This window comes from Rhineura floridana, chromosome 2 (genome assembly GCF_030035675.1).
Source record: "Rhineura floridana isolate rRhiFlo1 chromosome 2, rRhiFlo1.hap2, whole genome shotgun sequence".
Classification (NCBI taxonomy): domain Eukaryota; kingdom Metazoa; phylum Chordata; class Lepidosauria; order Squamata; family Rhineuridae; genus Rhineura; species Rhineura floridana.
The window spans coordinates 210,312,174-210,384,262 of NC_084481.1; the positions used below are offsets into that span (position 1 = coordinate 210,312,174).

Genomic DNA, 72,089 nt, shown 5'->3' on the forward strand with positions numbered 1-72,089 from the left:
AAGCCTTTCTCTGATGGTATATGGTCCTTCCCAGTTAGCCTGTAATTTGTCATGTTTCCTGGGTATGAACGCCATAACCATATCTCCCACATCATACACACGTTCTCTGGCTGTTCTGTCACACCAGTAACTTTGCTTCTCCTGTGCATGACTCAAATTCTCTTTCACTACTTCCATCATTGATGTTAATTTATTGTGGAATTCCAATACAAAATCTACTACAGAAGTTTTGTACTCTCCCAGAGTTCCTTCCCATGAATTTTTTAGCAGTTCCAAAGGTCCCCTCACTTTTCTAGTAAACATTAGTTCAAAGGGTGAGAAGCCTGTTGACTCCTGAGGGACTTCTCTGTATGCAAATAAGAAGCATCCCAAACGTTCATCCCAGTCTTGTGGGTGATCTTGAACATAGCTTCTTATCATGCCCTTCAAAACTCCATTGAATCTCTCAGTTAGCCCATTAGTGGCGGGATGGTAAGTAGTGGTCTTTAGATGTTTTAGACCACAACATTTCCACATACATTGCATCACTTCTCCCATGAATACACTGCCTTGATCCGTCAGCACTTCATGAGGGAAACCCAGCCTCATAAAGATTTTTAATAAAGCCTCTGCCACTACAGGGACTTCTACAGATCTCAGTGCTTCTGCGTCTGGGTTCCTGGTGGCAAAATCCACCACCACCACTAGATATTTCTTGCCATGCCTTGTGGGTTTGGAAAAAGGGCCCACCAAATCTATTCCTGCTCTATAAAAGGGTTGTCCAATTATAGGAAGGGGCTTTAAGGGTGCCTTGGTCTTTACTCCACTTTTTCCCACCTTTTGGCATATTCCACAAGATAGACAATGTTGTTTTACATCCTTGGAGATATTTGGCCAATAATAATGTGCAGCCAATCTCCTCTTGGTCTTTTTTATTCCCAGATGTCCTGCACATGGGACATCGTGGGCTACCTCTAGCAATCTGGTTCTGTATTTGCTAGGTACTATCAATTGCTTCACTCGTTCACATTCATCCTTTCTTTCAGCAGGCATCCACAGTCTATATAAAATCCCATTCTCACACACAACTTGATTCCTCAGTTTGTCAGTGAAAGGAATCTGTTGGGTCAGGGCTTGTTCCTTTACCTGATTCAAACTGATATCTTTATGCAGCTCTTCCCTGAATTGCTCTGCTTCTTCCCCAGAGACCACTTGATACAGTTTGTCTTCTTCAGCAGGCCTGCTAGTGGTTGCTATGGTGACCTGAGGCTGGCTAACAGATTCCACCCTGTTTGTTTCAGCCCCCCTTAATATGGCTTCTTTTTCTCTGCCAAGTTGCTGTCTAGTCACTACATAGATCTTTCCTTGGACGCCCATTACATCCCTTCCCAGTATTACTGGTTCTTGTTGCTGGGCATTAATACCAACTTTATATTGGCCCTTTCGGCCTCTCCATTCCATTTTCACTAGGGCCACAGGCAAACTTTCTGGTTGACCCCTCACTCCTTGGATAGTCACTGTTTCCTGAGGTAATATTTCTTCAGATTTTATTAAATCTGGCCTCAGTAACGTCTGAGCAGCACCAGTGTCAAGCAATGCCCAATAATTTGCCCCTTGTACACTCACTTCCTCTCTCAGACTTGAATCAAGGTCTGTTACTTCTGTCCAGTTTATCTGGCAAAACTGAACCTTTTTCGCTGTTTCTAAAGCCTTGGGCTCTGTTTTCACTGCCCTTGTCTGAGCAGGATTACTACTGGGGTTGGTAACCTCACTTTGAAAACGTAGGTGCCCCGGTCTACCACATTTGTAACATAATTTCTCCTCACTTTTAGGGTACACAGATCCACTCTGGGGTGTCCTGTGCCCTTCAGATTTTAATGGAGGACTCACTCGCTGTGGTACCACATCCCTTCTGCCAGCACTATATGGTCTGGGTTTAAAATCTCTTGATGTTTTCCCCACCCAGCCAGTTCTATTGGAGGCGAAGTGATCCGCCAACTCTGCGGCCTCCTGCACAGATGTAGGGGAACGGTCTTTGACCAGGAGCCTTATTTCTGGTGGTAACTGATGGTATAATTGATCCAGTATCATGAGGCTTTTCACCTCTTCCACTGACTGAGCTTTGGCACTACTCATCCACTTTCCAAATATATCCATCAACTTTGCTCCCAGTTCCACAAAAGACCTCCCTGTCTGTATCTGGCAATTTCTGAAAAGCTTTCTAAAATAATCAGGCCCCAGTCTGAATCTTTTAAACACTGCTTCTTTGAATTCAGCATAGGTGACGGGCTTGTCTGAGGGGAAATATTGGTATACCTCAGCCAATTCCCCTTTAATCAGGTTTGATAAATACTGCATGTATTTATCTTCAGGTAGCCCCCACAACTGAGCTGCTTTTTCAAAGGTGCTGAGGTAAATTTGAGGATCTTGACCAGGCTCATAGACAGCAAAGTCCTTTGGAGTAATTTTTATTTTTGCTCCATCTCTCTCTTTCCTTGTCTCCTCAGAGTGAAATTTCTCTCTATCAAATTTTAACTTTTCTACTTGTAATTCAGCATCCAATGCTCGTTGCTTCTCCCTCTCCTCAAACCCCAATCTCATTCTCTCAATTTCCAACTCCCTCTGTTTTTCCTTCTCTGCACCTTCCATCCTCAATCTCTCAGCTTCCAACTCTCTCTGCTTGTCTTTTTCCTCAGCCTCCATCCTCAATCTCTCAGCTTCCAACTCTCTCTGTTTTTCCTTCTCTGCACCTTCCATCCTCAACTTCTCTCTCAAGTACTCTATATAAGCGGGATTGCTTAAATATCCTTCTGGGGTCTCTTCTCTGACAGGTTGTTTTTGCTGGGCAGTTGCAAATCCTGTAAGTGCTACCCTCAATTCATCTACCCCTTTACCCTCATGAGGTAAATTGAATGTTATGCACTTCTCCACCAGCTCCTCTCTTTTCATTTTTATGTATTCAGCCATGGTGTTTGAGTTCACTCACTCTTTGCCACACACTCTTTGCCAGTCACTCTCACAAGAAATCTTGTTTTGTTATTTCTGTTTGCCACACAACTATTAGGGATTGTCTAGTATTCGTATCTCACTGCTACAGCCAACACCTGTGATGTAGTCTCCTTTGTCACCACGTGTCTTTGGGACTCTCTTTGGTTCGTATCTGGATTCTCTGTTGTTCGTATCCCACCGCTACTGACACCACATGTGACGCATCCTTCCCTGGCTCTCCCTGTCAGGTTCCTACCTGCTCGTGGTTACTGCCTGTCTCTAGGCACCACCAGGGACTCCACCAGTCCGGACCGCTCTCTCTTATGATTTCTCTCCCCGCTCTAGCACAGATCTCAACAGATCCCCCTGCTAGGCAACCACCAGTAACGTCCCAATACTAGTATTCCCAGAGACTCTGAATACTGGTATTGTTATTCTCTTCACCGCTGCCACCATTTGTTACAGTTCCCCTTCAGCCTTGGTCATTACCTTACCCTCCCTTCTGGTCTGTGAAACCCCAGCCAAGGATCAGGCCTTTGGTAAACCAAATTAAGTATTTATTACAGATAACAAAGCTAACAAGATTAACAAGATTTCTTCTTAAGGCACATAAGCATATGGTTTTACTCAATACTAATCCGAACTCCACCTCCCTCCTGGTAAACAACTCTCTAAACCCCACCAAGCAATCCACTCTTTCTCTTCTCCCCCCAGATTCCACAATTCACCACCTCACATTCACCCAGATTTACCTGTCATCCTTTCATTTATACTGTCAGCCATTTTAAACATTCAGCCAATCATCAAGCATTCTATTGCCCATTCACTCCCCCTCCTCTTTCACTACTTACCATGTATACTCTAAACAACCAGCACTTACCATATATACACTAATATATAGGAACATCACAGAGTTCCCCTTATCTGGCATGTTCTTCTCACAACACCATACCTCCCATTACCCGTCACTACGATGAAGATGTATGTTCAGTTCCAGGCTGGCATTTTGATGATAACTACATTGTGTGGACACTGAAAAAAAAACACAAATGCCTTGCATGTATGGGAAGCACCAATCTCACAATAAACACCTATGTGGAAGCACTCTTAGAAATGATTACATGCCTGAGTGTTTCACCTGTGAGACATAATCAGCCAGCTCTGGCTTCCACAGTTTTTCTGAGCATACTTTCCAACAATGAAAGACACATTCTTAATTGACAGTTGTGCACACCTTAAGGTGTGAGCCTTTCAGATGCTGGCTGTACAAGATGTTACCTAATATGGTCCAAATAATAGAATCCTGGAAAAAATTCTCTCAGTCCACACAAATCATTGACTATTTCTTCAAACAAAACCATGCGAGAACAGAAAGACTAAAAAAAAATTGGGGTGCATCGTATGTAGCGCTATGTAAATGTTACATCAGCACAAGGCTTTCTGGTTGTGCAGTGGGACATTGTCCCCCTCTCCCCCCTCTGTGGACTCCTGAAATCTATTCCAGCATTTTCCCCAACCCTCTGGAGCAGATTTAGGGAGGGTGTGTGCGGTGTGTGTGTGTGGGGTGGAATGGGGGGAAAATCCTATTGCACAAGCAGAAATCCTTGGGCTGACAGAACACATTAGTTGAATACCAGCTATTATTTTCTTATTGCTGCTGCCTCTGGAAAAACATGCAGCTGTTGTTATAATTATTTATTAAATGTATTTGGTTGTCCATCAATAACATTTGCTGGGTGGCTTACAAAGCAAAAACAGACAGCACACAATCTTAAATATAAAAATACAGTAATTAAAGTAATAAAAGTCAATAAAAATACCAATTTAAAACTTCCCTTCAGTTGGAGACAGGAAAAAAAAACACTTGCAACTTAGCACAAAACCACACTAAGGGTGCTTCTAGCCTGTCACTATTTTTCATTGGGATTCAATAACATACTGGCAAAACCAGATTGCACGTTTATAGTCAGTTGGTAGGCCTTGAAGAAAAGAACTCATTTCCCCCAAATATAGGACTTTTTGCAATAAGGAAAGTGAGCAGAAAATGCACTGGAAATTGTGGGATAACAATTTCTGGATCTAATGTTGTATAACCAGCCCACAAACAAACAATGCTTAATACACAGCTGGCATCATATCACCTCCTTGCAAATTTTGGGCAAATCAATCGGGATGAATGCTTAATAAACAGGCTGTCTAAAAGTGACCTATGAGCCTAGTGGAAAAGGTGTTTGTTGCTGCCGTTTTAACTGGGAGCCGCAGATCTACTGCAAATCATCTAGTGATCTACTAGTAGATCTTTATCTGCCTTCTGCCAGGACTCTTTGGGTGAAGTCTTGTGTTTTAAATGTATGATGCGGATCTGCCCCCGGTTTGGCACTCCACTTTTGGCCCTTATGCGCCGTTCCTATGAAAAGCACCTGAGTAATGACTTTTCCCTCTCTTTATGACAGGACCTAACAGCTTTACTAATGAAGCTCGGAGGCTCACACACACAACTAGAGCAGCGGATTTGTAGCACACTCCTCTAGAGCTGTGTTTGCTAGCCTAACAGAAACCCAAACAGGAGTGGCATTCTCCTGTGATGGAGATGCAGGTCGACTGACAAACAATAGTCACCTGTTGAATGTCTGCCTGCCTGCCTCCCATGCCAGCCAGTTTTTTATTATTATTATTTAAGAAAGCACAGGGATCCCGTTAGCGGTTACCAAAAAAAATGCGTGCAACCCAGTTGGAAGGTGGTTGGCTCCGGTTGGGCTTAGCCATTTCCTTTGCACGAGGCAAAAGCCCTCATTGGAGGACAGCGAGGCTTTCTCTTGACTGTTTTGACCGAGCAGCCGGGGAAAGGGGGTGTGGCCAGGCGACGGCGCTTCCCCGCGCGGACTGGTTTCTTGCAGAAACAGGAGCTGCAGCCGCCGCCGCTACCATCGGAAATTTTGGACGGACCATGTTCCGAGGAAGCTGGGAACAGCCAGGCAGTTAGCTGCGCGGGCTCGAGCTGGAACTGGTAACGCGCCCCAAGCTGCTGCTGGGGGAGGCCCCTCCCCAGCCCCCCAGAGACGCGTCCACGCCGGGGGGCAACAGCGTTCTCACCACCAGCTTCAGCGCCAGCTCGGTGAGGAGCATCAGTAGTAACACCAGCAGCTCCAGATCCAGCAGCACCATGGATCTCTCCTTTATGGCCGCGCAGGTAATAGGGAGCGGGCGGGTGGGTGGGTGGGTGGGTGGAGGCAGCCCCCTCTGCTGAGTGAGTCAGCCCCCTCTGCTGAGTGAGTCAGCTGATCCTCCCAGATTCCCCCTCTCGCCTCAGCGCTCACTTCCTCGCCATGGCGCTAAATCTCCCCCCCCCCCGAACTTGTTCACTCCCCCACACACACGCCGAATGTGACAGGCGCGGTCAGCCCCAAGTAGCGATCCCTCAGGTGTGTGCTCATTCATTCATTCTTCCTCTTGACTTCAACTGCTGTTGCCGTGAATGATTACTGATCATATGTAAACCGTTTAAATTCTGTGTAGACCTCTTCGAGATTCTGGATGATTAAGCGGTATATAAATCTTGTTCAGTAAACAAAACAAAAAGGAAATAAGGCTTTGGGGACGACGACCTAGAAGCCATGCCTTGCTTGGGGAAGGGAGTGTTGCGTTTGCCCAGTGTTCCGGGTGGATGCTTTGAGAGATGGATTGATTTTTTTTAAAAAAAACACTATTATTTGGTTCGAAGGAGGAGGGAGAGTGGGAAGGCCCATCTCTCTCATTTCGTAAGAAGGTTTCCTCTGAATTTCTAGCCTTGGGGTTTTACGACTTAATAAAATATCTCCAAAAAAGGGGGGGGGAGCGGATAGAGCGGCTTGTGCATGGTTTTTTTTAAAAAAAATGCAACAAGCAAATCTTAATATATTCCTTGAAAAAGAGAGAGGGCTGTCTCTTTCTTGTTCGTCATTTAGATGCACTGGTAATTAATATAATCCACAATTGTAGTTCAGTATGTTTGGAAGCCTGATAAGTGTAGAATTATTTGATTCATGGCTGTAGCATTTCTTGGAGGGTTTTTTCCCCAAAAAATTCTCCAGCCTTCTCCTTGGGAATACCTTTATGTGTATAAAACATATAACAACACAATAGCATGTCTGCTTAGAGTAAGCCCCACTGAGTTCAGTGGGGCTTATTCCTAGGTAAATTTGCATACAATAGAGTTACAGTCTTTTACAAACACTTACCGGCTGGGAGTGAGTCCCAGCATAGATTCGCATTGCTCTGTGCCTGATCCATCCCACAGAGCTGTCCAGGCAGCCATGATGGCTGCAAATGATGAGAGTTGTAGTCCAAAATACAAGGGCACCATTTGGCAAAAGGCTGATCTACTGTTAGATCAGCTTTTCCCAATCTTTGGATCTCCAGGTGTTGGACTACAACTCCCATCAACCTCAGCCAGCATGGCTAACGATCAGATATGATGGGAGATGTAGTCCAGCAACATCTGGGGACCCAAAGGTTGGGAAAAGCTGAGTTAGATCTGTGATTAGCAGTAAATTACCAAGGATATCTGACTCACAATTGTTTAATGACAGCAACAATCCATCAAACTCCCCTCCCAAGTTAAGCTGTTGAGATGGGGGTGGGTGGAACTCCAGGGAAAACAAAGAATGGATTTTTGCATGAAAGGACTGTGATCTCTGGTCTAGTGCTGAAAGCACCAATAATGCCCTGCTGGTTGCTATCTAGGTGTCAGGCAGTTTGTGCGTTTTGCAAAGCTCTGAGCTTATGTCAGATGATTTCATGTTAAATTTAATTAGTTTGCATTAAGGAGAGAGGAAATATTAGTCTTGTGGTAATTCTGTCAGACTTTTTTCTGACAATGCCCATCTTGTCTCTTAGAAATGGATAAAAAAACCCAGTGGTGAAATAACCACCCAGTTTTATAGTTACACTTTACATGATGTATTTTAGTAACAGTGGGAGTTGAAACAATGTGATTGTTTTGAATTGTAGCTCACCAGTAGAGTGTCTGCTTTATGTGCAAAAGGAGGACATGGCCATCAATAGCCACTAGTCACAATGGCTATGTACTGCCTCCACTGTTGGAAGCAGCATGCCCCTGAATGCCAGTTGCTGGGACTCACAAGTGGGGAGAGTAGTCTTATGCTTAGGTCCTGTGTGGGGGCTTCCCAGAGTCATAAGAACATAAGAAGAGCCTGCTGGATCAGGCCAGTGGCCCATCTAGTCCAGCATCCTGTTCTCACAGTGGCCAACCAGGTGCCTGGGGGAAGCCTGGGGAAAACCCGAGTGCAGGAACACTCTCCCCTCCTGTGGCCCCCGGCAACTGGTTTTCAGAAGCATGCTGCCTCCGACTAGGGTGGCAGAGCACAGCCATCATGGCCAGTCATCTGGTTGGCCACTGTGTGTACAGGATGCTAGACTAGATGGACCACTGGCCTGATCCACCAGGCTGTTCTGATGTTCTCGTGTCCCACATTGAATCCTCAGCATCTCTAAGCAGGGCTGAGAGAGACCCCTGCCTGAAACCCTGGAAACTTGCCATCAGTCAGTATTGAGCTAGATGGACCAATTGTCTAACTCAGTATAAGGCAACTTCCTATATTCCTTAAATTGTACTCCATTTATGTACTCAACTGTATGCTTATCAGACCCTCTCTTGGTTCTGTATGTGTACTGCTCTGATAAAAATCTGAGATGGTTTCTTCATATAAGAACAGTGTGTGTTTGCAGTGTTATGAAAATGCAGTTGCTATTTGTTTTGCCCAACACGTTGTATATATTTATGATAAAATAATTCTAATATTTTTAATCTAACCAGGGAATGATGTGAACTTCAGAGTCTGGATGCAAGCATGAACGTCCTTCAATACTGAGTCATTTGCTTTCCATTTACACTGTTGCAGTGGTCAGTTCGTGAGGGCACTGAACTGATGTAGCTGACGCAGGAATCAGTATAGCTTGCTTTCATACAGTCTTCTGTCGCATTGAATTGCTTTGATAGGAATGTCAGCGGGACCTGCAACAAAATGTTGCAGTACAGAGTGTTGCTCCTGAAGGATTATTTGTTCCATTACAACCCCATACCCTGCTTGTTATTTCTCCCTCCCCTAGCTGTCAGTATTAAATAGCCACTCAGCATGCTTAATCCTTATTGTGCTGTTTTCCCACCCTGCTACCACCCTTAATCTTGTTCTAAAGATTGGTTGTACTTTTTCAAACCTTGATGTTCCTGCTGATTGTGCATGAATAGTGACATTCTACAAAAAGATCAGCAGTGGCAGAACGTGGATGTGATTACCAATAGAACCATCTGGGCAAGGGCCGTGCTATTTCAGTGTTTGTATAATGCTGGTTATAATTCTAAAAACGAGAGATGCCAGGTCTTACTCTTTGACACAAGTCCCTTTAATCCCATCTTCTTAAAAGGCAGAGAGGCACTGATTATCTTTGATGTTCTAGACTTGAGCATTGACTTTCAAAACAATTTCCATGGCTGAGATGTGGTTCAGGTTAAGCTCTGTTGTGCAGCACTTTGAACTAAATAAATGATAGAACATAAGAAGAGCCCTGCTGGAGTAGGCCAGTGGCTCATCTAGTCCAGCATCCTGTTTTCGCAATGGTCACCCAGATGCCTATGGAAAGCCTGCCAGAAGGACCTGAGAGCAACAGTGCTCTCCCCACTTGTGATTCCCCAGCTACTCGTATTCAGAATCCTCCAACAATGGGGGTAGAATATAGCCACCATGGCAGGTAGCCATTGATAGCCTTATACTCCACAAATTTGTCTAATCTCTTTTAAAGCCATCCAAGTTGGTGGGAGGGATGGGCAAGAAATTTGATTCAGTTCACATTTCAAGCCAAATCTATCAAACTTTTGCTTTCCAGAACAATATGAGAACTGAAACACAGCCATCCTTCAAAATTTGCACTTTCTTGAATTTTGCAAAGCAATTTGCCAACCAATGTTTACAAAAATGCATATATTAAGGGGAACGTATGCATAAAAATGAACATAGGAGTGGAAATAAGATTAGAAAAATGAGAAACTGAAAGAACCAAAATTGACAGGTCTTTCCATCCCTACTTGGTGGCCATGACTAGAACTGAGATTGATGGCCATCACTGCTTCTTGTGGGAGCAAATACCATAGTTTATCTGTGCACGAGTGAAGAAGTTCTTCCTTTTTTTCTGTCTTGAATCTTTCAACATTCAGCTTCCTTGTGTGCCCCCAGGTTCCAGTATTATATGAGAGGGAGAAAAATGTATCTCTTTTATCTGTTTTCTCCATACCATGCTTACTTTTATAGATCTCTATCATGCCCCCCACTTTGTTGTTATGTGCCTTCAAGTTGATTACGACTTATGGCGACCCTATGAACAGTGACCTCCAAGAACATCTGTCACGAACCACCCTGTTCAGATCTTGTAAGTTCAGGTCTGTGGCCCACTTACTCGCCTTTCATCCAAACTAGAAAGCCCCAAAGGTCTTTCCTCATCAAGGAGTTGTCCCAGCCTCTTGATAATTTTGGTTGTCTTTTTCTGTCTTAAAATTGAAATAGTAGCATTGCCTGAAAGAAAGACACTGGAAGGATTCTCAGCTCAATAGTAGAGTATATGCTTTGCATGCAGAAGATTCCAGGTTCGATCCCTGCCTTCTCCATTCTTTTTTTTTAAATCACCATAGCTATGAAATATCCCTGCCTGATGCCTTCGGGAGCCACTGCCAATCAGAGATAAGGAAGTTTTGAAGAGGCTGACGTTTACAAATTGCTATATGAAATGTACACACTAATGTGAACATCAGAACTTGATATTTTGATTTCTCCACGTGCTGTGACACAATTCTTGGCAGTCTAAATATATCAAAATGTGCATTTTAGTATGTATGTTGAGATTAAAATAAATATTAACATATGTAGTTAAGTACATATGTAGTTTTTAAAAATCACATAATAATGTGGGGATGTAACAGAACTAAGGGTAAAAATTTATGACAAGTGACATGGGCTGGAAATAGATTCAGCTATCTCTAATCAGAACAGATATGGCAGGTGTGGGGAGCATTTGGCCCTCCAAATGTTGCTGAACTACAACTCCCATCATCCCTGGCCATTGGCTATGCTTGCTGAGGCTGAAGGGACTTGTAGTTCAGCAACACCAGAAGGGTCAAAAGTTTCCTATGCCTGAGATTATACAGCCACAAGAGTAGCTGTATGCTATAGCCAGCATGGATTTTTTGTATTCCGCAATGTTAAATTGAAAATACCCCCATGCTATTCTGATGTTTCCCATAAGCTTATTTCAAAACAGAACCTTACAAGTCTTACAGTCCTGAACTCAGAAACGCTTGCTTAACAACCCTCTAAATTTTCATGGCGATACACAAAACAGTCAGAGAGAATCGAGAGTTCAAAGTCTAAGAAGAGAGAAAAAAAACTCCAGAGCCCTTTTGAACTTTTTTCTGTCAGAGTTCTCATAATCTGTTGAAATTCATTACAAATCAGACATGTACACAAAGTACCTGGAGTCCTATTATTGACCTTGCCCCATACTCTGACCTTCATCTTCTGCAGTTTAAAAGTTAAAAAAATGCCTGGCTGATTTTTAATTAATTTTAGAAAATTTGGCTGGAACTGTGATAATTTTGGGCATGCTCAGTAAGAACCAACTGACAGTGTTCTAAAAGCCAGACCCACAGCTGCTTGGCTAATCAGGGGGCCACACCCACACCAGACTTTGATTTCACTTGAGACAGTCATGGCTTCCCTCAGAGAATCCTGGGAATTGTAGTTTGTGAAGTGTGCTGAGAGGAGACTCCTGTTCCACTGAGAGAACTCCAGCAACCAGACTGGTTTAACAGTCAGCCACTCTGATTGAAGGTCTGTGAGGGGAACAGGGCATCTCCTAGCAACTCTCAGCACCCTTCACTAACTACACTTCCCAGGATTCTTTGAGAAAAGCCATGACTGTCCAAAGTCAAATAAAGGCCTGATGTGGATGTGGCCAGTGACAGCTTTGGTTTAAATTTGGGTGGGAGGCTACATGTGCCTGCTGTAGAATAAAAAGGTGGGGGAAACGCTGAAAAGCAGTGATACTGTTCTCACTGTTTTCCTTTTGGAAAGGAAAGGGGCTTCCCCTCTGCCCAGTGCCCACCCACCCAATCTCCTCCTCTCCCCCTCCTCCTACCCTCCCTGCCCCTTCCCCATGTCAGTGTTGGACTACAACCTGGGAGGCCAGGGTTCAAATCCCCACACAGCCATGAAGCTCACTGGGTGACCTTGGGCCAGTCACTGCCTCTCAGCCTCAGAGGAAGGCAATGGTAAAACCACCTCTGAATACCGTTTACCATGAAAACCCTATTCATAGGGTCGCCATAAGTTGGGGTCGACTTGAAGTCAGTCCATTTCTATTTTCAAACATGATTGCACAGAAATAAATCCCATTCAACTCAAAAAGTATGCAGCTGATCAAACTCACCCTCCCTTCTCCTTCCTCCTATCCCCTCCCTTTTGCCCCTTCCCTCCCCATTCCAATCCCCTCATTCCCTCCTTCTTCCCATGGTCAGTTTTACCTATCTTAAGCATGATTGCATGGGGTAAATACCACTGAACTCTAAGCATGAAAATGATCAAGCCTGCCTTTCCCCTCTCCTCTCCCTTCTTCCTCCCCTCCTCTTCCTTCTTCCTCCTCCCCTGCCCACTCCAGCCCTCCTTCCCTCCCTCCCCTGTCAATTTTTCCTATCTTAAGTAACTGACCATGATTGCATGGGAGTAAATACCACTGAACTCTAAGCATGCAAATGATCAAGCCTGCCCTCCCCTCCCCCTTCCTTTGCCCCCCTCCAATCCGCTCCTTCCCCCTCCTCTGCCCCTTGGTCAGTTTTTAAGTTAAAAAAAGGAAATGGACTGCCTTCAAGTCGACCCCAACTTATGGCGACCCTATGAATAGGGTTTTCATGGTAAACGGTATTCAGAGGTGGTTTTACCATTGCCTTCCTCTGAGGCTGAGAGGCAGTGACTGGCCCAAGGTCAGTTTTACCTATCCTAACCATGATTGCATAGGAGTAAATCCCATTGAACTCAATAAGCATGCAAATGATCAGACCTGCCTTTCCCCTCCTTCCCCTCTCCCTCCTCCCCTCCTTCCTCTTCCCCTGCCCACTCCAGCCCTCCTTCCCTCTCCCCCCCCCGGTCAATTTTTCCTATCCCAAGCATGATTGCACAGGAGTAAATAAACATGCAAATGATCAAACCTGTCATCCTTCCCTTCCTGTCTGCTCCCATCCTCCTCCCCTCTGCCCTTCCTCCCCCCCTCCCTCCCCATCCCCTGTGGTCAGTTTCACCTATCCTAAGCATGATTGCAGGGGAGTAAATCCCACTGAATTCAATAAACATGCAAATGATCAATCCATTCTCAGCAAACTTGCACAGGATCCCATTTCTTACCTCCTGGATTAAAAAGCAGAGAAATTCACTAATAGGCAAAAAACCCGTTCAGTTTAAGAACGTACCTATAGCTCACAGATATTTCTATCAAACTTTAAAAAGCAGGGAAATTGGGCAGCTAGAGTGAATGCACCAGGGGAGCAGGAGACCTGATCTCCCGTCTGAGATATTGGAGTGCCCTACACATTTGTGAAAATACAAACACAATTTGGGCTGGTCTTTCATAGTCCAATCCACTTGCTGTGTAGCTTGGAAGAATGTAGGAACATGGGTGGCATGGAATATACAGTGCCTTGCAAAAGTATTCAGACCCGTGACCAATGCTCTCATATTACTGAGTGTGGCTTGCAAATACTAAAATTAATAAATAAATATAATCAAAATGGAAATGGGCTGCCTTCAAGTCGATCCCGACTTATGGCGACCCTATGAATAGGGTTTTCATGTAAGCGGTATTCAGAGGGGGTTTACCATTGCCTTCCTCTGAGGCTGAGAGGCAGTGACTGGCCCAAGGTCACCCAGTGAGCTTCATGGCTGTGTGGGGATTTGAACCCTGGCCTCCCAGGTTGTAGTCCAGCACCTTAACCACTACACCACACTGGCTCTCAAATTTAGTCTATGCAGCTAAAAAAGTTGAAACTGCCAAGCTTGCCTGATAATGGCAGTGGTCATTTATTCACTGGGCAAGCACTGGGAAATTCTCCCCATGTTGGTGGTGGCACGTGATGGTTGGCCAAATCATATACAAAATGCATACACTAGGACTGAAAATAACATACAAAAATGCATTGTTTTAGGGGGGCTTGCTGTGCAAAAATGAATATATAAGGAACATTGCATACAAAAAAGCGTTAAGAGAAAATAGCAGTAAAATGCTGATGAATTTTGGTGAGGACTTTTTTTAAAAAATCGCAAATGGTTGTGGGAATGTGGAGAACTGTATTTAAGATTAGAAAAATGAGAAACTGAAATTGACATATTTGCCCTTCCCTAGTCCAGAGATTGTAAAATTACCAAATTGCACCACTGTAGTGGACATAGCTTTCTGTGTCATGCCAGAACCCTCCACCCTGCTGCCATACAGGGGCCATTGTTGGGGGATCCCCTGTACAGCCCTAATTTCCCCAATGGATTATTAGAATGCTTTGACTGAATCATCCCCTTAGGTGGCCCTGTAAGACAGTTAAGTCCAGAGTCTAAAATTACCTAACTGAACCACTGGACATAGCCCGGTTTGCTTTAAGCAGCATGCTGCAAAGAGGTTTTATATGATCTACCGCTGCATGAGTAGGCAGTGTTATGTCTGTTTAATACCATCCCTCCCCTTTTTGGCAGAAAGATGTATCCACTGTGGATGGTGCAGTAGATTGCTGTGTATTTAGTCAAGAAAGTCTGGAGCTATTGGCATTCTGTCAAATGGAACAGACACACATATCATGCACATCAGTTCAGTTACATCATGGGACCGTTGTTTTTAAGTGGCTACTCCATTGCAAATTGTTAAAAAAAAAAAGCATGCCTGCTGATAAGGTTTGTTATCTACATCCAGCAAGGTCTAGTTCTTGATAATTAGTTTCAACTATTTTTTTTTTTACAAAAAGACATCCCAATCATAATTCTAGAAGTCAGTCAGTCTAAAGTGGGACTACTCTTCTACCTGCTTGATGGTTGATTTTCAAGTAATAGTGCCATTTGACAACCCCTATTCAGATCCTTGGAAGTGAAATGCAGTGATGTGGAAAATTAGAACCATCTCGCCACTAAGTTCAGCAATGACAAAATGTGTTAACACAGGCTTGGCTTGCATGTGAAATGTTTCATGGCACAAAACCCCTTTGAAAAATGTGGAATACTGTCCTTCAACGCTAGGTTGGATCCATCAAAACCTCCAGCTGTCATATCCATTAGGTCCTTGGTGAATGTGATGTACGATAGCACAAAGATGGAAGCACTGTTGGTGGCATAACACTATCCAACCTGTGCTTTGGAGAGAGGTTTAGCATTGTCAAAGAGTATCCTTTGAGGCAATATACTGTCTAGCCAGATAACCTTGGATGAATAGCATTAGCTGTATCCTCTCTTATATATGTTCAAGACTAAACTGTAGTTGCATTGGTATTAATTGCACTGCTGTAATATAGTGATGCAGAATGCGATAGGGCCATAGCTCAGTGGCAGAGCACATTCTTTGCATGCAGAAGACCTCATGTTTAATCTCTGGCATCTCCAGATAGGGCTGGGAAAGACCCCTGTCTGAAACCCTACTACTTTCCTAGTCATTTTCTTGGGGTTCTTCACAGGTCATGAACTTTTTCAGCCTCCTGAAATAGGAGTATGATTCCCAGATTTTACAAGCTAGGTTCCTGCTTGCACTGGGAGCCCCTCTTTATGAGTCTGCTAGGGTGATGGAAGCAAGGGCAAAAGTACACCACACACTCGTCGCCCAGAGTGACGGGTTAACCAGCCAGATGGGCGACTAAGAAATCCAATAAATAAATAAATAAAATACCCCTTGGTGTGAGGCAACCTAGCTTGTTTGATTGCCCTCCTCCCACCCCAAAAGAACCCTGTCCAATTGGGAAGCAGTTGGGAAGAGAGGGCAGGATCAGAAGAACCTCTGTCCTCTGTTCTGCTCTCTGGGACTTTCTAAGTTGGACTTCCTGGAACTGAGCAATGAGATTTCCAGACTACACAAAGCATTTTACCCTTGGGTGATGTAATTGCAAGTGTAATTCCTTACTTTCTCTCCTTCCACCTTAAAAAAGAGAAAATGGAGAGCCACAAAAAAAATTAAATTGCTAACTTTCCTAAGCTGTGCCCTTGTAGGAGAATAGCAACATTCTTGCAATAGCATGCATTGTTTTTCTTGGGATGTTGATGCAATAGACTTGCCTCTTGAATGCTCTGCAACATTCTTGCAATAGCATGCATTGTTTTTCTTGGGATGTTGATGCAATAGACTTGCCTCTTGAATGCTCTGCCACATGGGTGGGAAACCTGTGGCCCTCTAGATGTTGTTGAGCGTCAACGCCCATTATCTCTGACCTTTGGCCATTCTGGCTGGAGCTGATGGGGAGCTGGGAGCCCAACAAAATCTGGAAGGCAACAGGGACATGATGGCTGATTTAGCTATTAGGTCCACTTCATATAGCCCTGTGCATGGGTTTGGCAGATTTTAATCATGACAACCCAATCCTTCATTTTCTAGAGTTGTGATGCCATTTTTTCACACACCCACTTTGCTATGCAGAGCTGCTCCACATATGTGGTTGTGCTGCAAGTTTAGTTTGTGCAATCGCTTCAACCTATGCTTTTAGTTACCACTCCTCACCCCAGTTTAAATCCTGGTCTGCTAGAGTGATAATGAGCATTAAAAGGCAAGTGAGGATGTGACTAAAGCAGATGTTTTCAGCATTGCTATCACCTGTGAAATGACCTATTAGTGGAATAGATTTGCCAAAAAAAGAGAAACAAAAAATTTGTCGTTTTACAACTTTTTAAGTTTCACACCATAGATTGAATGTACCTTGGAAATTGACAGATGGCTGGGACACTGAACTTGGAAATTTTAATGACAGATTTAATGGCTAAGGTGAGACAGATGGCATGCTGTCCTGGCAAGGGTGTGCAGAGATGGAAGGACAGGAATCAGCCAATTGAAACTTCTGCTGAAAACCCCTTGCCTTCCTCTGCAGACCTTCAGATTTGCACAGAGAATGCCCTGTGTGCAGCAATGTGTGTGTGTGTGTGCATGTGCAGACAGGTGCTTTTTTGGAGACTCCATATAATACTGAGACATCCCTCAATATTTATATAGAGAGGGTCAGAATAGAATTTCAGGCAATATTTGTGACATACTGGAAATAAGTTAAAAACAACAGAATCAATAAAACCTAGAAACAAAAACACCATAAATACAAATGAAGGGCAGGTATACAGGTCCTGCCCACTAGAAGAGGTCATTGGTAGCCAAGACCCCACACATCAAGGACGACATGCCTTGGTAAAAAGGAAGGTCTTTGCCTGGCACCTAAAGATAGATAAAGATGGTGCCAGACATGCGTCCCTGGTGAGAGCATTCAACAGCCTGCGGGTCACCATTGAAATGATCCTTTCTTGTGTTGCCACCCTCTGAGCCGCCCATGGAGAAGCACATGAAGAAGAGCCTCCAGTGATGATTGTAGGGTATGGGTTGATATGGGGAAAGGTAGTCCTTGAGGTATTGGAGTCCTGAGTCACACAAGGCTTTATAGGTCAAAACCTATAAAGCCTGGAAGCTTGGGTTTGGATTGCACTGTTAGAGTTCTAAGCAGGTACATTTTCATGTAAAGCCTGGAAACTTAACTGGTAGCCAGTGCAGTCATGTCAGAGTTGGTGTGATATGTTCAGACCAATTTATCTTGGTCAACAATATGGCTGCCAAATTCTGCACCTACCTGCAGCTTCCGAACCATCTTCAAAGGCATCCCCATGTATAATGCATTGCAGTAGTGTAACCTAGAGGTTACCAGAGCATAGACAGCAGAAGTTAGGCTGTCCCTGTCCCGATGGGGGGGCACACCTGGGCCATGAGCAGAAGCTGTTGGAAGGGACTCTGCGCCACAGAGGCCACTTCAGCCATTATTGCTGAGTAATGGATCTAGGAGTACCCCAAAAGTACGAACCTGCTCCTTCAGAGTGAGTGTAACCCTATCCAGAGTGGACCACATCCTATACATCCAGTTTAGGGAACCACTCACAACAGGGCCTTAAAAAGAGGGGGGGGAATGGGCTGGAGATCTGATTCCTGACACAAACTCAGACCCTTTTGGCCACCTTTTAACAATGCTCCTATACAAAGTCAGGCCATTGATCTATCTAGCTCAGAGTTTTCTATACTGGCTGGTGCCCATTCTCCAGGTTGGGTGCCTGGAAGATTGAATCTGGGACCTTTTGCATGCAAAAACACGTGCCCTACCACTGAGTCAAAGTCCTTCCAAGCCCTCAGTGTGAAGGATCTATATTACCATAATAAAAAAGTTGAAACTGTCAATATTGAAACTGGTATGCATTCACTGTTATTAATGAACTTATGAAACAAGTTTTTCTGCAGAAAAAGAAAAGCATTGGAAATTTTTCTGTGAAAACTTTCCCTACATGGATGGTGGCATGTTATTTATCTGATTTCTTACTCACTCTTCACTTTAAGGTTCCAGGGCAGGTTACAATAATTTAAAATTCAATATTAAAAACAATTTAACACAAATCACAATCCCCGGAATAGGTAAAAGGTAAAGGTACTGCCTTCAAGTCAATTCTGAGGCAGTGACTGGCCCAAGGTCACCCAGTGAGCTTCATGGCTATGTGGGGATTCGAACCCTGGTCTCCTGAAAATGTATATCTCAGGTGTCAAAGGCCAGGGCAAGGATGGTGGTGGTCTGTTTTTCATAGGATGGTCCTATCTTTACAAAAGGCCTTCCTGCAGAGGTGTGTCTATCTCCCTTGTTATCAACATTCAGGAAGAACTTTTAAAAACTCCTGTTTACACAGGTATTTGAAACTGTTTGTGGTAATCTTGAAATTACTAGCAGTGAAGGTATGCAGTTGTTTTTAAACATTCTTAATTGTTTTTAGGTGTTTTTATTTTATTTTAAATTGTATTGCTTTAACTTTTTGGTGTTTGCCACCCAGGGCTGCTTTGGGAGGAAGGGTGGGATAGAAATGTCATCAATCAATACATATAAATAACTGTGTTGGTGACTCCCTGGGTGCCATACTGCACTATGTGTGCAACCTCCTGGCCCATCTTCACCCCTGAAATCCATTAGTAAGCACATGTGTGTTGTATCCAAATAAGTCGTGCTCAGAGTAGGCCCGCTGAAGTCAAGACATGACTAACTTGAGTCCATTGATTTTCTGTGAGTCTAATTTGAATGTGACTTAATTGGACATAATCCTGTGTGTCTGGGCTATAGGGAGATTTTCAGTCTTCAGCTTGTACATCTCCTAGACTGGGCTGTCATGAAAACACTCTGAAAGGTAGATTCTGGTTGGATGACAGCAGAATGCTAATACATGCAGTCAAATTAAATGGCGGGGAACCATAACTTCAGAATAAAGGAAACGCTGCCTTTTCCCCAGACATTCCAAGCAGGATAAGTGCAAAAGTGTCCCAGCCTAACCCTTCGGTCACTGGTATGCAGTAAGGTTGTGGCACCACCTCAGTGATGTCCTCCTTTTTATTTATTAATGACATTTCTACCCTATCTTATTTATAAACCACTTTGCAGCCAGCAGCCATCAAAATGATGGATAACAGGATGTTGTTGTTATGTGCCTCCAAGTCAACCACGACTTATGGCGATCCTGTGAATCAGTGACCTCCAAGAGCATCTGTTGTGAACCACCCTGTTCAGATCTTGTAAGTTCAGGTCTGTGGCTTCCTTGATGGAATCAATCCATCTCTTGTTTGGCCTTCCTCTTTTTCTACTCCCTTCTGTTTTTCCCAGCGTTATTGTCTTTTCTAATGAATCATGTCTTCTCATTATGTGTCCAAAGTATGATAACCTCAGTTTCATCATTTTAGCTAAGATAAAGTCCAAACAAAAATACAAATTCTAAAAACAGTTAAAACCATGCCTACAAGCTCTAAAAGCGTTCTTACAGACTCTACAACTAACCTTAATATTCCTTATATCTGTAGGGGTTTTAATATTCCATAAATGACTGGATCACATCTCTGAAAGCCTTCTCAAACAAAAACCTCAGTAGCCACCAGGATGCTGAATGCCTAATTTCAGCTGGTAATTGAGTCCAAAGGGCTGCAACTGTAGTACTCAAGGCCTGGTTCCAAATGAAGCACACCTCTGGGGTATGTGATACTCTCAGCAGTACCCCTTCTGAAGTGTGTACTTCTCCTGCAGGGATATACGGAGTGAGGTAGTCACTTAAGGATTTATGAGATGAGAGGGTCTCCCCCCCCCAAGAGCTGAAGACAGCATGCATGGTCTCCTCTTCCTATCCCCACCTACCCCCCTGCTTTATTCTTGCGACAATCCTGTGAGAGAGATTCATCTCGGAGAACATGGCTGGCCAGCCAGTGAGCTTCAAGGGGAGGCGGGATTTGAACCTGGGTTTCCCTGGTCCCTCTAACCACTATACCCCACTCACTCTGGAATGACTGGAAGCTGTTGTAGAAAGCAAGCACAACCCATTTGCAACACCTGTCTAACAGGTTGGCATTTTAGTTCTACAAACTGACATTTTGACCAGTTTGAATCATTCAGTCAGTTGCATCTGTGCTATGTGGGTGTTTGCTGACCATATTTTAATTGGAGAATGCACAAGCCAAGTTCTTGTGTTAAAATAACAACTGTTGTGGCTGTCTGTATTGAAAGGAGCAGGCCTTGCTTCTGTGTGGGAAGGAGCTATCCGTCTTTCAGTCGCTGTGTTGGCTGTTTTGAATCTCTGCAGCTGTGTAGGGAGCTGTGTTTACAGCAGCACCATGGCAGATGGCTTGGAAAAAAATCAACAGGGCCATGCAGAAGCATTTTACAGAGCAATCCTCAGCATAGGAAGCTGGAGGAATTTACACCAGCTTATGTTACCTTGGCACAGTCATTAACAGAAATGGAGACAATAGTCAAGAAATCAGAAGAAGGCTAGGACTGGGGAGGGCAGCTATGAGAGAACTAGAAGAGGTCCTCAAATGCAAAGATGTATGCAAAGTGGGGGGGAAATTTGAGAAAAATCAACTCATTTGAAATGTGTTGGAGGAGAGTTTTGTGCATACCATGGACTGCGAAAAAGACAAATAATTGGATGTTAGAACAAATTAAACCAGAACTGTCACTAGAAGCTACAATGATGAAACTGAGGTTATCATACTCTGGACACATCATGAGAAGACATGATTCACTAGAAAAGACAATAAAAAGGTAAAGGTGTCCCCACACTTGTAGTGCGAGTCATTTCTGACTCTTAGGGTGATGTCTTGCGACGTTTACTAGGCAGACCGTATATATGGGGTGGGATTGCCAGTTCCTTCCCCGGCCTTTCTTTACCCCCCAGCATATGCCGGGTACTCATTTTACTGATCATGGATGAATGGAAGGCTGAGTGGACCTCGACCCCTTTTACCGGAGATTCAACTTCCTCCTTCCATTGGAATCGAACTCTGGCCGTGAGCAGAGCTTTGGCTGCGTTACCGCCGCTTACCACTCTGCGCCATGGAGCGGGTCTTGGAAAAGATAATAATGCTGGGAAAAACAGAAGGGGGGGTAGAAAAAGAGGAAGGCCAAACAAGAGATGGATTGATTCCATAAAGGAAGCCACAGACCTGAACTTACAAGATCTGAACAGGGTGGTTCATGACAGGTGCTCTTGGAGGTCACTGATTCATAGGGTTGCCATAAGTCGTAATCGACTTGAAGGCACACAACAACAACAAATATGTTAAGCCTGAGTAAGTTACTCCTACTCCAAACACCCTTGAAGAGCGGGGCTGCTGCCAGCTGAGCCAGCCTGAGCCTGGCAGAGTAAAAACAAGCCTTTAAAATAGAGTTTGACTTCCACCACTCTTTTTTGCCAGCATACATTGCGCTGGGCTGCCGGGTCAAGTGACTGAGCTGACAGAGGTTTAGAATAGGTGTAAGTCTCTCGTCCTGTCCAGCCCCCAGAGCACCCCTTTTTAGCGACTCATGTTGGTGTATCTCTGCCAATTTAAGTTCCACCAGCTGAGTCTGCATAGCCCCAGCTGAGCTGCATGGACAGTTATGCTAGCATAGCCCTGGTTCAGCTGGGAGAGCCCAGTATCCACCTATTCCAAACTTATTCATCCTGTTTGAATTGTACTGTTAGAGTTCTAAGCAGGTACATTTTCATGTAATGCAGTGTCCTTTACTTGGTGAGACCTATGCTTTTGTCATACTTATCCACACTTTTATTTTTTAAATGGGAAAGGTATTATATGAACTAGGGACAAGGAATGCTTTTTTTTTTTTAGCCTAGTAAAAGCAGTATCTCTCCTTTTTTCTCTTTCACCTGATTCTTTTACATGCCATCATCTTTCCTTTGCTTTCTTAGAGGCCAAGGCAAGTCACATTGTTTACTTTTTAATGATCTCATTCTTTCATCCATAATGGCACAGCAGTGCCTTGAGATAAATAATGCTAGCATCATCAATAGCTTGCTTGGCTGAGTAACCTCTTTGATGTTTTTCTCTTGAGTGTTTTCATAAGAAATGTGGTACTCTGCAGACCCAACATAGGCTTTCTACATTCAATCATGGCATGGAGAAAGTGGATCGAGAAATGTTTTTCTCCTTCTCTTATAACATAGAACTTGGGGACATCCAGTGAAACTGAATGTTGGAAGATTCAGGACTGACAAAAAATGTATTTCTTCACACAGTGCATGGTTAAATGATGGAATTCTCTCCCCCAAGAAGCAGCGAGGACCAGCAACTTGGATAGCTTCAAAAGATAACAAATTCATGGAAGATAAAGGCTATCAATGGTTACTAGCCACAATGGCTATTTCTTCCTACACTGTGGAAGACAGTACATCTCTGAGTGCAGATGAGGGGATGTAGCCGTCAATACTCTGGATTTCCTTATATATTTAGGGATTACTAATTATCTGATTGACTGATACATAAAATTCTGAAGATCACAATTTCTTACTTAAAAGCAGCCTTTGACTACAATTCCTGTGGCCATGCTAGCTGAGGCTGATGGGAGTTGTAGTCCGAAAGATCTAGAGTGCACTGGGTTGTGGAAAGCTGGTCTAAAGATCGGTAAGCAGCACCACTGCAGTGAACACTTAAGAAGAGCCCTTCTCAATCAGAACAAAGGCCAACCTAACCCAGTATCTGGTTTTCAGAGTAGGCAACCAGATGCTTCTGGGAATCCCGCAAGCAGGATGTGAGGGCAACAGCATTTACATGCTATTGTTCCTTAGTGGCTGGTATTTGAAGACATGATGCTTCTCATTCTGGAGGTAGCATATTGCCATTTGGACTACTAGCCAATGATAGCCTTATCTGCCTTTAATTTGTGTACTTACGTTCTTATGTACAATGCTCCTTAAATGACTGTATTGTGTATTGGAGTTTTTGTCTCGATGGAAATACCCCAATGGAAGTACACTTACTGGGGTACTGGGTCTTAAGTACATTTTCCCAGTGTTCATTATAGGTTGTAAACATTTGCCTGCTAGGAAGGTAAACCCCATAACCCCCCAAAATCAGTGACCTAATTATGTATGACAGTCATTAGCCCAGTGAAACAGGAGCCTGCCTGAGAGCATCTGTTGAAAAAGCCCTGTGTTATAATTTTACTGTAGTGCATTTGAAATGCAAACTGCAGTGCTAATTAAGACAGCCTTTCTGCATCACCTCACATAGGCCTTTCTCTTTAAGGTTCCATGCAGATACCTGGCAGACTTCAGAAGAGCTTGGAATCGTTCATTTTATGTTCTATTCGAAAAAGGGGGGAAGGGTCATTGCTTAGTGGCAGAGCATCTGTTTTGCATGCGGAAGGTCCCAGATTCACTCCCCGGCACCTCCAGCAACAGCTGGAAGAGAGCTTTGTCTGAAACCTTGGAGAGGTACTGCCAGTCAGTGTAGACAATACTGAGCTAGATCAGCCAATGGCTTTCTGTGTTCATCTGTCATTTTCGACAGCATTCTCGTTTCCCAAAAGCAAAATGGAGACATCTCATCAGGTCACTTGTATTATAAGAAATGTTCTTGCAAGCGATCTGATGAGGTGTATCCGTAATCTAGGATGGTCACTGAACCGCTGTCAATTCCTGTGGGATGTGGATTTCCACATGCTCCTATCAAGGAAATAGTCAGCCTTCACCAAGCCAATCTACCTGTCTGAATGGAAAAGCCTGGATCCTGTTTTCCAGCCATTAAACAGCTGATCAGTGTTGCCAGAGACCTAACCGTATGAACTGCTAGCTAGGGAGTATACAAATGAAACTGGTCCAACACCAATGACTGTATGAGCAACCCAAGGTATTAGCCAAGGGGGCTTTGTTTGGCCCCAATCAAAAAATAGGATCCATATGTGGAAGCCTTATTCCACATACATGTCACTCTTGCTGGATCAGGATTTTGAACTGTGCTTCAGCCACTGTTCATGAGACTTTCTAGAGTTTATGGCATGAGTGTGAGGTATGAGATTGGCAATTGTAAGGTACGAGCAGGGCCTCCAACAATATGACATTGTGGACTGTTCCAGATCTGGATTCCAGTCAGCAGCCACACAGTCTTCCATTACTGTCCATCCCACTCGTTCTTTCAGCAGTGCCCACCTCCATAACAGTCAGGATCTTCCATTTCATTCTGCTCTCACCTGTCCCTCCTGCGCCAAAGGCCATTATTTTCCCCAACAGTCAGTCAGGATTCCATGGCCAGTGAACACACTCAATACTCACCGAGCTCTTTTGGGGAGTCCCTCCCACCTCACTTAGATGCAAACCTTTGAGTTTCCCCAAACCTGTTGACGCCTCCCTCTTATGTACGGACAGCATTGTTTTACTTCCAGAAAGATTAGCACTCGGAGAACAAGTTCGCAATTAGTACGGAGGATCTCCCCAATTCCAACCTGAGCTGCAAAAACAACTGGCATCTCTGAGACTCCAGTTAGATGACATTTGCTTTCTCTTTTGTTTCCATTTAATTAAGGGGAGGACAAGATAATTTTAAGTAATACAGCTCTGTAGCAAAAAAAAGTTCTTCTCAAGATGTAATTACTGAACATCCAGGATGCCTCCTCTCATATAGTCTGGACCAGATGCTGCTATCTGCAAAGGTGGCCCTCTTAACTATGACCTGCAGGCACATCTTACAGTGGTGAGGGGGAGGGCTTTCTCCATGGTGGCACCTGCCTTGTGGAACGATCTCCTCATGGAGGTCAGGCAGACTCTGTAGAATGCTCCCACTGGCAATTCAAAGCATACATAGGAACATGTCTATGCTGACTGACAGCGGCTGTTCAGGATTTCAGGCAGGAGTCTCTCCCAGCCCTACCTGTGTTGTTATGTGCCTCCAAGTCGACCACGACTTATGGCAACCCTATGAATCAGTGACCACCAACAGCATCTGTCATGAACTACCCTGTTCAGATCTTGTAAGTTCAGGTCTATGGCTTCCTTTATGGAATCAATCCATCTCTTGTTTGGCCTTCCTGTTTTTCTACTCCCTTCTGTTTTTCCCAGCATTATTGTCTTTTCTAATGAATCATGTCTTCTCATTATGTGTCCAAAGTATGATAACCTCAGTTTCTTCATTTTAGCTTCTAGTGATAGTTCTGGTTTAATTTGTTCTAACACCCAATTATTTGTCTTTTTTGCAGTCCATGGTATGCACAAAGCTCTCTTCCAACACCACATTTCAAATGTGTTGATTTTTCTCTTATCAGCCTTTTTCACTGTCCAACTTTCACATCCATACATAGAGATTGGGAATACCATGGTCTGAATGATCCTGACTTTGGTGTTCAGTGATATATCTTTGCATTTGAGGACCTTTTCTAGTTCTCTCATAGCTGCCCTCCCCAGTCCTAGCCTTCTTCTGATTTCTTGACTATTGTCTCCATTTTGGTTAACGACTGTGCCGAGGTATTGATAATCCTTGACAAGTTCAATGTCCTCATTGTCAACTGTAAAGTTACATAAATCTTCTGTTGTCATTACTTTAGTCTTTTTGACGTTCAGCTGTAGTCCCGCTTTTGTGCTTTCCTCTTTAACTTTCATCAGCATTCGTTTCAAATCATTACTGGTTTCTGCTAGTAGTATGGTATCGTCTGCATATCTGATTAAGAACAGCCGTCGCCGTGATCATATCACTCCGGTGTTAGTAGATCTACACTGGCTACCAGTTGCTTACCGAGCCCAATTCTAGGTGTTGGTGTTGACCTTTAATGCCCTGTACGGTTTCAGCCCAGTTTATCTGAAGGAGCGCCTCCAGCATCATCAGTTATGCCGCCTGACGAGATCAGCCACACAAGACCTTCTCTCAGTCCCGCCAGTTAAAACTGCTAGACTGGTGCGGACCAGAGAGAGAGCATTTTCAATTGTGGCTCCCACCCTCTGGAATTCCCTGCCTTCTGATCTTCGCCATGCCCCTCCCTGATGGGGTTCCGCCAGGCCTTGAAGACCTGGCTATTCAGGCAGGTTTACAGGATCTCTGGAGTGGATTAATTTTTATGCTGCTATTAACTGGAAGGGGTTTTTTTAGATTACTCATTGATTGTGGTTTTATATTGTATTTTATTGTGTAATGTACGTCGCCTAGAGTGGCCGTTAATTCAGCCAGATAGGGGACTCATACATAAAATTTTATTATTATTTTATTATTAAATTATTGATGTTTCTCCCTCCAATTTTCACACCTCCTTCATCTTGGTCCAATCCCGCTTTCCGTATATGTTCTGCGTACAGATTAAACAAATAGGGTGATAAAATACACCCCTGTCTCACACCCTTTCCGATGGGGAACCAGTCGGTTTCTCCATATTCTGTCCTTACAGTAGCCTCTTGTGCAGAGTATGCGCACCAGGACCATCAGATGCTGTGGCACCCCCATTGCTTTTAAAGCATTCCATAGTTTTTCATGATCTACCTGTAGGTGCCAGGAATTAATCTCGGAACCTTCTGCATATAAAGCAGATGCTCTGCTGCTGAGCTACGGTCCTTCCTGGTTTTATCTGAGCATATCTCTAAAAGAGGATAAGATTAGGGGTTCCCAAACTGTGGTCAGTGAACCACCAGTGTTCCATGAACTTCATTCAGGTGGTCTGTGGCATGTCTGTAAAAATATAATTAGAAATCATCCAGCATCTAGCACAGCACATTTCAATTGCTACAACAGGCAGAAAAATCATTAAGTGGTTTGCAAAGACCCTCAGCAATTTTCACGTGGTTCTTGGGGGGAAATGTTTGGAAACTACTGGATTGGATTAGATAAATTCATGGAGGATAAGGACATCAGTGGCTACTAGCCACGACAGCTGTGTTTTGCCTCCACTATTGGAGGATTATGCCTTTGGACAGTGGGGACGGTGCTGACAAACTTAGGTTCTGCTTGTGGGTTTCCCATGGCCATCCCATGACAGCAACGTGTTGGACTAGATGGGCCTTGAGCCTTATTCAGCAGGGTTCTTCTTAAGTTCTTTCAGGTGACCTGGTGATCCTGGTTACTGGGATTGATATTTTAACTTCGTTTTACTGAGCTGCTTTTATTGTGCTAAATTGTGATACTCATAATTTGTCACATAAAGGTAAAGAGGTGCATCTTTAGCATTCACTGAAAACTGTACAGTGAAGGTGCCAGGCACACCCCTTAGGGGCTGCCAAGGAGAAAGCTTTCTCCTGGGCCACCATCTCCTGAACTTCTGAGGGTGGCAGAACTACCAAGAAGCCCGTCTACTGATCCCAAACTTCTGAGGGTGGCGGAACTACATTGCATTGACTCCCCCCCCTCTCTGGGACCTACTTCCTATTTGCTTCCAAATCAGCTCTGTTTCTATATTTGTAACTAAAGGAAATATTACAGGAGGACACCAGAATTCTCTGGTGTGGTCTCATCTAAATGAAGTTTGGAGCACCGTAGCACTGTCCCTGGTATTCTTTACACTCTAGGAAGCTGAGCAAACAGTATCAGAGTCCTCCTGGATCAGACCCAAGATCCGTTTAGTCCAACATCTTGTTTCCCACAGTTGGCCAGCCAAATGCCTTGGAGAAGCCTACTGGAAGGGCTTAAAAGAAATAGCCCTCTTCTGCTGTTGTTCTCATCTCCTTCTATTCAGTGTCATTGTGCCTCTGAATCTGGTGGTTGCATATAGCCATCATGATTAGTGGCCTTATTCTCCATGCAATTGTCTGTCCCCCTTTTCAAGCCATCTAAGCCTAGTTTACAAAGCATACATTTAATAAAAAAATACATCTTGAAAAACTAGGTTTGGACATGCAACACAATGCAACTATATATAACCCTTTCAACTGAAACCTTTGATTAATGATTTAGTGAAACCTTAAACTAACAAAATATGATCTGATCTTAACCAATTCATCTGAACATAAGAAGAGCCTTGCTGGATCAGGCCAGTGGCCCATCTAGTCCAGCATGCTGTTCTCACAGTGGCCAACCAGATGCCCATGGAAAGCCTGCAAGCAGGACCTGAGCACAACAGCATTCACCCCACTGGTGCTCTGCAGCAGCTGGTATTCAGAGGCACGCTGTCTCTGACCACAGAGGCAGAACATAGCCATCAGGGTTAGTAGCCATTGATAGCCTTATCCTCCGTGAATTTGTCCTCTCTTAAGCCCATCCAAGTTAGTGGCCATCACCACATCTTGTGGGAGCAAATGGCATAGTTAACTGTGAGCTCTGTGAAGTGTTTCCCGGTGGCTGCCCTAAACCTTCTAGCATTCAGGTTCATTGGATGGTCCCGAATTCAAGTATTACAGGAAAGGGAGAAAAAGTATCCCTGTCTGCTTCTCCATACCATGCATAATATTATGCACTTATGTCATATCCACCCCTTCTTATTTGCTTTCCCCCCCCTAAAAAAAAATACAAAGACCCATCGGGAAGTTGCTCCAACTCAGGTATTTTCATTGCTGTTTTCTGCTCGTATCTGAAAATAATACAAGAAGAAGTCTGCAATCTAGATGTATTCAGAAATAATTCAAAGGCCATTGTAGTCTCATGATTTGTTGGTGCATAACATTTAGCAAGTGGGGGGGGATTTCTAAAAACATTTTACATAATTAAAGTATTTGTATGGGATTTTTTTAAAAAAGGGATAGACCCCTGAGGGGTTATTATTCAGATGCTTATCATCTTCCTGCTGGGTTTTATGTAATAGAATAAGAACAACAGCAATTGAAGTAGATGTTCTGTTCTCTTCCTCAATACAACTAATTTTGACTTGGTAGATTTCTTTAAGGCTGTTCAGCAGTAGCATCACTTTTCTTAAATGAGGTTGAAGCTATTGTAACTTCATGGCAGGTGCATGAATTTAGAAGTTACATCTCACAGACCATAAAGGCTTAGGAGTAGCTTTTTCTTTTTCTATAGATAGGAAGTTGCTGAGCTTATGGATCAGGGATGGGGAGACTTTGGCCCATGGGATCTTGAACCTGGCTTGGTAGTGGATGGGCAGCCAGTGCAGATGTTTTAAGAGTGCTGTCATGTCAGCCATGTGCTCCCATCAGCAGTACGGCCACCTCATTTTGCACCAGCTGGAGTCCGAACCAGGGCCAAGGGCAGCCCCACATAGAGTGCATTGTAGTAATCCAGCTTTTTCTGAACCATCAGCATCTCCTTTAAAACCATCTTTAAAGACATCCTGTCCAAACTGCATAGCAAGTATAGAGCCTGACTTGAAGTCTTTGAAGGGTCATAGCTCACTGTTAGAGCATCTGCTCCACATCCAGAAGGTCCCAGGTTCAATCCTCAGCCTTTCCAGGTAGGGCAAGGAGAGACCCCGATCTCCTCAAGAGCCACTGCCAGTCAGTGTAGCAGTACTGAGCTAGATGGACCAATGGTCTGACTCAGTATAGGGCATCTAAATCTGTTCGATATTAGAAAAGCATACTTGGACATTAAGAACATGAGAGAGAAGCCAAAGAGCTGTTTAGCCCAGTTTCTTCTTTCCCATAGTGGCCAACCAGATGTCTTGTGGGAAATCCATCAGCAGGATGAGAGCAATAGCTCTCTCCTGCTGTGCCTATTCTAAGCATTTTTACACATGCTCAGCAGCCAATAATGCTCCCAGAGGAGCTTGCTTAAGATCAATAAAACAAGACAATCTGTGTTCACAGGCTTACAATACAAAAGCCACAGTACAAAAGGAACAGGGAGGGAAAAGTTAAACAAAGAAAGTTAGGTATCAGCATAGTAGTTTTTAAAATAACCAGCTCAGGGAGAGACTGAGCCAAATGGAGCTCTCCTCTCAGCAGAAAGCACAAAAAAATTGAGTGACTGAGTGCTGTCAGGCACCAGGTTCAATCCCCGACATTTCCAAATAGGGATAGGAGAGACTCCTGTCTGAAATCCTGGAGAGCTGCTGCCCGTCAGTGTAGGCAGTACTGAGGTAAATGTAAAGGTGTCCCCTCACTTGTAGTGCAAGTCGTTTCCGACTCTTAGGGTGACGTCTTGCGACATTTACTAGGCAGACCGTATATATGGGGTGGGATTGCCAGTTCCTTCCCTGGCCTTTCTTTACCCCCCAGCATATGCCGGGTACTCATTTTACCGACCACGGATGGATGGAAGGCTGAGTGGACCTTGACCCCTTTTACCGGAGATTCGACTTCCTCCTTCCGTTGGAATCGAACTCCGGCCATGAGCAGAGCTTCGGCTGCGTTACCGCCGCTTACCACTCTGCGCCACGGAGGGTCAGTACTGAGCTAGATAGACCGATAGTCTGACTCTATAAGTCAGCTTCCTGTGTTCCACGATTTGCCTCATTATTAGGCCCATGGGCAGAATCAACGCACATCTTTAATCTATGACTATTTCTACCAGTCTTGGGGGAAGGTGCACAGCAGCCATCCTGGCAAGCCATCGAATCATAACTAAGATTCATGATGAAACTTGTGTTGAATATGAGGCCCTAGGATTAACTGACTCGCCAATACACAGCAACAGTATTTAGGTTAAAGACACAGGGATCCTTTAGCAGATGCTTTCGGGCAAGATTAATGAAAGGCACAGAATGAGTCAAACATCAGGCCGGCCATTTTTAAGGCTGAATTTTCAGCAGAAGGAAGAAAATGACGCAATGTGGGTTTTTTGGGGGGGAATTCATAACTCTACCTATTTAACAACGTATTTAATACCATATCAACTTAAAGAAACAGGTGAAATGTGACCCATTGGATGATTCATTTATGTAAGTTTACATTATCATTGGGATGACGTGGTGTATTCGCAACCTTCACAAATTCAGCAACAACTAAAGCCTTGAAGGAGGGATGAGGAACCTTTGGCCCTATAGATTTAGATTTTATAGATTTAGACTTATGGCTCTGATCCTCCCCTGCAGGAGCGATGGACAGATTAAGATGGTCCGCTCCCGGAGACGAATGGAATCCACAGGATTCCTGAATGCCCTGGGGGAGTTCCCAGTAGATAGAGCAGGTGACCCTGTTGAAGCCCTTGTCATGCTGTGGAACAGCGAGGCGCGTTGGGCTCTTGGCATGGTTGCCCCAAGTGCCCTCTCCAGCACTGTGGAGCCCAGTTTGCACCCTGGTACACCAACGAGCTATTAAAAAGGCTGGACGATGGCTAGAACGCAAGTGCCGAAAGACATGCTGTGAAGCTGACTGGGCACAAGTAAAACACCATAACTGTGCCTACTGTGCAACTGTGAGGGCGGCGAAGAAGGCCCGCTTCTCTGCCACCATCACATCCTCAAGTAGCCATCCAGTGGAGCTTTTCGGTATTGTCAGGGGTCTGTTGACATCAACTCCAGGAAAGTGACTCAGTATAGGTTTCTCTCCCACCCTACCTGGAAATGCTGAAGGTTGAACCTGGGACTTTCTGCATGCAGAGTAGATGCTCCATGACTGAGATACAGCCCTCATGTAGCACAGCATTTCCATAGGGTGATATGTGCCAGTCTTACTCAGTGAATAGACATGACTGACTTAGGGTCATTAATTTCAGTGTCTCTACTCTGTGTAGGACTTAGCTGAATACAACCCATAATAATTAGTTTATTAGCACATCCTCCCCAATTCTTTAACATTTACATTTACAGAATGAATTTCAGTATTTATTTTATCTGTAGCGATAGAATTTATTTTGTCAGCAAACATGCTTTTACATGAATATTTTAACACGTATATTTTAGACATATGTGAAGGCTGCTGAAGTAAAAAGGACCGGGAAAGACAAAATTAATTTTTCATCATGTAGTAGAACAGATAACCTGTGGGACCTATAAGCTCACTCTGAATCTCTATGAGATTGTCTTAGAAAATCTACATTGTGTCTCATATAAGAATTATTAGTCACTTATGGTCATTTATGTGTATGTTTAATTTAATAGCAATGTGGTCACTGCTCCCATCGGTTTGACAACACTTACATCTTGTGTTACACTAACATGTTACACTAACACGGCTAAACCTCTGGAAACAGACAAATATTCATTCTGTCATCAGTGTTACAGAAGTTTGCATCATCTAGATGCAACTCATGGGTTACTGCTGGACTTTATCGTCAAATATGTGTATAAACAGCATGTGATTTTTTTTCATTCAAACATATTAATGTTAAGTGTATGAGGTTATGACAACATCTTTCTCTCCCTCATTTGAGCAATGTTACATAGAGAAACCGTAGACTTGTGCTCAGATCCTGCTTGCAGGCTTCCCACGGCATACAGTTGGCCATTGTGAGATCAGGTTGCTGAACTAGATGGGCCATTGGCCTGATCCAGCAGACTCTTCTTCCTTTCTTCTGAGATGCCAAGCTACAAGGTTGGACTACTTGCATGCACACAACCAACCATGTGCTTTCTGAATTCAAGAACTGCTTCCATAGCAACAAGTGCTTCATTAAAACTAATGTATTTGGCAGACTGAGCTCCCTCAAGAAGCCTTCCTTATTAGGAGCAGGCTGACAAAACAAAAAGGCTGACTTAAATCTGCCTTTCCTTTACAAACTTGTGCAAAGTTTGAATCCCATCTTTTTCTGTCTCCTAAACCACCATCTTTTGCACGGCCAGCTTTCCCATTAGGCAAAGTAAGATGGCTGCCTCAGGCAGCAGTTTTGCTTGGGGCCATGGACCAATGACAAGGTGTTTGAGGACAGAGATGTGTGTGTCACACGGCTTGCCCTGTGCCCCCTAAACTTGGCTGCTGCCCTTGGTTGCGGTGGAGGAAGCCAGCACCACTCAAGTTTGATTCAGCTGCTGGACCAGTCGGCTTCTGAACATGGAAAGGAAGGGGTCTCATCTTTTGCCTCGGACAGCAAAATGTCTTGAGCAGACCCTAATCATCTGAAAAACCTGATCTGCTTTGGTCCATGCTTGTTTTCAACTAGGAAAAAAAGATGAACTGGAACTGGTTTTCCAAACTAAGGTCAACCCCACTTGATGTTTGCTTTCTGCATTTTTAGGTTTTTTTTCTCAGTCTTTCCTTTTTCTTTTCCAATAATCTGGTGCATAAAACATATGAGATCTGTTGGGAGAGCTTTGTCCTGGGCAAAGCCCATTTGGAAACTGAAGGGATTGTAGCACACTTAATCTTTAATCCTTTTATGCATATGAGATACTTAATCTTTCCCAAAAGTTAACAAATGCTGGCATAATATAGAGAGACATACTGGAAAAGCACAAGATGGAGAGTGGAGTATATTGCCTGCTTCTTGACCCCTTTTAAACTGGAGGTGTCAGGGACTGAAACTAGGACAATCTGTATTCAAAATAGAAATTCTACCACTAAGCTATGGGCTTTCCCAGGCTTTGGTCCTGCTCTTACTGATTGATATTAATGAGAGATGTTGCCATTGCTTTTGGCCGCTTCCCAGACGGTCAAGCTATGATTCAGTCGTGCACTGGCAAATTTAGGTCATGCAATTAAAGTGGATTTTGGCACTCTTGCACAACAAACCCACTTCCAAAACATATTGCATTTCTGTGTTGAGAACAGTGACAAGAAAATGCACTGGAAAGTGTGGGATGCTGGCAGTGTTGGGCGACATCATATAACCTCCACGCAAAGAAATTGGGATGAATGCTTGATAAACAGGAATGTTTCATAACCTCTCTGCAAACCTTGTGCAAATAAATCAGGATGAATGCTCAATAAACAAGTCTGCTAGGATTGTGAACCTAAAGATTGGTTTAAACCACATTCTTCAATTTTTTTCTGCAGCTGTTATATATTTATGCCAAACAAAATCCATTTCCATAAGTGTCATTTTATTTGTTCCCTGAGATTTTTCTAGGAAACTTGTGTGCACAGAAAGCATAGCTTAATACCTAATACCCATTTTCCATGCTCCTTCAAAATGGTGGGGGGGTGTCTTACCAACCCTGGGGAAAGTAAGACGAACAGGGCACAATTTAGATGGAAAGATTGTCTTGTGTTTGCCTGGTAGAGACACGTTAGAAACCCAGTCGGTCCCCATAGCTGTTTGGTTGTCTGGACTTAGGGCTATTTCTGATGTGCTTTCCTTCACTGATAAAGGTTCCCAAACCACTAGATTTTGAGAACTTTCTGTGACAGTGATTCATATGGACAATTAAGAAATTTGCCCAGCTTCCCTAAGAGGAAGAGAACTCTGGATTTTCCTGTTTGCTCCTAGAGATTTTCCTTTTCTGCTCAGTTCTTGAAGTCACACAGTACTGCAGAAGGTTCTAGAATATTCTAGTTCTGTTGCCTTTGGATTTATTTCTGGTATTAGATGCCTATTACAATTCTTTAGGTGCTATACATTAGGTTTAAAAACACAGCAATATACAACAAAAGTTCTCAGTAAGCTATAGCATGTGAGCTAACGTAAAACCCCATGTTACAAAACCATACTAAATGTATACATAGGCCCCATCTGCACTATGCATTTGGAGCAGTATCACACCACTTTAAACAGTCATGCCTTCCCCAAAAGTATCCTGGGAACTATAGCTTGTTAAAAGTGCCCAGAGCAGTTTGGAGACCTCCATTCCACTCATAGAGCTACGATACTCAGAGTTCCTATGCTACCCTAAGTCCTCTTGGACATGATCAACATGTTTCCCATTGTTTCTCTTGACAATGATGGGCAGAAGCTGACTATCATAATAAATAGAATTTGCTAACTCCAACCATTTCATCAGACATTACCATTCTGTTGGAGGCTATTGACATTTCCATTCTCTCGCCCAAACAATATTCACTGCCGTGATATTTATATATGCACATAGTTTCATATTCTGAACAATATCATCCCCGATTATATTAAAGATTACTAACATTAGGGTTGGCCTTATATTGGATTCAACTATACCTGAGATTATTTGAGCAATTAGCCTCCAGTAGCCCACAGCAACTGGGAGTTAGAAGTGATGGATAAATTAACAGAGCTAGTAAGAAGACAAGAGAGGTGAGCTGGAGTCAGTCATTTTTGCGGAAAGATGGAATTGTTTTTTGGACTTTTGGAATTCCCAGCATGGCAGTGTAAAACTGGAAAGATACTTGTTTATGTGACTGCTTGACTAAGATGTAATGTGTTATTACTTGTGATGAATATCTTTTTTATGTATGCATATAATATATATTAAAGAATAAAAGCCTAAATAATGTAGTAGTAGTAGAATTTCTGCTGTTTTCCCCATTTGTTTCAGCCGTCATTTCAAGTAAATCAAGGGTAGAGCTTGCTTGCCTGCTTGCTTTCTCCACAGCCTTGCCTCTGAGTCATTACCAGTGGTAAGGCAATCTTTCCACAGCAGAGGGTTGTATATCTAATGGTAGCTTTGCATTTGTGGGATGCAGTCTGCTTATGCAAGGTGGAATGCTCCATTTTCACTGAATCCCCTACCACTCTACCTATTCTGTGCTGTCCCAGAAGATCTTCAGGAGCTCATTTTCAGGAACTGCCAGCATGCAGGAGAGAGTATGGAAAATTGGATGCCCTGCCTAGTGCAAATGGAAGCACTAACTTCTATAGCAGAGCTATGTCATGTTGAGGAAGAGATATAGTTCAGTGGTAGAGCATTGGCTTTGTGTGCAGAAGGTCCCAGGTTGAATCCCAGGCATCTCCAAGTAGGGCTGGGAAAGCCCCTTGACTTGAAAACCTGGAGAGGCACTACCAGTAAGTGTTCTAGACAATGCTGAACTAGATGGACTATAAGTCTGACTCCGTATACAGCTGCTTCTGGTGTTCCTATAGCCAACATTGGATGCAACTTAAACGCAATACAAGATGGGTAGATTCAAAAAGTTATCTCGTTGAAGTGCTCTAGCGATAGATGTATCATTATCTCACGCCTTCTCCTTTGCACTAGGTGGTAATTTTAAGTTTTTCTTCAGTTTCAAAGGCATAAGCTTTTAAGAGGGTGGGAGCCATAGGACTCCAAAAGTAGAATTACAGTTCCAGTAATTTATTAATTGAGACTGTTCCGGAAATCCATTAACTGTACAAATTCCTTTTTGAACATGGAAATGGACTGCCTTCAAGTCGATTCTGATTTATAGGCGACCCTATGAATAGGGCTTTCATGGTAAGCGGTATTCAGAGGGGGTTTACCATTGCCTTCCTCTGAGGCTGAGAGGCAGTGACTGGCCCAAGGTCACCCAGTGAGCTTCATGGCTGTGTGGGGATTCAAACCCTGGTCTCCCAGGTCGTAGTCCAACACTCTAACCACTACACAACACTAAATCATGTTAATCTTTTTTCCGTTTGGACAATATGAATGGCTTCCTTAATGATTCTGTAGTGGAAGGCAGTTTGATAAATTTTGCAGTGCTTGACAATAATTTGTTGTTGCCAGTAGAAGGTGGTTGTTGTTTTTAAATGGACACATAGACATGCTGTACCTAGAGTGGTAACTTATGCATTGCAAAAAAGGGCAAAAGAGGACGTTTTCTGTAAATTATGCATATGCTAATTTGTGTATATAGATGCAAATTTAGAAATAATTACATGAATTTGTATAGAAATACTAGGGGCTTCAATCCTGTGTGCTTTGCATGCCAAACACCCCCCCCAGGTACCCCCACTCCCTTTGCCAAGCTCCCTTGCCAAATCCCTCAGTGTCTCCAGGCATTGGTGCACACTGGCTGCCATGGGCCTACTCGCGCTCTTGCCTCGCTGCTGCCACCCCATCTTCCATCACTCCCTGTCTCCATTCCTCTCATCTGGTAAACCTTCCCACCCACCCCCGCTTTACTCCTGCCTGTGTCCATTTCTCTCCTGCTTCTTGCGCACACACACACATCAGCTGAACACCTTGCACGCTCGCTTCCCCATCTCTCTTCTTCCAGTTTTTTATCTTTAAACTGGACTCAAAAAAGATATCGTAGAGTTGGAAAAGGTTCAGAAAAGGGCAACCAAAATGATCAACAAGATGGAGCAATTCCCCTGTGAGGAAAGGTTGCAGCATTTGGGGCTTTTTAGTTTAGAGAAAAGTCGAGGCAGAGGTGACATGATAAAAATGTATACAATTGTGCATGACACGGAAAAAATAGAGAAAAGTTTTTCTCCCTCTCTCATAACACTAGAACTTGTGGACATCTAACAAAGCTGAATGCTGGAAAATTCAGGACAGACAAAAGAAAGCACATTTTCACACAGCACATAGTTAAACTATGGAATTTGCTGCCATAGGAGGCAGTCATGGCCACCAACTTGGATGGTTTTAAAAGAGGATTAGACAAATACACGGAAAATAGGGCTATAAATAGCTACTAGCCATGATGGCTATGCTTTGCCTCTATGGTCAGAGGCAGTATGCTTCTGAATACCAGTTGCTAGGAACTGGAAGAGGCGAAATCCTGCTTGCAGGCTTCCCATAGGCTTCTGGTTGGCCACTATGAGAACAGGATGCTTTACTAGATGGGCCGTTGGCATGATCCAGCTGGCTGTTCTTATGTTCTTACTTGGACTTCGCAGCCCTTCAAACAGAGCCGCCCTGGGCTCCTACTGGGAGGAAGGGCAGGATGTGAACCAAATAAATAAATAAATAAATAAATAGAGGACTCCTTCAAATAGAGAATGGTCCCCTCTCTCCGCCTTTCATGTAGAGGACTGGCCTCTGTAAAATAGGACATGTGACCACCTCAGCTCTGTCTTGACTATTGACTGTTTCTCATAAAAGTCTCTTAAGATACAGGTCTTATCACATTAGATGGTTAACTATGCCTTAAATAAATTAGAGAGACTGCAGTGTTTGTAGGAAATGGTGATGGAAGAGGTTGCCTGTCTTTGGAACTTCAAGCCCAGCTGTTCGCTTCCATGGCAAAAATTGTGCCTGACTCTGGATGAGCTCTGAAGCAGAATTTAAATTCCTCTGAAGGACAAGATTGTTGGGCGCTCTTAAAAGTTTTCCTAAAAGACTGATTTCATGCCTGGAAGCAAGAACACACTTGAATATTCTGAACTGTGCGCCCACATGTATACGTTTTCCATCTGGGTGTTTTCCCCTCCTGCCAACACAGTATGTAAGACATTACGTTGGAGACTTGAAATCCCATAAAAAAGTATTTATCTTTCACAAGGCCTGTTTACTAAAGTTGTTATTCTGACAGAATGACCCTTGAACTGACTTCAGCCTCATATTTATTTACACTGAAGAGAGGACTCAGCTGTCCTTAGGACAGAATCACTGGCCTGGATCATTAGAACTAATGGGCTAAACCAGCCACTTGCCATCCCGCTTTCTGTCTTTTACTGCCCCTGCTATTGCCTCCCCTCTACATACCTCCCCTATAACAAGATATTGACTTAGAGCATCAGTAGGGAACCTCTGGACTGTGGGCCTAATTAGGCCCGCCATGAGTCCCAATTTGCCTGCAAGGCCATTCCCCACAAACCACACCTGTCTGCTGTCATCTGTGTCAGTGAGTGTGGGACAAACAAAAGCACTAAAAACACTTTAAAACTTCATAGAAACAGACTTTAAAATACATTACAATAAAATATTTAAAAACTTTTTTTAAAAAAGCTTTAAAAACATCTTCAAAAAAAAAGGTTTAAAAGCATATTAAAAAGCAGTTCCAACACAGACACAGACTGGGATAAGGCCTCAACTTAAAAGGCTTGTTGAAAGAGGAAGGTCTTCAATAGGCACGAAAAAGATAACAGAGATGGCGCCTGTCTAATATTTAAGGGTAGGGAGTTCCACAGGGTAGGTGCTGCCACACTAAAGGTGTGTTTCCTATGTTGTGCGGAACAGACCTCCTGATAAGATGGTATCCGCAGGAGGCCTTCACCTGCAGAGTGCAGTGATCGACTGGGTATATAAGGGATAGGACGGTCTTTCAGGCATTCTGGTCCCAAACTATATAGGGCTTTGTACACCAAAACTAGAACCTTGAACTTGGCCCAGTAGCAAATGGGCAGCAGGTGCAATTTTTTCAGCAGCAGGGTGACATGTTCTCGATACCCTACCCCCGTGAGCAGTTTCACCACTGCATTTTGCAGCAGCTGCAGCTTCCAGACCCAACCTCAAGGGCAGCCTCACATAGAGCGCATTTCAGTAATCCAGCCTGGAGGTTACCAGTGCATGGACTACAGTGGTCAGGCTGTCCCTGTCCAGAAATGGCTGCAGCTGTCTTACCAGCCGAAGCTGGTGAAAGGCACTCCTAGCCACTGATGTCACCTGGGCCTCTAGTGACAAAGATGGATACAGGAGCACCCCAGACTATGGACCTGCTCTTTCAGAGGGAGTATGACCCCATCCAAAGCAGGCAGCTGACCAATTATCTGTACTCGGAAACCACCAACCCACAGTGCCTCCGTCTTGCTCAGATTCAGAGTCAGTTTATTAGCCCTCATCCAGCCCACCACCGAGTCCAGACAGCAGTCCAGGGCTTGCACGGCCTCTCCCGATTCAGATGTTACAGAGGAATAGAGCTGGGTATAGTCAGCATACTGCCGACACCTCACCACAAATCTCCTGATGGCCACTCCCAAGAGCTTCATGTAGATGTTAAACAGCATGGGGGACAAGATGGTACCCTGCGGCACCCCACAGCACAACTGCCAGGGGCCAAAAGACAATCACCCAATGCTGTTCTAAAACAGTGCCTCCAATACCCATCTCACCAAGTCGGCCCAGAAGGATACCATGGTCAATGGTATCAAAAGCCACTGAGAGATCATATAAGAGTATCAGGGTTGCACTCCCTCTGTCCTTCTCTTGATAAAGGTCATCCATTAGGGTGACCAAGGCCGATTCAGTCCCATAAACAGTCCTGAATGTAGACTGGGATGGGTCAAGATAATTTGTTTCATCCAAGAGTACTAGCAATTGCTGTGCCACAATCCTCTCAATCACCTTCCCTAAAAAGGGGTGTTTGCAACCAGGCAGTAGTTGTCACAGACCAATGGGTCCAGGGTGGGGTTTTTCAAGAGCGGTCGGATCACCACCTCTTTCAAGGTGACTGGAACCTGTCCCTCCTGCAATGATGTGTTGACCACACCCTGGATCCACTCAATCAAACCCTCTTGGCAAGCTTTTATAAGTGAAGAAAGGCAAGGGTCGAGAGGACACGTTGCTGGCAGTATCATCACAAGCACCTTGTCTACGTCATCAGGCCGCATTAACTGAAACTGTTCCCAAGAAGTTGCAGCAGACTTTGCTGTGGACGTTGCACTTTACAGATCTTCCATTTCCCCAAAGAATGGAAAGCAAAGTTTCTCTTGTTGAACAGAGAAATTATCCTTAGTCCAGTTGATTCATTGTCTATGTTGGAAAATCATAAGCCTTGGAGCAAAACAGAAAAGAGGGACAATTGAGCTGCACGTAATCTGCATTCTAATACTAGTTCAATTCTATTTATTTAGAAATTTATTTATACACCACTCTTTCACAAAACATTAGGGTAGTATACAGCAACATAAGAAAAACCTTTAAAAAGCCATATGGAACAATCATTAAAATGACTGGCTACTCAAAAAAATTTTCAAAACAACTTCATAGGCCTGTCAACATAAAAAAATTGTCCTCAAGAGACCCCTGAAAGTCAAAAGCGAGGGTGCCTGCTGAATCTCTGCTAGAAGTGTGTTCTACATCATACGACTGGTGATCAGGGCTGTGGAGTCGGTACGCCAGACCTTCGACTCCGACTCCTCTATTTTTCTACTGTCCAACGCCGACTCCTTCATAAATGGCAAATGTATGTTAACTAGTAATAACACATTTACTGTAGTAAAATGGTAGCACAAGGCATTTCATCATCACCACCACGTGAATCCAGAGCTTGGAAAAGTTACTTTTTTGAACTACAACTCCCACGAGCCCAATCCCTGGGGCTGATGGGAGTTGTGGTTTAAAAAAGTAACTTTTCCAAGCTCTGGATTCACGTGGTGGTGATGAAATGCCTTGTGCTACCATTTTACTACAGTAAATGTATTATTACTAGTTAATATACATTTGCCATTTATGAAGGAGTCGGAGTCGGTACATTTCTACCAACTCTGACTCTACCCAAAATTGCTCCCGACACTGACTCCACAGCCCTGCTGCTGATACTAAATGCTCAGCTTCAGGTTGAAGCCAGTCAGGCCTCTAACACAAGGGACAACAAAGAGTGCTCCTCCCAGTGATCTCAGTTATCCTTAGAAAGATGCCAGCATGCTTTGCCATCCTCACCATTATGCCTTGCTGCATAAGATACAGAAGAGATGAGGAATATGTGATCTGCCAGATAGGCTGGACTCCAACCCACATCTGCCCCAGCCAGCATGGCCAATTGTAACTGATGATGGGAGATGTCGTTCAACAACATCTGGAGGGCCACAGGTTCCCTGAGATACAGATATGCATCTGTCTATGAACCTCTTCCTCCAGGTCTTTAACCTAATGCTCTGAATTCTTCTTCCACAGCTTCCAGTTATGGGAGGAGCCTTCATGGACTCACCCAATGAGGACTTTAGCACAGAATACTCCTTGTTTAATTCATCTGCCAGTGTCCACGCAGCTGCCTCGATGCCGAGCCAACCTGAAGAGGCATCCCGTTCTTCAAATGATGCCATTTTGTTATGGATTGCAATTATAGCCACAATTGGGAACATTGTAGTTGTTGGAATTGTGTATGCCTTCACGTTCTGAGAAGAAAGGAGAACGGCCCAGGGAGGTGGACAGTTGCTGTTTCACAAGCGCAGATATGTAGATATATGTGCGCATGCCTATTTAGAAATGTATATCTTTATAAACATATGTAGGTAGACACTGTTCTTACCTAAGACCAAGTTTAACAACCGCTGGCCAAAAAATAACAGTAACAAAAACCCACTACCCTTGAAGACCTTTGTAACTGGTGTAGGGATGAAGCATCTCATTAACAGCATAATCTGCTAAATGTAAAACTAATGTGAAAAGCCAGTGTGAACCACAGTGCACACAACAGAACAGGCCAGTTTGCTCAGCAAGGGCTCTGTTGCTGGGTGGCTAACAAATCTGTTGCTTATCTTATTTCCCTATGGTTTTAGTATCTAATTACTCCTGGATTGGAGTCTTGTACATGAATATCTTCTCTCTTACATTCCACTGGTTGTCTGTTCTCTTGCCCTCCATAAGCCCAGGACTAGTAAACATCTAGATCTGTTTTGAATTTTGTGTGTGTGTGTGGGGGAAACGTCAGGAAGTTTATAATCAGATGGCATGTGGAGTAGCACCCCCGCACCTCCCCTTTGTTATTGTTGTTCATTACAAGGTTCTGCAAGCCAAATGTACATAGCAATGTTGTAATTGGTTTTATCGATGCTGAGTGAGTTTTCCCAGTGCTTCATCTGTAGGAGAAAGAAAACAGCTCCAACGTCTGGAAAGCTGTGGAATCCAAATGTGTGAATCTGGAAACACTGGGTCTGAAAGAATGACATGGTAGAAGTGCCAGTTCTTACAAAGAAATGGAGGCTTGCAATATTATTGTTGGTAGAGCCTTATGTTGATCTTGAGAGGGAAACATAATGGCCACAGTCCAAAAAGGCAGTCTCTCTCTCTCTCTCTCTCTCTCTCTCTCTCTCTCTCTCATACACACACGCACACATGCACAAGTTCTGATGTCTTCTAATCCAACTGTATGGGCCAACATTTGATGGAGCAGAACAGAATGAGATGTCCTTGTGTGTCTGTGGCTTTGAAGTCAATACCTCTCTTTTACCTGTTCCGTGGAGATACTTGTGTAAAACCTCATGTCAAAGGGAATTTGGGGGAAGGTCTCCTTTTGTTTTGTTTTGTTCTATTCTGTTACCCCTCTAAGCTAGGGATGGAGAATCTGCACCACTCCAGATGTTGCTGGAACTCTCAACGCCGAGCAGCCCAGCCAGCATAGCCACAGATCAGGGATTATAGGAGTTGTAGCCCAACAGGTTCCCCATCTCTGCTGTACACGCATTGCCATTTTTGCCAGCTGCTACTGTTCCTCTGCCTCATCATTGCTATCACCCATGCTTGCTTACCTGCCAGACAAGAGTCAATGAGCTGGCAGGCAGTGACAGCTACTTTTCCTCCTCACCATCAGAACACCTAGAGGTCCAAGGGTTCCTGACCTTTGATCTAAGCCATTGTTTTATACTGCTAATAATGTCTTTTGCTGCCTTCACACCACAAATGGATTTTCTTTGGGGTAAAGAAAGCTCTCCCCTTTTTCCATATCCCCCACAACACACACACAAACACTGCCTCACATTGTGGACCACATGTGATTATTTCTCAAGAGTGTCCATATTTTCTTCTGGCCAACTTTTGGGCTCTGCTCACTTTAGTGGCTATTGTTATAAGCAATTTAATGGGAGTTCTCCCTGCACTCAAAACACTATTGGCTGTCAGTATGATATATAAAAATGTAATCATAACAAATGCTCTTGCAGTTTAATCTTCCAGTGTTTCCAAAAGTTGATGTAGCAATCCTGGCGACAACTTCCCATACTGCAATCTGAAAAGGTGCACAGGATAACCCCTTAATTGCCAGCGGTCTGATCCTATAGCGGCTACAATCCTGTGCACACTTTTCTGTGCCTTATGGAACAAGGTGGGCAAAATACGCATAGGTCTAGACAGTGGCATTTCTGTCCCAAATAACTGCAGAGTTAAAGATGGAGAGTTGAGGAAACCTCTAAGGAAGACTGAAGTAGAAGGGAAATTGCAGTATGGCTAGAGAATAATTTTAGGCAACTTCTCAAACACATGCACTTATGCATGACAATGCCTTGGGGTCCAGCCTTCAAGCAATTGATTGGCAATATATGTTTCTGCACCTTACCATTATTTTCCATCAAGTTCTCAGTCATCATTGGATCATACAGTGGGTACCTTCATTCGAGTCTACTATTCAAATCTGAATTCCATTCCTACTTCCCATTTCAAAATGCTAATGAAAAATAAATGAGTTCAATTTCACACCCCTGAGTGTTTTTCAAGTGTTTTGCTAGCTTCATCATTAGCTCAATTAGGTATTCGTAGCAGTTTCAGCAGCTCTGCCGCATTTTGCAGTGAAAACGTTTGCATGGTCAGTAACAAGAGAAAACTATTTCACCATGGTTACACACAATTGTACTTATTTATTTTGTTACCCAATGAGCTTCCTCTGCTACTTGATGAATTTGCCAATATCATGCTTCGCTTGAGCTAATTTGTGGGTTTTAATCTAAATGCAATTAGCAGTGTTTGTTTGTCCACCAACGGATTGGACCAAATTTAAAAAGAACACTCACCTATGAAAAAGAGAAGACAAAAACTCTGGAGAAAAGAATCAGACTGTTGGAGTGGGGTTAAGCGACAGAGAGATGTAATTGTACTGTTTTCAGAAAACAAAGCAGGGAAATAGTCCTTACCTCTCTACCCTATACTTTCCACATCCACAGTTTGGTCTCATGTATCTTCATGATTGTAAATTATCTTGAGAGACCAGTTTCAACCTGTTACATTTTCTGCTGGATGTAATCTAACCCAGCCTTTACCAGCCTGATGACTTCCAGATATTTTGGACTTCAACTCTCACCAGCCATCGCCAGCATGGCCAGTGGTCAGGGATAACTAACCTAATTAGTTTGTAATGAGCTTCATCACTTACCATATTAAGACTGTAACATATTGCGGGTGGGGCTTCCACTATGCTTTTTATCAGTTTTATTCTCACCCACCTTTTATAAACATGAATTTAACATCAAGACTGAGGATGAGTGCTCTTGCGCTCAGGTCACGCTTGCAGGCTGTCCCATTGACATCTGGTTGGCCACTGTGAGACCCAAATGCTAGAACAGAAGGGTCTTTCTTGTGCCCTTATGCGTTCTGGGAAACTAAAAAAAAAAAGCTCATTACTTCATGATTTTTAGTTAATCTTCACCAAAAAATTGTTAGCTTTGTTAATGCAAGTGGCAAACTATTAGAAGTACTCTGCACCACATTTTGCTCTTTAATTTCTTGGGCTTTTACCCAGGGTTGATTCACATCTGCACTCCCCTGCTGATCTTTGGGGGTGAAATTTAGGGCCCAATGGTGCAGTTAATGGTCATACACTGTGGTGGTGGGGAGCTCTTTAGACAGTAATGTGCAATGTGTATTAATTTCCTAGATTTAAAAAATGATTAGCCAGCCTTGCTGCGTTTGGGCGTCTCGTGCTCATTCCACTGAGCGGAGCCCTGGACATGGCCCCAAAAGTCCCACCCTAATGATACCACTGCCAGGGCACCACTCAGCAGAATGAGCAGGAGGGCTGCCATAAGACAATGAAGTCTTATAATCTAAAATTATTAAACTGCACCATTGGCTAGTTTACATATACTTCCATGCATTCATGTATCTATCATCATATCATGATTGTGTGGAGAACTTCAGCAGATCTTTCCTGATTGAACTGTCCCTCAGTTGGCAAATACACCGGCTCAGTAAGTTGTCCTGTAAATTCCCTTCAAAATGGATAGGATAATAAGTAGAAAAGCTGATAAACAGTATCGGTCATTTGACAAGCTTGGATTGGGGTAGAAATAAGCAATTGTTCACAGAGGATTCTATTACACAGAATAGAAAGTAACTCCTCAGGAATAGTGACTTGCAACCTACCTTGCTATGTGTATGCATGCCTACCTTGCTAAACATTTTAATCGCCTGAAGGGAAGGGCTGCAGCTCAGTGGTAGAGCATCTGCCTTGCATGCAGAAGGTCCCAAGTTCAATCCCTGGCATCTCCAGGTAGGGCCGAGAGAGACTGCTGCCCGAAACCGTGGAGAGCACTGCCAGTCAGTGTAGGCTGTACTGAGTTAGATGGACCAATAGTCTGACTCAGTATAAGGCAGCTTCCTATGTTCCTTTACCATCAGGGTTCTAAAACACAGAGGAAGCCTGCACAGATGCACCTTCACTTTGCATATGTTGGAAGGTAATGAAAATGGCAATGCTGGCAGAGCCGGGACACTCCTCCCTGCTGCCCCCATGACATGTTTACTGTCTCCTGTAGAGGGCTTTTATGTGCCACCAAAGTTAGCCCAATAAAAAAATCTACTTTAATTCTCATCTCCTGTGCTAAGAGTAATACGTCACTAATAATCTACTGAACTTGATGGAATTCGCTCCCACAAGTGGTAGTGATGGCCACCTACTTGGATGGCTTTAGAAAAGGATTAGACAAATTCATAGAGGATAAGACATCAATAAGTTGTATCCAACTAAATTCTACTTAGCATAGACTCACTGAAATTAATGGACCTAAATTAGTCATGCCTATTGACTTCAGTGGGGCTACTCTGTGTAGGACTAACAGTGGATGCAACCCAATAGCTATTAACCATGATGGCTATGTTCTGCCTCCACTGTCAGAGACAGTATGCTGTACCTCTGTATACCAGTTGCTGGGAATCACTGGTGTGGAGAGTGTTGTTGCACTCAGGTCTTGCTTGCAGGCTTCCCATGGGCATCTGGTTGGCCGCTGTGAGAACAGCATGCTGGACTAGATGGGCCATTGGTCTGATCCAGCAAACTCTTCTTGTGTTCTTATATGGACATTAAGCATGTTCAGTACTAACTTGAATGAAAAATGAATTAGCATCATTCAGGCAATATCAGTCTTTTGCTGATAACTTTCTGCTCATAAGTGCTAACCTCAAAATGTCTGGAAAAAATAGGTCAGCAACAAGTGAAAGCCGCCATGTTTGTTCAGTGATTTATTCCCTCTGTTTTCCTCTCCTATGAAAGCTTCCTCTGCACTATTGTGGAGATATTCAAGATATTAATAACTTCTCCACATTTTCCTGTAGGTGAGTTGAGAGTTGTTAATGTGTGACACAGTTCTCTTTTCACACCATGTCCCTGAAAATGATGTCTCTTGCTGGGTAATAGCACTAGCTGTTCTGAAGGAGGCAACCTTTTTTTCCCCCATACAGGTGGTCAGTCAGGGATGATGGGAGCTGTAGTCCAACAATATCTGGAGGCGCATAAGTTTCCTATCCCTAGATTTAAGGAAAGAAAATATTACCCAAAATATTGTATAGAATATTTATATGGAACCTCAGGTCCAGGGACCAGAAATGGCCTGCCAAGCCTCTTGACCTAGAGAACTCTTCCCCAGGCCACACCATTGCTTGACTTGGCTGGGGTGTGTCACTGACCTCTGAGAATGCCTTTTGCTTGCCTGTATAGAGAAGATAGAAAATAGCCTACTTTACGAAGATAAAATTTACATTTTTTGCTCCACCCACTTTTGCTTCTGGCCCCACCCATCACTGGCATGTGGAAGTTTGCCCAGAATGGAATATGGCTCTTGGGGTGAAAAAGGTTCTCCGCCCTAGGTTAAACCATGCAGGTTGTAAACTATTTCTTTTCCCCTTTAAACATACCCATGGAAATAAGATGGAATAGATTGGCGAATACATGTGAAACAGACGCAAACCAGATTAAAGTTCATTCCATCCCTCTCTAGTGTACTGGAAGATACCTAAACTGCAAATATTTCCCAATCGCAAGGAAAGACGCTGTGTTAAATCATTTGTGCATCCTCTCCTTTTGCTGCCTCCACATAATATTCAAAGTTTATAGGTAAAAAGTCAAAGTTTGTGGTATGCTGTGTCGATACCTGATGGCTTGCTTCCAGTGAGAGTTCATGGTGGTTCCTCCATTCTCCAATTCTAGCATTTTTTTTGTCCTGAGTATTTGTTATATCTCCTTTGGGCTAGTCTACATGGCAGAGTCTTCAAATGGAAACCCTTGAAAGAGCCTTCCCCAAGCAGCTTTTCTGGACAGCAGTTGTAATGTGGTGAACCACGGGGATCACTCCCATTGTGTGCAAAATTTGCAGGTGTTCCCAGCAACTGCTACCAGCAGTGGGGAGACTCTCCACCCAATGGGGGTGGCGAGTTTGGTAATTAATGTGACTAGTATCTACTTGGACTCTAACACCACACAAGTCTGGAGTCTGCTTGTGCAGAGGGGATTGCAGTATTAATTTGCCTCTTTTATAAAACTGCAAGAGCTCTCATGTCTTCCAAAAAGCTAAAAACCGGGGTTGCTTTTGAAGTCATTGATATAAAAGGAGAACCGTTTATTTTGACAGCTGTGAACAAGTTTGGTATGTGGTGTAGCAAACTGCTTGTCTCTTTTGCACTCTCCCCTTAGGGGCGTGGCAGCCACTTTAGAGCCAAAACTTGCTTAAGGGGACGCACTCTTGGTGCAAAGTGCTGGATTAAGGCACGAAGCAGAATTTTGATGTAAATTTGTCACGTGGGTTGTTCTGTGGTAGGCGGGTGGGTTAACGTAATCCTTTTTCACTATTTTGCAATACTTCTTTGATGTGCTCTCTTTTTCACTATTCTTTTGCAATCTGCTGAAAGTATGTATATGAGGTTTCACATGAAATGTCATAATTATGCAAAGCATGTCCTTTTTTAAGTAGTCTAACATGATAGGTATTCCACAACGTAGAAGAATCGTGATATGATACTGTAGTGTGTGCTGAGATGAAGACTCGGGCAATGCTTGGTTGTGGCACCCTAATACAACTGAGGCAGGCAGAAAGGTCCCTGGATGCCATTGGCTGAGATGCTTTGAACCTAGAAAGTGGCAAACTGATATGGTGTCAGCATGTGACATGCTCAGGCAGCGACCCAGCACTCTAAGAGGGCATACTATTAACACCCACCCTGCCTCTGCTCAAGGCAGAGTGAGAAATCCAAATGGTGGCTATCTATCTAGATCTAGCTAACTGTTGCTCATTTCAGCATTGGATTGCTGCTGTTGTTGGGTAAGCCTGTTGGGGGAGCCTCTGATGTAGAAGGGGCTTGCCACTTTGCCGAGGGCCCCCTCAAACCTGGTGGCCAGACAGGAGCAGTGTGTGGAGCAGCATAGTCAATACCCAAGCATGATGGGAGCTATAGCCCAACCACATGTGGAGGACCGCATGCCCATCCTTGGCCTAGGAGAAAAAGTGGCAGGTGAATCAGGGGGCTAGGAAATGAGGAATCAGCAACCTGGACAAAATAGGAAAGGAAGATTGGAAAGAGAGTGCACTGTTGTGCTCATGTCCGCTTGTGGGCATCTGTTTGGCCCCTGTGGGAACAATGCTGGACTAGATAAGCCTTTGGCCTGATCCAACTGGTCTCTTATGAGTGGCTCGGGAGAATGAGGAACAAGGGGGCTCTGAAAAGAATTGAAAACTAGGCAGACACAGGAAAGGCGCATGGGCAGGAATCTCAAAAATGAGGATGGGTGGAGTTTACTGATTGATTTGAAATAACCAGCTAGACTCTTCTATCCCGAGTCTTGTGATAGAATCATTCTTTGTATTCTTCCTCTTTGATACGCTGTCCCTTTATACTTTCTTTGGAAAGGTCTATAGTTGTAAAAATTTTATCTTGTACAAATTGTTCTACAGAAACTTTTATTCTTGTAATGAATTGTTCTTGATAGCTGGGGTTTCTGCACAGAGGGCAAAATATTGAAAAAGCTTTTGTGTTGTACCCGGGATTTGCATAACATCTTGTATTAGTCATGAACTGGTTTAAACTAGCCAAATGTATACTTTTTCACTACTTACAATGCTCCTTGTTGTTTACGGGCCTCACTATAAATGTTGTTATTATTAATGGGATGGGTGAGAATGCCTTTGTTAAAGTACAGTTATATTTGTGATTTTTTTTAAAAAAAAGATATTAAAGTTATCAATGTTTGCAAATGGTGACCTTTTAATTCCTTTCCTATAATTTCTGTTTCTTTATTCTACCAAAATGTATTTATATATCACTTGCTCAACAGAAAACCTCTAAGCAGTTTACAAATCTAAGCAGTTACTAAGCAGTTCTTCCCTTGTCCTCCAAGAAATTTGGAAGCACACTTCCCTTTTACAAAAACTATGAAAATATGTACTTTCAGAGTGTAAAAGAGTAAGAACCAACTGCCTTCAGAGAAGTCCACCTCTTTCTTAAAAACCAAAGTGTTTGTTAAAAATACCTCTTTAAGCTGCATGATGGGCAACAGAATGGCATATGAAGTTCAAGGTAAAATGATGTGCATTGGAGCAAAAGGAAGAATCCCATGGGTGGCATTCATCAGACCTGGCAGAGACTACCCAGAAAAGAGAGCTTGAGGTTGTGATGGGTAACTGTGAAATTGGTATGCAGAAGCTGCGGAAAAGGAATTTCATAATGCCTTTAAAAAGATCCTGTGGTATGTCCACATTTGAAACAATTGTGTTCTGGTTGTCGCATCTTAAAAGGGGTATCATAGAGCTGGAGGTGGAGCATGAACGGCAATCAAAATGATCAAGAGACACAAGAAGCTGTCTTATATTCAGTAGTCAAAACCTTGGTCCATCTAGCTCAGTAATGTCTACACCTCTCCCAACCAGTACTGCAGTGGCAAATTCGGATGTGCAGAGTCACTTCATGATAGTCACACCACACCCCCTCACTCACTTGCTCTCCATCATCATCTCCACACTCCTTCCTTCCTCCATGTGCCTTCTCCCACAACAACAGACATCCCTAGGAGCCAATCAGCATGAAATGGTGGTATGTTAGTTACTGAGAAGAGTCGTCTTTACTTCCTTTCACTCTGATTGACTCCAATCAGCTTGAAAGGACAATGAAGCACATTAGAAGATTCTTCTCAGTGGCCAACACATTCCACTTTCATGCTGATTGGCTTGTAGGATGCTGGAGACATAGGGACCTAGCTGGGACCCTGCTTCCAAAAAAGTGAGGGGTCTAACACCCCTGAGACTCCAAATGACTACACCCCTGCTGCAAACCTAGTAACCTCCTGATGTTTTAGACTACACTTCCCATCATCCTTAACCATTGGGTCTTGTCAGGGGATAATGGAAGTTGTCCAAAACTTACTAAGGGCACCAGAGTGAAGAAGACTGGTCTACACTGGCAGCAATTCGAAAGGGTTTCAGACAGGTTCTTTTCCAGCCCTACCAAGAGATGCCAGGGATTGAACCTGAGATCTTTGGCCTGCAAAGTATGTTCTCTACCGCAGAGCTATGGTCTCCCCAACAGCATATTGCCCACACAGGAGCAAGGGTATTCTGCAAATTATGTTGCCAACTGCTAACACAGCAGCCAGCTTTTTGAGCATCTGGTCTGAGGAATGCAGATTGTACTGCACAGGGGCAAAATATATAATTCACAGGGCATGGTTTGAAAGAGCATGAAGCTGCCATGTTGCTGAAGATAAGCAGGTTTGGGTGTGGTAAGTCTGGATGGGTGACCACCTGGGAACAATGCATATACTGACTTGAGTTTCATGACAGAAGGAAGGTGAGATAAATATCAGAAAAGAAATATACACTAGCGTGTAATATTCTTTGCATAAATTATGGGCTGAAAACCATTTCCAGGGGCAAGAGAGCTCACCTCAAATACATGCACGTATTGCAAGTTGGGTAAATTCACACTTCATATTTGATTTTTCTGAACTTTGACAGCATTGCTTACCATAAGGTATGAAATGGTTCTTGGACAAAATGGCACTTGATACCTTCTAACACTTAAGAGCTGGTATCTACATGAAAGACAAATCATGTAATTTAGAGTTTCCTGGGAACTATCATTTGAATTACATGTCTGTAGACTCGCCAGTATTAACAAGAAAATTCACTGTGGTCAGGAAACTACCAAGTTGGAGAGAAAGCTGGAGTTGTCTGGAACATTCTCCCTGACATGGTGGCCTTTGGATGGGCAGGATGATTATGAAGTTGGGGATAGTATTCAGACATGCTGTTCTTCACCTGCAGTATGAAATGCTACGATCCCAGGACTCTGGCTGCATCCACACTAGGGCATTCATACATATGTGGGTTGCTATTTTCATGTGTACGCCTGTGCATCTTCGTCCACTCATGAGTGCTTCTGATTTTATGCCTGTGAAATCTATCTGTGTTTCCAATCCATACAAGTAGGCAGTGCTTGATGGGATGCATTCACACTGTATGTTGTCCCCTCTCCTCAATTAGTAGTAGCCCACCCACCATAAGATCTGTAAACCTGAGGTCCACTGAGGGCATTCCTGGAAGTAGAATGATAGAATAATAGAGTTGGAAGGGGCCTATAAGACCATCACATCCAACCCTTTGCTCCGTACAGGAATCCAACTTAAAGAATTCCCAACAGGTGGCTGTCCAGCGGCCTTTTGAAAGCCTCCAGTGTTGGAGAGCCCACCACCTTCCTAGGTAATTGGTTCCATTGCTGCAATAACAGGATGTTTTTCCTGATGTTCAGTTGAAATGGCTTCCTCTCATAGGGTTTTGTTTCCAGTCCCCTGATCATCCTTGTTGCTGAATCTGTTTCAGTTTTTAGTTAGTATTTGGTTAGCAATACAGTTTTCTTTGATTTTTTTTTAAAAGGTTGAAATACTAGTTTTCTAATATACCAAATTTATATTCTGCTTTTTCCCCAAATCTGGGACTCAAGGTGGTTTATAAAAATGAAAACAAATACAGATAAAAACATACATAAAAACTACAAAACATTATTGTTCAAATGTAATTAAACTATCCATAAAATTAAAACCATTTAAAACATATCCATCAAAAAAGCCAAAGATACAGGTCAATAGATCACTTCCCAAAATCCTGGCGAAATAGAAAGGTTTTCATCTGCTGGTGGAAGGACCACAAGGAGGAAACCGGTCTAACCTCCCTAGAAAGGGAGTTCCAGAGCCTTGAGATGCACCTGTGAGGGTGGCAGGAATGAGAGAAGTGCCTCCCCCCAAGATCTTAGAGCTCAAAGAGGCTCATATGGGAAGCTATGGTTCCTTAGATAGCCTGACCCCAAGCTGTATAGAGCTTTATAGGTCATAGCCAACACTTTGAATTGTGCTCGGAAACAAACGGGTAGCCAGTGGACCTGTTGTAACAAGTGAGTCGTATGCTCCCTGTAATCAGCGCCAGTTAACAATCTGGCCGCAGCTCTTTGGACCAGCTCTTTGGACCAGTTTCTGAATATTCTTCAAGGGCAGCGCCACATAGACCATGTTACAATAAAATAGTGTGTGCGTGCATGTTTGTGTGTGCACGCGCACGTGTCACTCCAAGCCAGGTAAGGATTTGGAGTTGCTCAGGAAAGACTGCTACTTCCTTTCATTTCCCTTTGCCAGTTCCTGTATCTGCAAGGGCAAATTTTATTTTTTCTATTTTTAATACAGCTGTTTTGTGCACGAGCAGTTCTGCAAAAGAGCTGCATCAAAAATAAAAACATTGAACTGTCTTCTGCAACCATTGGTAGAAAAGGGCCAGCTGTTTCTTTTGGGCTGATGGAGGTGAGGGAATTGAAATATGAGGTGTGGTGAGAGATGGCACCCAATGAAATGTCACCACACGAAAAAAAGCTCACCCACACAATGTGCTTCATTGCATCTACAGCCGGGTAATGTGATTTTATATTGAATTTTTCCTTTCCTTATCGGATTATCCACAGATAAGAAAAACTGAATTTAGCTGGCAGAAACCAAGTAAGCTACCACTTGGATGAGGAGGATATTGTGTGGACACAGCAGAAAACAACAATACAGAGACACAAGCAGCTTCAAACCCACATTAAATTGCAGTGTGGATGAGCCCTCTGTCTATGCCACATGATTGTTCTGCATTTGAAGATGAGATCTAACTCATTACAGTGTATTTGGCTAGCAGATTTAATGTTAGACTTCTCCAGTTTTATCTGCACAGCAGCTGTCAATTGTCTATTACAGGCACATCCCACGCATTGCACTCTTGGATTTCCAGTGCTCCCAGATGACAGATCCGTGCTGTGGTTCAGACAGGAGGCATTTTGCCTTGAGGCTCTGTTCTGGCTCACTGTTCTTAATCCATAAACGGTGCTGCTGCTGCTCCTGTAACTCTTAAATCTGATGACAGGGTTGCTTTGCACATATGGGCTCCGGAGAAATCCTGACTGAAATCTTGCCTTGAAAGCCAGCATGCTCAAATGCTCCTGTTGTGGTAAACATTAAGTGATGTGTCTCTTGGAATCTTAGTGGAGGAAATGATTCCAGTTCATCATCATAATTTGCAGTAGGCTTGCAACATTGTCAGCCAAAAGAATTGGCTTGCTGGATCAAACCAAAGGTCTGTATATTATTATTATTATTATTATTATTATTATTATTATTATTATTATTATTATTTGAATTATTTGAATTATATCCCATCCTTCCTCCCAGTAGAAGCCCAGGGCGGCAAACAAAACCACTAAAAACACTTAAAAACCTCATAAAAACAGACTTTAAAATACATTAAAATAAAACATATTTAAAAACATTTTTTAAAAAGGTTTTAAAACATCTTTAAAAAAGAAGAAGAAGGTTTAAAAGCATATTAAAAAGCAATTCCAACACAGACACAGACTGGGATAAGGTCTCAACTTACAGGCTTGTTGAAAGAGGAAGGTCTTCAGTAGGTGCCGCAAAGATAACAGAGATGGTGCCTGTCTAATATTTAAGGGGAGGGAATTCCAAAGGGTAGGCGCCACTACACTAAAGATCTGTTTCCTATGTTGAGCAGAATGGACCTCCTGATAAGATGGTATCTGCAGGAGGCCCTCACCTGCACAGCATAGTGATCTGCTGGGTATATAAGGGGCCGCAAGACAATCACCCAATGCTATTCTCTCAAAAATGATCCTGGAAATAGGATCGGAACCACTGCAAAACAGTGCCTCCAATACCAATCTCACCAAGACAGCTCAGAAGGATACCATGGTCAATGGTATGAAAAGCTGCCAAGAGGTCAAATAAGAATAACAGGGTCAGACTCCCCCTGCCCTTCTCCCAATAAAGGTCATCCATCAAGGCAACAAAGGCTGATTCAGTCCCATAACCGGGCCTGAACCCAGTTTGGAATGGGTCAAGATAATCTGTTTCGAGAGCACTTGCAATTGTTGCGCCACAACTCTCTCAATCACCTTCCCTAAGAAGGGGGTATTTGCGACCAGTCGGTAGTTGTTGCAAACCAATGGGTCCAGAGTGGGCTTTTTCAGGAGCAGTCGGATCACCACCTTTTTCAGGGTGTCTGGAAACACTTCCTCCTACAACAATGCATTGACCACACCCTGGATCCACTCAGTCAACCCCCCTCGGAAAGCTTTAATAAGCCAAGAAGGGCAAGGGTTGCGTCGTCGTAAGCACCTTGTCCACGTGATCAGACCACATCAACTGAAACCTTTCCCAAGAAATTACAGCAGACGTTGCACGGGACACCTCACTGGGGACTACAGTAGATGTGAATGGGGCATCAAGATCGCTACAGAGGCGAGCAACTTTACCCTCAAAGTGCCTTGCAAACAATTCACAGTGGGCCTCCAAAGGGTCTAAAACTCCATTTCCTGGAGCTGAAGTCAACAGACCCCTGACAATATCGAAAAGTTCCACTGGATGGCTACTTGTGGATTTGATGGTGGCAGAGAAGTGGGCCTTCTTCGCCACCCTCACCACTGCACAGTAAGTGCAGTTATGTTGTTTTACATGTGCCCAATCAGCTTCACAGCACTTCTTTCACCACTTCCGTTCTAGCCATTGTCCAGCCTGTTTCATTGCCCTTAGAGCAAAAACCAAGTCGAGGGAGTGTCCTGCCCTATGCATCAGGCCAGTGACAACTTGAGACAGCCCCACGGTCGTCATGAAGGCCATGAAGTCCCGAGCCGGAACACTAGAGGTAGCCTCAGAATGGACTTTGAAATTACCCAGGACTATCATTCTGGGCTCCTCCAATACCACAGCTGAGACAGCCTCCGCCAAACCGCTCAGAGAAGCTGCCGGGCAGCAAAGTGGACAGTACACCAGCAGCAACCCTAGTTTACTGTCTTCCAGGAATTGGTATTCAGAAGCATACTGTGACCAACTGTGGAGGCAGGGCAGAGCCATCTCAGCTAGTGTCCTTTGAGAAAGGAGAAAGTAAAGCACATGTGATTGGAGTCATTGTTGCAGTGAGGGTATCTCTAGCCCTGACATAGGATACTCCAGGCACAGTTAGAGGTTCCTGTAGGGGATGCAATATGTGTCTGCATACAGAGCATGAACAGTGTACTGTAGCCCCAGAGGTCTAACCTTAGGCAGTTCCTCCCTCCACTCATACCACACTCATCTTAACGATGGGCATTTTACTGGATTTAATCTTTTGCAATAGGTCATTGTCCAAAGAACCGTCATTAAGGGGGAGCTGGTTAATGTAACAGTAAATAAATAATAATGCCTGGAGCTGTTTTTAGCCAACCTAACAGGGTTCGCTAAGCAATGCACCCACAATCTGTTGTTAGTGTTGAAAGAGTTTTTCTCATTACATAAGAATACAACTGACCCACCTAAGAGCAATTTTCTGTGAGGATTCTCACAGAAGGACTGGCTTTGGCTCTGCCAAACCACATAAATGCTGGAATAGCTCCCTTCTTAAGCTGCTTTACATGGCAGTGAAGTTAAATGCTGTTGTTCAAATTCTGTTTGTCGGTGCCGCTCAGATGGGAAAAAGGAATCCCACTAGCGCCCCCTCAGCATGGAGAAATCAGTGAAGAATAGACGGATATGTGGGTACAAATCTGTCTTTGGCAGTCTTTGCCCAGCCTGGTGACTTCCAGGTGTTTTGGACTACAACTCCCATCATCTCTGCTTATTGGCCATGCTGGCTGGGGCTGATGGGAATTATTGTCCAAAACTCTAGAAGGCACCACATTGGGGAAGACTGGTATATGGCCTCCTTTTATAATGAGTTATAGGGTCATTTGAGAACAGGATTAAGACAACACCCTTCCAATGTTACACCAGACTGCTTCTCAACAGAACAAAGTTAGCCCATTTTGGGGGGAAAACAATGTGTGCCTTACCATTCAAACATCTTTGTCCAGTCTGGTGCCCTCCAGATGGTTTGGCCTACAGCTCCCATCATAGGGAACATACGAAGCTGCCTTATACTGAGTCAGACCATTGGTCCATCCAGATCAGTACCACTTACACCGATTGGCAGAAGTTCTACCGGATTTCAGGCAGGAGTTTCTCCCGGCCCAACCTGGAGATGCCAGGAATTGAACCTGGAACTTTCTGCATGCAATGCAGATGCTCTGCCACTGAGCTAAGGCCCTCCTAAATCATGCCTGACCATTAGCCATACTGGCTCATGGATGCTGTAGTCCAAAACATCTGGAGGACACCAGGTTAGGGAAGGGTGTGTTGTGCTACCTTTCGATACAAATAGGATACCTTTTATTTGAACGTCCCAATTTCTTCTTTAGTTTAGTTTTAGTTTAGTTTATAGTTTATTTATATACCACTTTTTGGCCAAAAGGTCCCCAAAGTAGTGAACAACATATTAAAACAGATTACCAAAAAGAAATTATGTAAGAAATAACCAGTAAAAAATATACAGTAAAAATACAATGCAACAAGATTAATGCAAATACAAGAACAAAGTAAAAAAAGAATTGCAACAAAAACAATGTTTTCTTTGTTTTCAAATGATGCACATGGTTACCACAGCAGATGTGGTCTTAGGAGAGACATTCCTTCTTTTCTTGGAAGCGCATAATGTCGTCGGCCAAGTTGTCCCTCTACACCTCCACGCGGCCCATGTTGGTGGTGAGCTGGTCCACCTGCCCGGGCTGCAGGGAGGATGTCCGACTCCCCAGGTGGCATGCTGCTGCCTCATGCCCGGTAGTCCAAAATGCTGAATCCTAAGCCCATTTAGTGTCTTTTACAAGTGTAACAACTTTGACTTCAGAAGACCACAGTTCTAGCTCCACATCTTCCTCTTCCTCTTCTTCTTTTTCCTCTGGGTCAAAATCTTTAGGTTTCACCTTTGGTTCTGGGAGAGCAAGCAATGATAGCTGTGGGCTCATCCACAAAGGATTCTGTGCCATCATCAAACAGGTGGCGACAACAAACCAGGGTAAATGGAGGTGGTACTTCCTTCAGAAAAGAAACTGCTTCACGACGGGATTTTCCATAGAGTTGAATACCATTTACCTCTAGAAGTTCATCTTCCAATTGCAGTAAACCAAGTTCAGCAATTGGACCATCTTTAGCAATCGAAGATATATAATGATGTCCTTAAAATGCCCTTTACAAAGAATATGAAAGCCTTGCCTGGAAAAAAAACCCCAAAGTCCATCAAGTCTAGTATCTTTTCCATGCTTTCTGGTTACCATTTGTATGTCAGTTTCTATAGCTATTGGTCTCCTCTGGAAGAAAGAAGAGGGAGCCAGCTGTTAAGTCATCTAGCCTGGTGGGAAGATCCCTCCCCTCTGAACTATGTTTAAGGCAGGCAGCCGAGTCTCCTTGGAGTGCAGCAAGACAAGCACTTGGAGCTCTGTGGTCTGTTGGCCTTCTTTCCTTTTTTGCTTTGTACTTTTGTGTTTACATCCAGATTATTTCTTTTGTCATATTGAATTTATTTGGTTTGTCAATTGTTGGTTTTTGTTCCATTTCAGTTTATTGTTACTTGAGCAGTACTAGCTGTCTTGGAGGTATAGAGCTGCTCATTTAAATAACACTCCATAGACATAATCAATGTCAAGGTAACACAAGCCTATTTCATTCTGATTTGTGTGTGTGGAGGGGGCGTGTTGGTAAAAGTCTAGTTAGGTTTAATTTGCAGCTTGTTCTGTATACCAAACATCTGCTGCTCACTTCTGTATTCTGATGCCAGAACTGAAGCAGAAAAATTACGCATGAGAGATGCATTGCCAGCTGCAGTTTGCTGTGTGTTCCAACCAGATATCTGCCGTCTTCTTTTTTTAAAGGCACATGCCAAGTTCAAGGGAGCCGCTTTGATTTCTGTCGCATTCTTTTTTGCATTTTTTAAATCTAGTTTTGCAATGGGGCTGGAGATCTTTGTCTCAGGGATGACAGTTCTGGAATTCAGTGGTGACTGGTGCCCAGTGGGAAGGGAAGGGAGGGAGCCCAAGCAGTAAGCAGACCCAGAGCCAATGACAGGCGGAGCCAGCTAATTCTAGTTTTGTCCCCATTCTCTTCCCTGCTGAATTTCTACAAGGGCAACACTGAGAATGAGGAGGAGGATAAAGCAACTTACAGACGGTGTAAATAGGAAGGCAGGAAAGGGGGGTCTGGCAGAGGGCAGGCTGAGGTTGGTGGGACAGTGCCCCACTTCTCCTAATGGAACAGCCTCCACTGCTGGAAACTCCTTTTTGTTCTTTAGTTTCCCACTGGTATGAGATAGGGCATGTTTTGCCACTTGTTGTTGTTATGTGCCTTCAAGTTGATTACGACTTATGGCGACCCTATGAATCAGTGACCTCCAAGAGCATCTTTCATGAACCACCCTGCTCAGATCTTGTAAGTGCAGGTCTGTGGCTTCCTTTATGGAATCAATCCATCACTCGTTTGGCCTTCCTCTTTTTCAACTCCCTTCTGTTTTCCCCAGCATTATTGTTGTTTCTAGGGAATCATGTCTTCTCATTATGTGTCCAAAGTATGATAACCACAGTTTCATCATTTTAGCTTCCAGTGATAGTTCTGCTTTAGTTTGTTCTAACACCCAATTATTTGTCTTTTTTCGCAGTCCATGGTACCCGCAAACTCTCCTCCAACACCACATTTCAAATGAGTTGATTTTTCTCTTATCCACTGTTTTGCCACTAGGTGTCACTATTTAAACTAGCTGAGACACTAACTAGACTCCATACAGGGGGTAGGAAGGCAAGATGCAAAATATATTGCAACAACCGGAACCTGCAAAAACAAAATAAAAAGTTGTGGTGTGAAATGCCCCTGTTCAGCCACGCCCCCTTCCACGATTCCCTCCCCTACATTTTTCCCTCCCCCACCACACTCCAACTGTCAATCAGCATTCCCTGCCCACAGAACACACTCAGTTCTGATGGGACTCTTAGGAGGGATGCTCCTCTCCAAGGGTTTTCCCTTAAAAGATTTTCTGCTTTTTTAAAAGCCCGTTGATACCTCCATCTTGGACATGCACAGTGCCGTTTGGGTTACATAAGAACAGGCAATCAGGAGGAATGAGATTGCTCTTTGCAAGTCTGTGCCCGTGTTGGAATTGCTTTTTAATACGTTTTTAAACCTTTTTTTAAAAAAACAGATGTCTTAAAAGCTTTTAAAAATGTTTTTAAAACTTTTTTGTTTTAATGATTTTAATGAAACTAGCTAAAGACAGCTGTGACATAATTCATCTTTTTGAAAATTCACATTAGGCACATGGGTACATAGGAAGCTGCCTTATAGCAAATCAGACCATTGCTCCATCTAGCTCAGTACTGTCAACACTGACTGGCAGCAGCTCTCCAAGGTTTCAGAGACAGGGTGCCTTTCCAGACCTATCTGGGAATACCAAGGATTGAACCAGGGACCTTCTGCATGCAAAGCAGATGTTCTACCACTGAGCTGTGTGTGTGTGTGTGCGCGCGCGCATGTGTGCGCCCTCAAGTTGATTACGACTTATGGCGACCCTATGAATTAGCAACCTCCAGTAGCATCTGTTATAAACCACCCTGTTCAGGTCTTGTAAGTTCAGGTCTGTAGCTTCCTTTATGGAGTCAATCCATCTCTTGTTTGGCCTTCCTCATTTTCTACTCCCTTCTGTTTTTCCCAGCATTATTGTCTTTTCTAGTGGAATCATGTCTTCTCATTATGTGTCCATAGTATGATAATGTCAGTTTCATCATTTTAGCTTCTAGTGTGAGTTCTGGTTTAATTTGTTCTAGCACCCAATTATTTGTCTTTTTCACAGTCCACGGTATGCGCAAAGCTCCAACACCACATTTCAAATGAGCTGATTTTTCTCTTAACTGCTTTTTTCACTGTCCAACTTTCACATCCATACATAGAGATCAGGAATACCGTGGTCTGAATGATCCTGACTTTAGCGTTCAGTGATACATCTTTGCATTTGAAGACCTTTTCTAGTACTCTCATTGCTGCCTTCCACAGTCCTGGCCTTATTCTGATTCAGGAGAGATCCAAAAGTGCATAGTGATATAATATCTGGGGAAGGTCTTTTAAGCATGGTGATTTCCTAAATCTAGGACAACTCTCATTGCAAGGGACATTTGAAGGAGATGCTCTTGGGACAAGGGCTCACTTTCTGCCTTTCAAGCAGTATTTGTGTTGGAGAAACCAACGCTGAAGATACACAAAGGACTCCTTTAATTCCTTCGAAACCAAATGTTGCTTATACAACACAGTGAACAAGAGGTCACTTGCAATCCTCCCCCAAAAAAGTATTTTCTGGCAGGACGTGTAGAAAGAACCCACCAATTTAAAACAATTTTACATCACTGGCCAGACCTGTTAGCACTGTTCCATACCAAACAATTCCCTCCCAGCTTAAGCCCAGGAATGGAATCGTGTAAGCACTGCAAATGAGCTGTGGCAATAACAAATTCCCCAGTAATTGCTACTGAATTGTGTAAACAGCAAATGGCTCTGTGAGTTACACAGCCCTGCATAAAGACTGTAGAGTGCTACCTCTGCTTTCAGAAGATTCCCGGCAGCATTTGTAGCATGGGTATCAATTAGCCCCTTCATTTACCCACTGGCAATACGAGGATCTTTGCAAGTTCATTGTCACTTTTCAAAGTTGCGCATACTCTTTATTTCATCACCTCCAAGCAGCTGTTAATCATCCAATCCTAGAAATCCACTTGCAAACAGGAACTTAGGAGGCATGTTTGCAATGGCTGTTTTCCTGGCCTTCATGTCAGGAAGACTTTTCATCCAAATTCCATCATTACATCATGCAAAGCTTTTGAAAAGGAACATGATCTTGGCATAATTGGTGCAATTCCAGTTTCACATTGGAGAGCATCTTGTCCTGTCCAGGGAAGGCAGAGCCCATGGACGAACCGGAGGAAGCAAGTCCAGTAAGCTGAGAGAGAGAGGAGGAACCTACTGGGCAGGCAGTCCAGTCAGTATCGCAGCAGGCAAGGAGCACAAATGACACAGGAAGCATACAGGCAAGCAGAATACAGTCTGAGAGCAAGATGGGTGGTCAGATGCAGGGCTTTCAGCACCCTGGAGAGGTCACTAAGAGCTAAGTACCTGTTCTAATTAATGCAATTGTCCTCATTTTTTTTTCAGACCAAGGACACACCTTTTGCCCAAACACGCATTTAGGGACTGACTTTTAAAGTTTACACCATATATTTGTACAGTGGCAGTGTTGCTGCAGCAACACACCTGTTGAAGACCAGTGGACCCTCAGCTCTAAACTCAGAGCTTTTATATCCTCCCAGCCCTGACCAGTCCTTCCAAGCTCTGCCTCCTTGCTGACAAGTGGAGAGTCTTAAAGGGATGATGCTCAAGCGGCAGCCAAGCACTCAAAGATATCATCACCATTTTTTTTTCTGGTATATTACCTCCATTGGTGAACAGGCATGGAGAAGCATGCAGCCCACAGTCCGGAGGGGCCCAGTCTCTTGGGGGAACCTAGTTCAGAGGGAACTGATCCTGGAGATCCTGATTTGTGAGTCTTCAGGCTCCAGGGGCTCCTGGCTGTGGAGCTCAGGCTCAGTGACCTGGATTCAGTACCACCACAGCTGCTGCTGACTCTCCAGACCTGGCTAGCTCCTTCTCCTCTGTCACAGTCCTGGCCACAATTTGAGATTAAGGCATGCCACTTCTAAGCCAATATTCTGCCACAGGAACATAAAAAGCTGCCTTATACTGAATCAGACCATTGGTCCATCCAGCTCAGTAATGTCTATGTTGACTCTCCAGGATTCCAGAATGGGTACATTCCAAGCCGTACTTGGAGATGCTGGGGATTGAACCTGGGGCCTTCTGCATGCAAACTGAGCTATGGCCCTTCCTTCAGAATCAGGTTTCTTCCCACCCCACCCCCATCCAATTCCATTTCTACCTGTGCACTTAGGTACATTGTTGCAATTGTGCAATTTCACCTCTCTTCAAAAGGAAGCATAGCCAAACCCTGGATTGTGGTGCACAGCTGCCTGTATTGGACTTACAGTACTACATTAGCAACATGGACCTAAGAAAAAAAGGGAGGTGTAATTCAAAATAACCAGCAAGTTCCTTGATCACAGGCTCCTGGCCACCGCCTGACTGTCAGTATTTTGTGGGAGGGTTCAAGCGTATAGTAGAAAGTAGATTAAAGTGCTCTGTCACAACAATCCAGTTTTAAAAACACTTCTTGTGATTAGGAAATGCACTGAAGAGTGTGAGATCAATGGATGATTGACGGGAAAATGTATAATGATCATGTAAGCAAATAAAGGTGAATGTTCATTGTCCTATAAACACCCCACAAAAATCTAGAACAAATTCTCAGTAAAGACTGGATATAGTCTAACCTCTGCATAATCTTTGCACAAGCCAATCAGGATGAATGTTCAAGAAACAAGTCATTAGGGTGGAGCCCCTACTTTGCAAAAATCCAGATGAGAGTTGCACCAAAGACCATGGCTATGATCCAAAGGCATCAGTATCCTGTACACAATGGAGTTCTCTCTCGTTAAGCAACACCTCTGAGCAAACCCCTGAACTGCATTTAAGGAAACCAGTCTGTTTTTATTTCCCTGATTTATCTCTAGGCTCATCACTCATTCAGTCTTTCAGGGGTTTTCCTTAGTTTTATTGATGTGTTCCATATGCATTTTTCCATCAATCATACGCACTAGTAGTCTTTGCAGAGAGATCCTGGACAAAAGAACAAAGCTGATTAAAACAAACATAAAATCTGAGCCTGAAGCAATTGGATCTGGACTCTAGAAAGAGAACAATCCCAATATTTCTCTCTCATGCCTCCTAAGACAACATTAACAAAACCATGGTTCATGTGTCTTGGAGAAAAAAAATAAGAGTGCAGACATCTGGACAAAACTGGCTGAACTTAGATCTCAAAGTGCAACAACAAAAAATCAAACCATGTATTGAAGCCATTTAAAAAAAAAATTGTGAGAGTTTCACAACTTTTCTGAATGTACTTGTCAAAATGACATGCCAAATGGCTGGACATTGTGTTGCTCAAAAGCATTATTTCATGAAACATTATACATGAGCAGAAGAAGAGGACTGCAAGATCAGGTCATCTCATCCAACATCCTGTTTCCAACATTCACTCGTCAAATGCTTCTGGGAAGCCTACAGCTAGGTCATGAAGGCAATAGCCCTTGCCCACTGCTTCTGAGCATGGAGGCTTCATTAACATATCATGTCTAATAGCCTGATAGTTCTTTCCATGAATTTGCCTAACCACCATCAAAGCTACTGGCTATCACCGCATCTTATAGCAATGAATTCCATAAGTTAAAAAAGGGAAATGGACTGCCTTCAAGTTGATTCCAACTTATGGCAACCCTATGAATAGAGTTTTCATGGTAAGCAGTATTCAGAGGAGGTTTACCATTGCCTTTCCTCTGAGGTTAAGAAGCAGTGACTGGCCCAAGGTCACCCAATGAGCTTCATTGCTATGTGGGGATGCAAACCCTGGTCTCCCAGGTCGTAGTCCAACACCTAACCACTACACACTAGCTCCATAAGGTAATTTTGTGTTATATCGAGGACATGGGGCGGGGCTGATGTCTGTCCTGAATCTACTGCTAGTCAATTCTCCCTTCCTTTATATGACCTCTTTTTTGTTGTTTCTTTTTAAAGTAAAAAGGCCCAAATTCTTTAGCCTTTCTTCACAGTGCAAATGCTGTACCTCCCTGATTTTGCTGTCCTCCCATTCAAGGAAGGCTCTTTGATCCAGCACAGGGTTCCCTGAATGGAGGGGAGAGGGAGGCAATGTTTGCAAATGATCCCTTTCTCCTGCAACCCCCTCCCCCAGCTGTCAAGAACTGCTAAGTTTGGCCAAAGTAAGGTGGCTCGACTAGGAGGGATTGTGGGGAATATTTTGCATAGGTTTCTAGGATGCTCTGTGCTGGGAAAAATTAGGATGTCTCATACCATCCAGCTGCAGCTTGTTATTTTAAAGGAAGGCAGCTGAATCTTATCTATACTGCCTGGTACCAAGACCAGGAGGCCTGAGTTGCAGTAAATTAGTAGTCTTGCCCTTGCTGTGAACTTTTAGGCTATTCCATCATCAAGAGGTGGCAGGATTGATTAATTGGCCCTCTTGCTGTTGCCGGCAAATCCCCATAAAAGAGGGGCTATTGTTTAGTTGGTGGTTTCCATACCATCTTGACTTACCTACATGATCTTGTGGTATAAGGATGTCCCAACAAACTGAAATGTAGAAGAACAAGGAATTGGGAACCAAAACATGAATTCACAACTACCTCTGATAAGCATGTGGATGCTTGATAAAAAAAATAATCCAAAATTAAAAACATATACACAACTATCATAACTGATTGGGCAAGAATAAATATACCCGACTTATAAATATAATATCAAAACATATGACCAAACACATTTTGACAAAGTCTTCTTCAGTAATCAATAAGTGTACAAAACAACAACTATATAATTCAGCATAAGTATAACAATACAATTCACAGTGCAACTCCCTTTAAAACTACAGCATTAAGATTGGAGATTTCCTGAATGCCACACCAAAATATATATAGATAAAAGATGCTTTCCAGCTCTGTGAGCGTTACAGGACTGGCCCTCCAATTCAAACCAACTCAATGAAATTATTTATTTCTTAAATCTGCACTAGTATTCAAACATGCTGTTTGAATCTACGTGCTTGGTCACATGTTTTGATATTGTATTTTTTAAGTTGTGTATATTTATTCTTGCTCAGTCACAGGCAGTTGTGAATTCATTTTTTGGTCCCCAATTCCTTGTTCTTCTAAATTGTGGTATAAGGAGCCAGAAGGCAACCAGGCTCTTATACTTGGTGGTGTATTAGCTTAGGCTAGTAAGTTTTGTTATGTCTGTGTGAACCTCTCATATGTTTTGTATGGTTGTTGACTATGCCTAACCCTGTTTAAGGGTGTTTTGGCTTAAAGGAAATTGTATGCTGCTCTTTTATTTGTACTTTTAAAATATTTAATAAACTACCTCTTATTATTTGGTGTGTGTTGCTTGGGGCTGTGACTCTGCAACCAGTACTTTGACCACAAAGCTACTAACTACTGGTTTGGTTTGGCTAAAGGCTCCAGAGCAGTAAGTACAACAATAGCTCTTGTTCTTGGGAATCTCTGCCAGTTTGATTAGTGCTCTGAGTTCCCCTTGCTCAGAGTAGGAGACCAGGTTAAGGGGTGGTGGCAGTTTACCTACCTTATAGGGTTTGTGTTGGGTGTAACTCAACCCTGGTAAGGAGAGGCAAGGGGAGTGCCAAAGAGCATGCATAAAGCTGTTGTAAGTACTAGATAAACAAAAGAACCCACCCCATTTTAAAATATAATATATGAAAGTAAATAGAATGAAACAAAAACTATCCAAAAACATTCCTCCAAAATGATCCGTTTCTTCTTCCATCTTTTCCAGCTCTTTGTCACATCTGAGATGGAAAAAAAACAGGACTGTGCACAATCCTTCCAATGTTACAATACCAGAGAGATGGTGGTGTTGGTGTTAATGATGATGGTTTCTTGTATCCCACCCTCCCTCACACAGAACTCATAGCAGCTAACAACATCCGTAAAACACAACATTAAAAACAGAGTTAAAACTACAGTCTACAAAACAGCACAGTAATCCAGCAGTACCCAATGTGGTGCCCTCCAGATGTTGTTGGACTCCAATTCCCGGAAGCTCCACACAGCATGGCAATGGCTAGGAATGATGGAAGATGCAGTCCAGCAACAGCTGGAGGGCACCACATTGGCTATCCCTGCAGTAATCGATGGCATGCCACAATCAGGATCATCATATTATATTGCAGTATCGTCACCCTGCCCTGTCCCAATCATCCTCAGTCAACTGGTCTTTCAGCTGTAGCCATACAAATGACTGTTACTTCTAAAGCTGCCATCACGTCCTACAAAGGGAGCAGAATGGAGGTCACAGCTGATGATATGAAAACAGAAGGGTGGAGAGAAAAAGAAAAAGACAAGGCCCACGTTGCTATAGCAACAGGCTTTATTAGTGTAATTTTTCAAGGAATATTGTTGCGAATATTCTCATCTCCAGTGTCCTATTTAACACAGGTTGCTACTGCCCTGTTCCGCCTGGAACTTGTTTTCTGCCCCTTTAAGGCATACTTGATCCATGAGGTTTGGCAACTTCCCTAGGCAAGAATGTCATTTAGGGAGGAAGGGGGATTTATTCCCTCTCCCTTCCCAGTTTCAGCCGTACATGATTGTTCTTCATGAGCACCAATCTTTCCTGCCAGTTCACGGATTCTGCACACTTTACCTTCTGCATTTCATTCCCCTCTCACCTCACTGCTTATAATTTTACACACACACACCGTGCATATCCATTTGCAGCTGAGAATAACTCTTCATATATCTGATGCAGTGGACTCAAATTCACAAAAATGTATGCCATTTTAAGAATTCTTAGCCTTCAAGGTGCCACGAGGCTTTGTTGTTCAGATTGGATTTTAGAGCATTGCAGAGACTCATTATGAATAATGCAGATTGCCCCATCTATCTTTGAAGATTGCACTCCAGTTCTACAGCTCTTTTGTTCTTCTTTTCTGTTGATTTAATGTTGAGCTCTGATACTATCATAATCAAATATTCTTCTCGGTCCATCCAACCTGACTTCCCAAATAATGTTATTCTATAGCCTGGTGGAATTATTAGAAATCACCCAACAGAAGACAGATTTCCAGTGTAAGGCTACATTTTCACTGTGGCATATCATCATTATTCCATATTAGATTTGTTTGCCTTTCTGGGTTGTAAAATCAAAATAATCCGCAACCTCTGTGTTTTTCATATGAATCACAATGTAATCCATGGAAAAAACCTGTGGCTTATATTCAACCAAGTTCTACTCAGAGTAGACCCATTGAAATTAATGGGCCTAGGTTAGTCACATCCTGTAATGAATCTGCTCTGAGTATGGCAAACACTGGAAGGAAGGAAGAACAACACCGCAACACTGGAAATGGCTCTGGTTGTTGTCTGTGGTGTTTTTCTACCTTTGGGGTTAAAGTTCATATTGCTCCAACCCCTTGATAATTTTGGTTGCCCTTTTCTGCACCTTTTCCAGACTACAATGCTAATCTTGCTGCACTCCAAGGGGCCAGAGCAGCTTGGCTTAAATACAGTTCAGAAGAGGCAGAATCTTCTCACCAAACTAGATGGTTCACAGTCACAGCTGACTCCCTCATCTCTCCTCCAAGGGAGCTGACAACAGTGTGAGAGGAAAGAGTTAAGCAGCACAACTCTGATCTAGTCACCCCCAACTAATTTTATTATTTAAAAGAATCATAGGAGATCTGTCATCGGATGACAGATCTCCAAATGTTGCAGCTTGGTTCTAACTGTGATCTTATTAAGTTTTTTTTAAATGTATTAAAATACTAGCAGTCTTGTTCCAGGCTTGTAAGGAATTCCAAGAAACTGAAAAACCTTTGCAACCTTTGCAGTTTTGCAATCGGTGCTTAAAAGCAGCGCAGTTTTGAAAGGTTTATTCTGCCATATTGATTCAAAATAGGGTCTAATTGTATCCAAACATAGCCAAAAAAAACCTCCTGCTCCTTGATCTCAGAAATCATCATGCAAAATTTCACAGAATCATAGAACAGTAGAGTTGAAAGGGGCCTATAAGGCTATCGAGTCCAACCCCCTGCTCAATGCAGGAATCCAACTTAAAGCATACCTGACAGTTGGCTGTCCAGATGCCTCTTGAATGCTTCCAGTGTTGGAGAGCCCACCACCTCTCTAGGTAATTGGTTCCATTGTTATACCACTCTAACAGTTAGGAAGTTTTTCCTGATGTTCAGTCAAAATCTGGCTTCCTGTAACTTGAGCCCATTATTCCATGTCCTGCACTCTGGGACAATCTAGAAGAGATCCTGGCCCTCCTCTGTGTGACACCCTGTCAAGTACTTGAAGAGTACTGTTATATCTCCCCTTAGTCTTCTCCTTTCAAGGCTAAACATGCCCAGTTCTTTCAGTCTCTCCTCATAGGGCTTTGTTTCCAGTCTATTTATCATTCTTGTTGCCCTCCTCTTAACCCGTTCCAGTTTGTCTGCATCCTTCTTAAAGTGCGGTGTCCCAAACTGGGTGCAATACTGAAGATGAGGCCTAGCCAGTGCCAAGTAGAGGGGAACTAATACTTCACATGATTTGGAAACTATACTTTGTTAATGCAGCCTAAAATATCATTTGATGATAATATCATAAGATGTGTCCAAATCAGTGTGGTTTTGACAGGTTTGGCATCAGATGGTACCTCAACATAGACCGAAACCTGCTCCTTGATCTCGGGGACATCATCCCAAATTTGGTTACGATATCTTAAAGAGGTATCAGAATGCATAGAGTACAGACAGCTGTCCAAAATATAAAGATTTCTATGCTACCCTTTGCTCTTAAAGCCCTCAAAGTGGTGAGGCCCTCAAGGCAAGTTGCCATTTTCACCTACCCCACTATGCTACCTGCTGCACTGGACATCTGGAGTTCTGTTCGCTATGAGGGGGGGGGTCAAAGTGAAGACAAAACTCTATGTATCTTTCTTCCCCAAGAAAGTTCAGAGTATTTAGTTCAGGTATGGGGAAACGTTGGCCCTTCAGATGTTGCTGAACAACAATCCCATCATCCCTGGCCCTTGGCCATACTTGCTGGGGCTGATGGGAGTTGTAGTTCAGCAACATCTGAAGGGCCAAAGATTCTCCACACCTGATTTAGTCATTATAGTGATGTTGATAGTTCCAGTGTAATTGTTAGGAACTGAGTATCATATTGATCTGTACTTGTTAGTTTTGACTATTTTTGTGAAAGGAAATAATTGTTATATTATTGTATCTATGTATAAAACCAATTTGAGTGCAGTTATTGTAGAAAAGGTATTTATAAATAAGAATGACTTAACTTGACTGGAGGGTGAAATGGTTGGGAGAAGCCACATCAACCTTGACTCCAGATTTAAATTTGTCACTCCAGAGAAGAGGGCTAAGGCTGTGCTTAAATTTCATCCACTGACATAAATAGGATGCTCACTTAATGTAGGCTCAGTACTATGGCTTGAGCAGTCCAGTGTTTGTTGCTTTTAGAAACCAAGAGCACTGACACAACACAGCAGCACATGAGAAGACACAGACAGTGTCACTGCAGATGGAAAGGATATATAAATAATTAGAGGAGAGTGGCAGGAAGCAGACAGCTTTGCAACAGGCGGTTTTCAGAAGCCATTCTGTTCACTTTTTCTAGTTCTGTTAAACAACAAATGCAAATATTTATCTACAATAATGCCAAAGGAAAGCAGAGGCAGATTCAACCGACTCATACTGCTATCCTCTAAGTAAACTAAATTCTGGAGAGATGGTTGAGGAGCAGATAATTGTCTTCATCAGATAAAGCACCTAATGCTGAATGGGTGTGATAGTAAGCCCTTTCATGGGTTGCTCGTGTGAAGGCAGGCACAAAGTATGTTGAAAGGTACTGTGGGGGAGGGCCTGTAGCCCTCCCCCCCAACTTCACAGGGCTCCTTCCATATCACCTCCAGCCTGTTGACACATTCAGGGAAGATCTGAAGAGAGGATAGTCCACCAAGCACAGCTGTCTCCCGTGAGCTGGAGCCTTGTACGTGCAGGGTTCTGCCAGCTGATGGGGACAGAATACATGCATTCAGCAGGCTCCTCCCATTCAGATCTTCCACCAGCTCATGGACAGTGTTGAGACAGGGCCAGCTGGGGATGTAATGGGATTTAGCGAGCATGCATGGTTCCTCTCTCTCCACACCATGCTAAGCATGTCAAACTTTGACCACCTGGACAGTTTCAGTATGAGGCCTAGACTGGCTTCTTGCTCTTTTCTCTGATCTGCACCTCCATGTGGTGGAGAGTTTTTGTTTTTTTGGCCAGAAGAGTCGATCATCTGGTTGAGGGCAGGGTGGAAACAGTCTTGTGCATACTTACCTGGGAGCAAGCCCCATTGAAACAAGTGGGACTTTCTTCTGAGCAAACATAGCTTGGATCAGGCTGAACTAGGGTTGCCAGGTTCAGGGCCTGAGACTGATCCTGTATCTTTAGGAGGAGAGAAAGTCAGCCAAGTGCAGGTGTTCTTGCAACAATGTAATGGGGAGAACCACAAGGTGGAATTCTCCCTCCCCCCTGCACAGCTTTTAAAGATACAGAAGACCTCTTGGAGGCCAGGCCTATCAGTACATTATCTTGTTTTTATTCTTCCATTCAGCTATAATTTCCTCACTGGGCAACTCCCCCATGGTTGCCCTTGAGTAGAGCTTGGAAAAGTTACTTTTTTGAACTGCAACTCCCATCAGCCCCAGCCAGCATGGCCACTGGATTGGGCTGATGAGAGTTGTAGTTCAAAAAAGTAACTTTTCCAAGCTCTGCCCTTGAGTCATTCAGCATGAGAATTCTAAGTTAATGTCTTCCTCTTCTGGGAAAGAAAATTATTCCTAGCATCATCATGCTTTTAAAAAATGGATCTTGGGACAGTCCAACATTTAGTTTTCCTTGATAATTTTACATAATAAAATGCTGGGCCACATCAAACAAGAATGATGCCAAGTTATATCCAGATTCTG

General features: G+C 43.4%; 1 protein-coding gene across 1 annotated transcript; it reads left to right on the top strand.

Annotated features, from left to right (window-relative positions):
* The first annotated feature begins 5,786 nt into the window (after positions 1–5,786).
* C2H14orf132 (chromosome 2 C14orf132 homolog) lies at positions 5,787–44,461 on the top strand. The gene is made up of 2 exons (XM_061613269.1): positions 5,787–6,157; positions 41,948–44,461. The coding sequence occupies exons 1-2, from the start codon at positions 6,131–6,133 to the stop codon at positions 42,170–42,172; spliced, it is 252 nt and encodes an 83-aa protein (XP_061469253.1). The 5' UTR covers positions 5,787–6,130; the 3' UTR covers positions 42,173–44,461.
* Positions 44,462–72,089: the final 27,628 nt, after the last annotated feature.

Coding starts and splice junctions, on each gene's coding strand:
- C2H14orf132 (XM_061613269.1), top strand. CDS start 6,131: ATGGATCTCTCCTTTATGGCCGCGCAG. Junction 6,158..41,947: donor TCTCCTTTATGGCCGCGCAG/GTAATAGGGAGC, acceptor CTTCTTCCACAG/CTTCCAGTTATGGGAGGAGC.